Source organism: Ictidomys tridecemlineatus, chromosome 10, assembly GCF_052094955.1.
Source record: "Ictidomys tridecemlineatus isolate mIctTri1 chromosome 10, mIctTri1.hap1, whole genome shotgun sequence".
Classification (NCBI taxonomy): Eukaryota; Metazoa; Chordata; class Mammalia; order Rodentia; family Sciuridae; genus Ictidomys; species Ictidomys tridecemlineatus.
In genome coordinates, this window is record NC_135486.1 from 71,163,717 (window position 1) to 71,235,805 (window position 72,089).

General features: G+C 40.9%; 1 protein-coding gene and 1 pseudogene across 1 annotated transcript; both read right to left on the minus strand.

The window, feature by feature from the left end:
• Positions 1–264: 264 nt before the first annotated feature.
• Il2ra (interleukin 2 receptor subunit alpha) lies at positions 265–44,428 on the minus strand. The gene is made up of 8 exons (XM_005320398.5): positions 44,175–44,428; positions 11,581–11,763; positions 10,279–10,389; positions 7,907–8,122; positions 6,680–6,751; positions 6,301–6,372; positions 5,448–5,514; positions 265–3,032 (listed from the first exon to the last, which is right to left on the minus strand). Exons 1-8 carry the CDS (start codon positions 44,356–44,358, stop codon positions 3,008–3,010), a joined length of 930 nt encoding a protein of 309 aa, XP_005320455.4. The 5' UTR covers positions 44,359–44,428; the 3' UTR covers positions 265–3,007.
• An 8,881-nt stretch (positions 44,429–53,309) lies between these two features.
• Positions 53,310–56,403, minus strand: LOC106144713 (small ribosomal subunit protein uS8 pseudogene; annotated as a pseudogene).
• Positions 56,404–72,089: the final 15,686 nt, after the last annotated feature.

Here is a 72,089-nt window from a genome sequence, read left to right on the forward strand (position 1 = left end):
AGTTAGCCAATCCCCCAAAACCAAATACCAAATGTTTTCTCTGATATAAGGAGGCTGATTCATAATAGGATTGGGCGGGGAGCATGGGAGGAATAGACAAACTCTAGGTAGGGTTTTTCTAATGGGAGGGAGGGGAAGGGAAGCGGCGTGGGGGTAGGAAAGACGGTGGAATGAGATGGACATCACTACCCTAAGTACATGTATGCAGACACAAATGGTGTGACGACTTACTTTGTGTACAACCAGAGATATGAAAAGTTGTGCTCTACAAATGTAATATGAATTTTAATGCATTCTGCTGTCTTATATAACAAGTTAGAATAAAAAATAATTAAAAACATTAAAGCTATTACAAACTCGGGAGGATCCCAAAGAGCTTTTGTTTGTGTAGATTTATATCTGTCGATATTTACCATACTTAAAAACTAAAAACAAGAAAAATTTACAATACCATTTATTAATTATTTCATCAACAATGGAAATGAACTCATGATATGAACTCATCACATAGCATGTGATTTCTTGAAAATTCCACTACTTCTGAGTGTGAACTAAAGAGTCCTCAAAGAGGCCATGTCTGTATTTAATAGCTCCCAGATGGTTTAAATCTCACTGATTGGAGTGTTGTGACCTTGTGGAGAGATGAAATGTCATAAGAAGCTTAAATTGTATTGGATGATTTAATTAGGCTCCTTTTACAGCCATGTATCATGGGCCTCTGTGCCCAATCTAGCATTTTTGTGACAAACTGGGTAAATGTCTGCTAAGCTTCATGGACCACTATTTAATTTTCAGACTGATAATGAGATAGTGCTTGACTCCTGGAGGAGATTCCCCTGCTTTACTGAAAACTGTGGAAGATTTTGCCTGGGGACCCCACCTAATTTATTGGCACTATAAAATACTTGTGTAATCTCTTTCCGGGAGGATCATGTCCTTAGGGAACCCTGTGCTTTGGGAACTCATGTCATTAATTTGAGTTGGTGTTCCCAGGGCTTGTGTTGGCTCAGAATAAACTGTTTTCTTATTTCAAATTTTTTATTTCTATTGTCATAAGTGAGGGAAAATAAAATAGGTAAGTAAATCTGAAATTAATAAGAAAAAATGTTGATGTAATAGCCCCCTCTTTTCCAAAATGAGTAATGATTATACAATTCAGTTTTACTCAAGGAAGAATTTTTTTAAAAAATATTATATTTTAAAATTCTTGTCTGAGATGCCTCTCAAATTTAGTTTACCTAGAAAGCCTATATTTGGGAAAGGGAGCATGAAAAAGAAAGTCTGCTTTGTACTTGGCTGGTCACAGAAAGAAATAGAAAACTGTTCTTTAAATCTGAATGTAGGTCCTGGTGAATGTAGGTTCTTATTTATTATTGATTTATTTTTTGGTACCATGGATTGAACCCAAGGGTGCTTTACTACCAAGCTACTTCCCAGTTCTTTTAATTTTTTTTTTTTTTAATTTTGAGAGAAGGTCTCACTAAGTTTCTGAGACTGGCCTCGAACTTGCAATCCTCCTGCCTCAGCCTTCCTACTTACAGGGATTACCGGCATGCTCCACCATGTCCTGCCCAAACACACATTCTTCTGCCTTTCCAGAAATGAAAACTGGTTGATAGTTCAAACTTCTCTCTAATCTCATGAAATCACATGATGTTAAATATGAACATCTGAGCCAACCGGTTTGAAGAAATGTCATATTCATGTGAGACTGAAGAAGAATGCTCAGAGGTTCTCAGCACCTGAAGCTGATGTTTTCAGTAGCAGTTGAGGGTGGGTGGGCACATGTAATGCATACTGGTTCTCAGCGGGTTCCTTGGACCAGCACCATTAGAATCATTTGGAAACTTGTTAGAAATATAAATCCCAGATCTACTGACTCAGCAGCTCCAGAGGTGGGCCCAGCGATCTGTTTTAAGAAGGCCTCCAAGCCTTCTGACTTGCTGAGCTTTGGGGTAACAACTGAGGACCACGGGGGCACCTTTTCCACAGCAAAATTTTATCAGTATCATTTCCCCCATTCACTTCCTTCTTTCTTTCCCTCTTCCCATGAACGTTGAATGAACTGATCCTTTTCAGTGTTTTTATGACATGTATTGGGAAATGAACACATTTGTACATTGTGTGTCTACTAGTAAACATCAAATTAGTGTAGGCCCAGCTCTGAGTATAATTTATAGCAATCCCAAAGAAGCCAGCTCTTAAAGAGCCTAATAGTAAGATACAAGTAAAGCATTTTGATAAGTATAATTCATTCTCTGGAACATAGTTTACCCACCTGTTCCTGACACTAGCATTCAATATTTGAAATCCTCTCAAATCATCTCCAATATTGAAGCTTCACAATTCCAAGGGATAGCTGCCTTATTCTGATATTATCCACAAATGATTCTGCCACAGCTTTTTTTCTTTAGAGATTCAAATCCGAAGCCTCAAAAGAAGAGGTTTGCATTATAGTGTTGAGCTAGGCTCAGTGTGCTAGTCGCCAGCCCAGAGTTCTTAAAGGCTGTTTAATAAACAAAGTGATCAGAATGGGCTAGCCAACCAGAACTGGGAAGGGTCTCCACGGATGAGATCCAGGCACACGTGGTGGCACAGGAAGGAGACTACTTACGTTAGTGCTAAGGCTTTACCTGGGATTTCCAAACTGGGAAATTGGGATGAAGACAACCCAAAGTTACTTTATATTGTATAGGATATGGAGAACATTCCATGCAGTTCTATCTTTAATCAACCCATGTCCACAAAGATAAGCTAGAGAGTTCCATTTTTCTTTAAAGACCTTGGAAATTCTGGATAGAAGTGGGCAGGTCTCCCTCTTTGATGGTGCAGATTGTCTTAGTGATATGGCAGTAGCTGCCTGATGTCCTGTGATGTGAATCCAGAGGTCCCCAAAAGCCAAGGGATGTGAGAGGCAAGATTCGAGATGAGTATTTGACCTCTCTGACTTTGCTTCTGCTTCATGACTTCTGTTGGCTGTTCTTGGCTTCTCACCACTCTGGGTTTTCTAGATGGTTCTTCTACTCTTCTTCCTGTGGTGAAGTCATAGCCATATGGGTAATAATTGTGTCAAGGAAAATGTGGTCCCCACCTTATACCAATATGGGCAGAATATTCTGCTTGAGTCCCAACCAGAAGTGAGACCTGCTAATTTTGATTCTACCCCAGGATACCATTACCTTCCTACTTGGTGAAACCTGACCTTGAGATCTTGCCACCCCTCTGGAGGCCCAAACTGGCTGCCCAGTCTTAGCCTCTGTTTTATAGTTCACTCTTCAATTTAGTGTTCAATAAGCGGGGTATGAGGAAGAGTCCTGGAAGCCCTCCTGTGTCCCCATTACTCCAGAGGCAGAGACTGAGTGGGTCTGAGGGAGCAAAGAACAGATGGGCTGTTTTGTGGCTAAATCCCAAGGGGCATATTACCTGAGATCTTCACTTTACATTTTGTTCTAGGACACGGTGGCTACAGGAGGAGTCCGTGCATCTTTCCATCCTCCCTCCCTCCCTCCCTTCCTTTCTTCTTTTCTTCCTTCCTTATTGTAGTACAAGGGATAGAACCCAGGGCCTTACTCTCCAAGGCAAGTGAGCTATCACTGAGCTATATCCCTAAACAGGTGAGTGCCACCATGCCTGGCCCACGGAATCGAATTTTGAATGGTATTTAAATTATCCAAGATTGAACTTAAATATCCTTAAGTGGCTAGAGGCTGCCATGTTGGACAGTATGGTTTTTAGTTTTCTCAGTCCTTAATGAGCTCATAAGAATATCAGGTTATTCCCTACCTTGCTTAAAGCTTCTCAGGGCAAACACAGAGCAGATGTGTGCTAGGAATGTCTAACAATCAACCCTCCAAGAAACTTTGCCTGTTTCCATTGTGTAGGTACTCCCACCATGCTAAGCATCCAGCTGTCCACGTGACATCCCTGGACACAGAACTGGGAGGAGAGTCACAGTAGCACACCGTCCTGTGGTATTTCCATGATACAGGTACATTAGATGTGAATTACCCTGAGAGCAAAGATCTCAGTGAAATGCCGTAAAATAATTTGGAAGTGATCAGTTTTGAGTATGTATTGCCTTTGTTTTTAATATAGTTTATTTGTTATCTTATACTCTAATTTTTAAAAACAGCTGTGCTTAAAAACCAGTTGATAGGGCTGGGGGCGTAGCTCAGTTTAGTAAGCTTGCTAGCATGTTCAAGGCCCTGGGGTTTGGTCTTTACCATTGCTAAACAACAACAAAATCAAACTATGCCCCAAAATCCCTGAAAATTTAACCAATGTGAGCTTGCTGTAACACTTCTCTGGTTCCTGGTGACTACTCCAAAAAAAAAACATTTAAAAATGACCTTCAGCAGTTTAGTAAAAGTCTATCTCAAAAAGAAAAATAATAAAAGACTGGATGGGGATATGGCTTATAGCAAAGAGCCCCTGGTCTCAATCACCAGTACCACAAAAACAGACAAACAAATAAATAAAACAAATCTCTGGATGGGGGTCCCATGATGGTCCAGTAAATTAAATGTAGAATATCTGTTAAGCCACAAGAGGGCGCCATCAAATGAAATTAGATTCTAGAAAGTAGGACTTTTTTTTTTTTTTTTTTTTTTTTTTTTTTAAGATTTATGTTTGAATCTTTCCAGAGACCATAATCCTGGGAGGTCTTGTGGGAACTCAGATAGTTTGACTCTCTCCAGAGACTGTAATCCTGGGAGGTATTTTGGGAATTCAGACAGTTTCAGGCAGTCCTTTACTTCACTACATAAACTGAACCATGACTGCTCCCCAGTGGTCTGTCCTCTGTGTCTGAGGAGTCTTGGTCTTCAAGCTACCAAATGAAAAGTTCCTTGCCAAGTACTCAGCTTGGGGAGGGAGAAGACCTGACAATATGTCAGACACTTTACACGCTTCATCTCCTGTAATCCTGAAATACACCCTTAGAAAGAAACAGGGGGATTGCCAGATCTGTGAATAATTCCTAATGCAATAACCCTGAAGGGCTTCTCATTTGCATTGAAATAATTTGTACTTCTCAGTTCACATGAGGAAAGTTAAGAGTGTATTCCTTCCTTAGGGAAGGAAGGAATGGAAAGAATCTGCTTTTTTTTTTTTTTTTTCCCTCTCTGGCTGGGCTAAATGAAGACTCTAAGAGCTTTGGGTTTTGAGGGGAGGATCTGTATCTTACCAGATCTTACTTGGGAGTTTATGTCAGGGTTGGCCAGAGTGGATTCTGGCAGGCAGGGACGTCCTGGATACTCAGAGAGTGACATAGTGGGTCTTATGGTCTACCCTCTAAAGCTTTTCTCAAGATGGTTTCTTAATTCTTAATACTCTTGGCCTAGCGCATAGCCCTGGTCAGTGCTTATGCTGCTGTTGTTACAGGGACCAAACTTTGGGACGCTTTCCCAACTCTAAATGACAGCCTTCCTTGACAATGTGGGACTCACCATCTCCGCTGCCAGGTGAGTCCACTCAGAAGCAAGATGCTGATCAACAGGAAGACACAGCCGGCCACTGTCAACAGAGAGGGTGTTCAGCAGGGGTGCCTGGGGCTGGGCATGAGGCCAGCAGAAGCTGGGTTCCCAGAGCTGGGGAGAAGGTGCTCCAGATGAGCAAGAGCCTCCTGAAGGGTGGACACTGCATTTTCCGCTCTCCCTTCTCAGAATGCAGGTCCCACCCCCACGGATTTCTTAGGAGACTCAAGGAGGATAAGGGCCAGGTGGGCCTGGAATGAGCATCTCTAGGGAAAGGAGCTGGTACCTCTCGGGTAAACTGACAGACAAGCAATTCGGATGCACTCTGAGGCCAGGCCTCACCTAAGGAGGCTGCGAGGGAGGCCTGTGTCTGGTGAAAGAATCATTGAAACAGAAGATACATGATAAGTACGTGAGTCACTCTTGAACCTGCTCACATTTTCCAACTGCTGGTTTGCGGAGGTCCTGGAGCTAGACGTTCATTCAGTTGTCCAGGCCGATGGAACTCCAAGGCTCACTTCCCCCTTGTATGTGGAAACAACTACAGTGTTTATGGAGCGTGTTTTCTTTCTCTCCCTGGCCTCTTGCCTGGCTCATGGTTGTGGGGACTCCTTTTAGACCCACTCAAGAGGAAGACGTTGGGTCTGGTTTGAAAATTAACTTATAACCTATTATAACCGAATCTTGGGTAATGGTAGGATCTGGATTCACCTTCTACCCTTATTAACATGTCGTGTGAGGAGAGGACCTTTTAAACCAGCCAACCAACCTGTCCATGTCAGGATCTGGTGTACATTTTGTCCACAGAGAAAAGCACGTCACCCACCTACTATCTGGTACTCCATCGTGAACAGGAACGTCTCCATGGTTGTTGCTACTTCTGAGTGTTGTTGGAAATCTATGAAAAGAGGGTGTGGGAGACATTCGGTTTATGGCAAGTAGAGTGCACAAGGCTGGAGAGAGTGACTTCTCCATGATCAACAGGGGGCAGATGCCTCATCCCTGTGCCTGGAGACCTCGGTCCTGTGGTTCCTCTTTCTGACACCTGCTTTGTGGGTATGCAGGTTGCTGAGGCGTGTCCCTGCTCTGGAGGAGGCAGCCGGGGTTGGTTCTCCTGACCCTGCCCATCTGCCAGAGAGGCTTGCATCAGGCTGACTGTCTGCCTTTTCCTGATCTGGCTTCGATGGCCAAGCGTCTCCCCATACCTGTTGTGGTGATGGTGTGGTAAGTCTCACTCTCAGGAAGATCATCCGTGCTTGTTTGAATGTCAACTTCACCTGGGAGAGAAAGTGTTGCTTATGAGGCCCAAGGTGAGGAGGCAGGAGTCCCGCCTCTTGCACCTGCCCACTGCAGCTGGCCCTGGATACTCCTGTTGAGGCATGTCTCCTGGTATGGTCACATCTCTAGGGATGGCACACCACAAGGTTCCACATCAGGGTCACTGGGAAACAGGTAAAGGGCTGCAGCAGAGCCGGCGATGGGGAATTCTGGCTCTGATCCTGGCTGTGCATGGAACTGTGAGCCGTGATTTCTCCCCAGTATCTGTTCAGCCTTAGCTTCCACCTTTGACTTGGAAATGGGTGCTAATAACCCAAGCACTGTGAACCTCACATGGAGTGGAAATGCACAAAGGGATAGCTTTCCTCTTTGTCAGGTCCTCTGTTCCTCCCCAATGTCATTGTCCCGGGCTGGGATCAGTTACTCAGGCCCTCCCTCCCACTTGATGGGAGGAAATGATGGGCATGCCCCGGCCATCAGGGTGGCTTGCTGGAGTCAGGCTGTGGGAAAGAAATAGTATCCCTAGGGAACCCCAGAGGAAGTCATGGGGCATGAGAAACCGTGGTGAGCAAAGAAACCGGAATTCTCACGGTGAATGTGAAATGAGTGAGATTTCAGAGCACATAGCAGAAGACCTCAACGTAGGCAGGTGGCATGTGTGCGAGAGCGTGCACACACTCATGCTTGAGTGAGCCCTTTCTCTGCACTTTCGTCAAAGCTCAGGTGGGGACTTACCCAGGAAGGAGCATGGTAACAGTAGAGCACTTAACAAATGACAGGTTTACATCATAAATCTGGGAAAGGAAGACACGTGAGGGTGGCAGATTGCAGCTTGGGTAACTTGGGGAAGTAGTGGAAAATTTCAGGATCAGCTAGACCAAGGGCAGTATTTTTGCCCTGAGCAGCATCCCTCTGCTTCAGAACGCTTGAGAGAACTTCTTCTTCCATCTCTACTTATCCCCATTCTGGGCACAGGGCCACCTAAGGTGAAAGGGCCTTAAAGATCTCATTCTTGTTTTAGAATGAGAAGAAACTGAGGCCCAGAGCATCAAGGGGTTTACCCAGGGTCACATGGCAGGTAAAGTCAGGAATCCCACCCTGGTCAGACAGAGGGAGAGAGCAAGGGCGTTGGACACAAGAGAGGAGCCACCTACCTGAAAACAGATGGAGCTCATTTTCATCCAGGCATGTGAGCCGGGGTCGGGTCCACCTTGTTCCTCCACGGATCGTTTTGCAGACACTCAAGAAAGGGCCACTGTGTAGGGTCTTGTACCCCTGGATGCACTGGTAGTGAAGTGTCTGCCCCACCATGAAATGATAAGTTCTCTCTGTGTCTTCATGTTCCCACGCAGGGGGCTCTTGGCAGTGACCTGGAAGAGAGAAAGCTGGTTCTGAAGGCAAGCTGGGGAAAACATTGTGAATATGTCCAGGTGGCCTCTTGCTAGAGACTGGACCTTGGTGCTTTCTCTTTTGTTTGTTCTTTCATCCAACCAACACAGACTGAGAACATCCCTATGTCGGGAACCTTGTTAGGCACAGCGGCCCGCCAGGGTTGGACAGTCCATGGGGTAAGAACTATGAAGGCAGAAGATGGTGAGGATCATAGAAGAGCAGAGAGTCTTGCTGGGGACCCGGGGAAATGAGTCATTCATTCTGACTGATGCTAACCCAGATGAGGAAGTGTCTGAGCCGGTTCCTGGAAGACACTGAGGGCTTTGAGAAGTGACAGGGATGGAAAGGACAAACTTAGCTCAAGGGCAAGGGCAGGTTCAACCCAAGGCAAAGAATCCTTGGATTTCTGCTGAAGAAGAAAGGAAATACATCCCTGAATGGAAGCAGGTGACCAGGGACAAAGCCAAAGCCCAGAGGGAAGAACTGAGAAAATATCAGAGAAATTAAACATGAGCTCTGGTTAAGCTATGCCTGCAGCTTGATCCACATGAGTCCTGTTGAGAACACTAAGCTCCCTTATGCCTGTAACTTTACATACACTGCCTACAACCCAGACTTGGCTGACCTTCGGCCTCAGAGATTGTGTTCTGTTCTGATTTAATCTCAGGATGCCACGCCCACTGTCCCCAGTCTGATCATAAGGAACTGTGTGTACCTTCTAACCCAAGACCATGAAACTGCACACATTTCATGAACTTCCAGATGCTCCATAAACCTCAGTACCCAAAGTAACCTCTGCAAATACTCTAGATAAGCCCTCTGATGCTGCACGAGGCCAAATGACCCTGTCCTGAGCTGGCTTCCGTCACAGAGAGCCTTGAAAATCTTGACCGAACTTGAGTTTTAATATCAGAATAAAATGTTCTTTAAAGGACAATAAAATCCATCACTTCCTGAATCTGTTTGAATTGGGTTTGCTTCTTTCAAATGGAAGCATCCAAACTATGACAATTCATAAAGCATCCAACTGCCGGATCCAGCTGGTTATCTCTTGAGTAAGGACAACACACATTGACTTCTGAAATCATTCAATCATTGTGAGGGTAACATGGGGAAAACAGAACAAAACACACATTACACGTGTTTGGAAATTCTAGTGTAGCTCAAAGTCAGAGAGCAAAGGGAAAAAACCACCACAGTGCATAGTGTCCCTGGGATTGGCCTCCTTTCCCTCATAATGGAAGCTATAAATAAATTCAAAGTCATTTAAAATAAGTACTCAGTAGAAAGATTCCTCATCTAATCCTGGAGACCTGGGATCTTACTCCAGTTCTATTATGGGAGTACTTTTCATTTCTTGGTGCCTCAGTTTCTTTAGTAAGTTGAAGAAATGCTTCTGCTCCCTGACTCACCAGGTTGTGAGGCTCAAATGGGATTATACATGATATGGTAAGATTCTTTGTAAGGCTATAAAATTAGCAGAGGACTAATGGGTCTTCATATGGCCAACAGCTCCCGGCAAAGCTCAGGTGTTCCCAGTGGGCTCCGTTTCCTGACGTCATGCCTTAATGGAAGCATATTCACTTGAGGAAGCTGAGCTCACTCATCTCCAGCTCATTAGCCAGGAGATGTTTGTCTGGAGCCTTTAAGTATCACCAGGATAGCCCAGCACATTTTATAATTCCATCCTGTAAGAAACACCTGGACAAAAACCATCTTGTTTGTAAATCATCATCTTGTACTTAAGAGAAAACCAGAGGGTTTCCATGAGGGCAGGAACTGTTGTCCCACCCTTGTTCGCACCTTCTGTTGGCAGAGCCTGGCACAGTGAGTCCCAATACATGCTTCTGAATTGGATTGAATTGAACCACGTTGAATTCTATTTGGCCAGTTCCCAAATCACAGCCCAGGTTGGGTGCTGTTAAGGGTAGTTGGAGATGCTGAGCAAACAGCCTGCCAACGTTCAGTGATGGTTCTTGTCCTCAGGATATCCTGAGAAGAGGAGAATGACATGCACACACGTATGGAGAGTGTGTGGGACTCAAGTCTTTCCATGGGGAAACACGTCATTCCCATGCAGGAGAAGGACAGCTCCCAGGAGTCAGCCAGTCAGTGGCTCAGATGCATCACTTACCTGCAAGGTTCACTTGGTCCATAGGCTGCAAGTGGCTTTGCATTTTTGTGGTTTTCCCTTCTTTCTGTTCTTCAGGTTGAGGTGTAACTTGTTTCCCTGTGTTCCTAGGGTCTGGAAGATATGAGAGGGGTACAGCAAACAGCTTCCCAAATATTTAAAATGGGACACATGGTTCATCTATTAATTGCATGGGCATTAATTCTCTATCTTGGTGTTGGTGTTGATGAGCCAGGGGCAAGCCCTCCCTTGGGTGAGCAGGGTTGTCAGCTGTCCCTGCAGGGGCTTCTACATATTCATGTTCATAACGACAATGGCTACAAAATGTTTCTGGAAGAATTCAAAGATTTTCTGGTGGATAACCCTTTTTGTTCATATGTGTCTCACTAAAAGGGATCCTTGCTTGCTATCAGGCCTGTCAGTGGTGTGCATGGGTATGTGTGATGGCACACAGGAGGGGTCTGACTCCACCACCCCATGAACCCTTCACTCCCCTAATGCTATTCAGACTAGAGAGGTGCTATCCTAAGGCTATGGCAGGAAAACTCCTCCTGTAATACCCCTCCCTGTAGTGAAGAGGTTGGCAAAGGAGTTGCACGGGAGCACTCCAGTGGGGTGGGGGTCAGAATAAGGCAGAGAGCTGCTGGGAAACGACTCAAGCAGGTGCTTCCACAGAGCAGCAATCTCCAGGCTTTATAGTAGTCTGACTTACTGACCCACACAATCTCCAAACAAGCCCACCACTTTCAGCACATTCTAATACCACAGGGTAGGTGTGAGGCCAATGCAGAAATGGGGCTTTGTGAGAGAGATTTGGGGATTCAAGGAGAAAGGTCAACAGCAAAATTGCAGTGTCAGATCAATTTAGTCTTAGAAACCCAGAAGAGTTCTTAGAGGTAGTAGACACCCTACTAAGCATTTGTTTAATGAGTGATTATTTCATAAACCTCTAATGTGAGTTATCCCATAGACTGGGCTGGCCGCATTTTGTCTGCAAGGCTGAATGAACGAAAGCTGAATTCTGTCTCATTCTGTCCTCCAGTTCTTTGTTTTTTGTTTTTGTTTTGTTTGTTTGTTTTGAGAGAGATGTACCAGGGATTGAACTCAGGGGCACTCAACCACGGAGCCACATCCCAGCCCTATTTTGTATTTTATTTAGAGACAGGGTCTCACTGAGTTGCTGAGGCTGCCTTTGAACTCATGATCCTCCTGCTTCAGCCTCCAGAGCTGCTGGGATTATAGGCATGCACCATCGTGCCAAGCACATTTTTTCTTTCCATTGGTTTACAAAAAGGAATCACTTACGAGAGCTTACACACTGGCACTTGTTTTCCCAGGAAGAGTTTCCCGTACAAAGCATATAGGGAGACCCATTTTGTATTCTGCGGAACCCTTCCTTGCACTCGCAGGTTAACATGGTGCCGTTAACGTAGGACAAGGCTTTGAAGGTGGCATAACTGATCTCCAGTGGTTCACTATCACAAAACTCTGCAAAGAGAGAGAGAAGCAGGCTGTGAGTTCAGGAAGCCCTGGCCAGACCCTCACATATTTGATCAGGCAATGACTTAATCACATCTTTCTTCACTCCATTTCAAGGATTTATAGACATCCCACTTTTTCCTAGAAAGGAACCAAGAATCTTTGTAGGAGACATGGTTTAGGAGTTTGCACCTGTGTTACTCTCCAAAGTAAAATGAGTAAATTCTAAATGAGTGAAAAATTAACGAGGTTTTATTTTGAATATGCCTCATGTTTAGCAAATACGCACACAAAGAGAACTGTCAGGAAAGGAGAGGAAGAAAGACATACTGTTCAGGAAATAAGAATCATCAGGCTTTGTATAGTTAATGATTATGCATTTTTTTTTAAGAAATAGACATAAGTGTTCCACTTAATGTGTGGCATGTGGGAGATATAGTTCTTATTTACCTGCCCACCACTGACTTACCAACTACCTTCTCATACCATGAAGACCTTATCCCTCAGTTCAAAAAATGGACATGGGTGACCCAGTAAGAACATGAGGAGCAGTGGCCATGTCCATACTGATGGGGAATATGGTTCTGGCCCACTCAGAAAAAAATGACTCCATTGCATACTTTGCAATAAGTTCTTCTGATGCAAGAGACCGGATGATTATAAACATGCCACAGGCTGGATAAAGGAAGCTGAAAGAGAGTTGTTGGGGACACAGAAGCAGAAGTGTCTAGCACAGCAGAGTCCATCCACGCAGGGAACGTACACACAGGTGATCAGACTTGGCAGCTATACTCCTGGCTGTTGGTTGGCCCATTGCTTAGCGTGAGGGTTATTTTTGGATATCAACTGGAATGGATTGATGGAAGCCCAGAGAACAGGTAAAGCACACATCTGGGTGTGTCTGTGAGGCTGTTTCCAGAGAAGATTGGCAGGCGGGTGTTATGGTTAGATATGTGGGTGGGGTCCCCCAAAAGCTGATGAGTGAGACAATACAAGAAGGTTTAGAGATGAAATGATTAGATTGTGAGAGCCTTAACCCAGTCCCTAAATTAATGCCCTGAAAGGGGTTAACTTGATGGTTACTATAGGCAGGTACAGTGTGGCTGGAGGAAGTGGGTCATTGGAGGCATGCTTTTGGGGTATATGGTGAATGAAGTCTCTGTCTGCTTCCTGGTGTTATGTCTTGAGCCTTTTCCCTCCACCACATACTTCTGCCTTGATGTTCAGCCTCACCTCCTGCTCAGAAGAATGGAGTTGGCTGTCTATGGACTGAGACCCTTGGCACCCTGAGCTACAGATAAACTTATTCCTTCTTCAGTTGTTCTTGTCAGGTCTTTTGGTTGCAGCAATGAAAAAGCTGACTAGAACAGAGAGGGTCAGCAGATTGAGAGGGAAAGACACTATGCAATCAGCTGGACTCCAGATGGAACAGGAAACAAAAGAAGGGGGAAAGAGCGTTCTCTCTCTCTCTCTCTCTCTCTCTCTCTCTCTCTCTCTCTCTCTCTCTCTCTCTCTCTCTCTCTTCCCCCTCCCCCTTCTTCTTCATCCTGGCAAAATAGATACATTTTCATTTTCTGTTGTTGCTGCTCTTGGACATCAGACTCCAAGTTCTTTGGCTTTTGAACTTCAGGATTGGCACCAGAGGTCCTCCAAAGGTTTGAGGACCTTCAGCCTGAGACTGGAGGCTGTGCTGTTGGTCTCCCTGATTTGGAAGCTCCTGCTTCTCAGACGGAGTCATCACCACTGTCTCTGCAGCATGCAGATAACCACAGTGGAACTTTTCAACCTCTGTGATGATATGAGCTAATTTTAATTCTCTCTCTCTCTCTCTCTCTCTCTCTCTCTCTCACACACACACACACACACACACACACACACACACACACGTTGTTCTGTTTTTCTGTTTCTTTGGCGAGCCCTCTGCCCCCCCCCCTTTTTTTTTGGTACTGGGAATTGAACTCAGGGGCACTTGACTCCTGAGCCACATTCCCAGTCCTATTTTGTATTTTATTTAGAGACAGGGTCTCACTGAGTTGCTTAGCACCTTGCCATTGTTGAGGCTGGCTTTGAACTTGCGATCCTCCTGCTTCAGCTTCCCAAGCAGCTGGGATTATAGGTGTGCCACAGCACCGGTTCCACTAATACCCCTTTTAATCACTCAGGATGAAGTGAAATTTTTCTGTCCTTACTATGTCCAGCATGTTTTCACTCTGAAGACCACACCATACAGTGGCTCAGGCCTTCTCTGATTCCCCCAAGAACTAAAGCTGGGGAGAACTTGGACAGGTTGGCCTATCTCTACCCAAGAATGTACTAAACAAAAGCAATTTAAATGGGCTTGCAGGGCCAGCAGTTATAGTGGAATCAATAGCATAGACACTCAATAAATTCTGATAATTTCATAGGAAAGCAAGAAAAGCAGCATAGTTAGAAAGGGGGAGGAAAGTTGGGTTTGTAAATGCAAGCATACCTAGAACATTTACAAAAACTGACCTCTTACTAGGAAATGAAGGAAGTCTCAACAAATGTCAAAAAATAAGTATCACAGAGATTCATTTTCTAACCACAATGCAATGAAGTCAGAAGTCAAGAACAAAACCCACACGTTTTTAAAAGAAAATTGAAAGTTTCTAAATGCTAGTTCTGCCAGCTTACTAGCTTCATAGATTCATTGCTTTTACTTCTGTATGGCTCAGCTTCCTGTTCTTCAATGGGTGTAATGATAATTATTTTATTGACTTGAAAATTACATGGAATAAGGTACTATTTACCCTAAACAGCCAATAAAAATAGACGCTAAAAGTTAAACTGTGAAGTTTAACACCTGCCAAAGGATATCTCTCTCTACTGTCCGTATGGTTGCTATTACTTGCTGGCGTTTATCAAAACGCCAATCCAATGTTTAAGTGCCAGAAGGCAATCTGTTGTCAAAACAAGGCATGGATAATATCAGAAAAACTAATGAGGACTTCTGCTCCCAGCCCTGGCAGCGTAACTGGGACCAACTTACTTTTCTGTTGAAAACAACTTTACACCTTATGTGTGCAGCAGGAGTTTCAGGTATCAAGTGACAGGCAGTTCAGGGCTACATTATTTGAGAGAAGGCTAACACATGAAATGAGCTCCCAACTGTACGAATTTCTTCCTGGGGCATTTTCCTCTCAGGCAGCAACAAAGTGGAGCCCAGGCACTGTGGTGGTTTCCCTGACTTGGTATGACTGGGATCTGTTGGGCAGAGCCTTGGAGAGGAGGACACTGAACAAAGGGGGACCCAGAAGTATAGGGGGGCACCTCAGGCTCTTAGCCAAGATCTGGGTTCCACATGAAAGATGCAGTGAGACCAAGCACTGACTACCTATTGGGGAATCTGAGAGAAAAATAGTTACACCAAATTTTATTAATAAAAAACAGACATCTGACCCATCTTCTCTAGAAGAAGAGACTTTCCTAGAATGAATTTCAAAACCACAATAGACCCACCTTTACAAAAACAAAATCAAGCCTGCTAGACAGGAGCATTCATTATCCCTTCAACTGCCTGTCAGAAGTATTACCACCTGTTAGAGGACAACAACATTATCATCCAGACTGTCTGTGGTGTCTAATTCATAATACCTAGCAAGTGAAAAGAATTATAGATATGCAAAGAAACAGGAAAATGTGACCCACTAAAGAGAAAGACAATAGAAACAGATCCTAAAATGATCTAGATTTTGGAATTAGCAGATGAAGAATTTAGAACAACTATTTAAAATATTTTATATCATTGAGAACATTTATTACAACTGAAGCAGAAGTCAGCAAACTTCATAGCTTCATAGCTATGACCTGCGAATTGGCTACCATTTATGTTCATGGATAGAGTTTCAAAGGAATAAAGTTAGGCCCACCTATTTATATCTTATCTATGGCTGCTTTGCTGCTGCAATGGAAGAATGTATAACCAGGTGGCCTAAAATATTTATTTTCTTACCCTTTAAGAAAAAAAAATCACTAACTGCTAATATAAAGGGGAAAATAGTTGTGATGAGTGAAATAACATAATAATCTCAGTAGATAAATGAAAACTGTATATATAAAAAGGCAAATGAAAAGTGTAGAACTGAAAGGCACAATATCAGAAATGAACTTTACCATAACTTGGGGTCAAAGTAATAGAAAATTTTTGAACTGACAAAAATACAGAAAGGAATCGAATAGACCTTCAGTGGCCTGTAGAACAGTATCAAATTATCTTACATCCATTTAATTGAAGTTCCAAAGGAAGATAAGAGAAAAAATGGAGCACAAAAAATATTTGAGAGAATAATGGCCAGATATTTCTGAAATTTGGTGACAAACATTGATTTAAAAACCCAAGATGTTCATTACACGAAGCAGGACATACATACAGAAAATCACACCTATGTACATCATAGCCAACCTGCTGAAACCAAAGGTAATGAGAAAATCTTAAAAGTGGCCCAAGAAAAAGGACACATGCCTAGATGGGAAAATGATGAACAATGGCTGACTTCTCAACAGAAACAATGGAAACCAGAAAAGAACAGAACAACATATTCACAGTTTTAAAAGGAAAAAAAAAAAAAGGGGGCTGTCAACCTACAGTTCTACTTAGAGAAAAATCCTTCAAAAATGAGAGCGAAACTACTATATTTTCAGATAAAAGAAAGATTCAAGAATTTGTTACTAGCACCTCACATTATTAAAAAAAAAAATTGCTAAGGCAATCTTTCAAGCTATTGGGAAATTATCTAGAAATGTAAATTCACTGTAAATAATAATGAGATCTGGTAAATATTTAGGTACACGAAAAGACTATCTTTTTATTGAAAGACAACTTTTAAAATAAAAATAATAGAATGGGCACAGAGGCTCACACCTGTAATTCTAGCAACTCAAAAGGTGGAAGCCAGCCTCAGCAACTTAATGAGACTCTCAACAACTTAGCAAATCCCTGTATAAAGAAAAAAAAAATTAAAGATGTATTTCAATGGTAAAGTGTTCCTATATTCAATCTTAGTACAAAAGTAAATAAACAAATATTAAAATAATATTATAAGGTGAGTTGCATTGAATATATAAATGCAAAAAATATAATAATATAGTATAAAGGTTGGGTTGAATGGGAATTGATTCTTGTTCTTATATTATGTATGAAACGGTGTAAGTAGATTATGATAAATTAAGAATAAGAAGAAATTCTGAATAGCCTGGAGAAACCACCAAATAATAAAATAATACAAATAGTGTATCTCAAATAGTGTATTGCATTTCTTCTATTAAAAGTAATAGAAGAAATGCAATAGAGTAATTCGTACACAACACAGTTTATACATATATATGTATATTCACACACTTCTTTTTTAGTTAGGTAAAATGAGGAGAGAAAGGGAAGACTAGAGTAATAAGACTACAAAAGGAGAGCTAAGAAACAGACAGTGATAAGACAGACTTAAAATCAACCACATCATTAATTACGTTAAACGTGAATGAATAAAATGTTAAAAGATAGAAACTAGATTAAACAGCAGGGCCCAACTATATGCTGTTCCCAGGAGAACACACTTTGAATACAAAGACAATGATAGATTAAAAGAATAAAAAAAAGGCGTCATGTAAATATAAGAAAACTGGTATGGCTATATTAATATCAGCAAATAGATTCCAAGATAAGGAAATTATTCACAGATGAAACACTGTTTACATAAAATGACTAAGAAATCTACAAGTGGAATTTAGAATTTAGCAAGTTCAACAACCTCAACATACAAAAATCACTTACAGTATGTTCTTTTTACTGAAAGCAATCAATTAAGAATTACAAAATTTACAAGCAAGTGCATTTACAATGACTTAAAAACATGAATACTTATGAATAAATTTGTCAAAAACGTGTAAGACCTCTAAACTGAAAACAGAAATATTGCTGAGATGCATTTAAAAAGAACTAAATAAATTGAGAAATATACAATGTTTATAGATCGGAAGATTTTTTTTTTAATAAGAAAAAGATGTCAGTTCACCTTAAATTCATCCACTAATTCAATACAATTACAGTTTAAAAATCCAACATATTTTAGAATTGGCAAGTTAATTTTAAAACCTTCTTAGTTTTAAAAAATTAAAATTGGCAAGTTGATTTAAAAACCTTCTTAGTTTTAAAAAATTAAAATTGGCAAGTTGTTTTAAAACCTTAGAAACACAAAGAATCTAAAACATCTAAAGGTAATTTTAAAAGACATGCAAATTTGGAAAGTCATGCCATCTGATACACAGGTATCCTATAAAACTATAGTAGTTAAGACAACATAGTGTTATTGGCTTAAGGACAAATAAAGTAATGGCACACAATACAAAGTCTGGAATTAGACTCACTCACATGTATATTTCATTAATTATTTTATAAAATTGTCAAATCAATTCCACGAGGAAAGGAAAATCTTTTTCAACAAATGCTTCTAGAACAAATGAATAAATGTATGGAGGAAAAAAAACCTTATTCTCTGTACAAAATTTAATTTAATTTAAAAAAAATTTTAAATAGTCCTCAATTTTTATTTTATTATTTGTTTGTTTGTTTGTTTAAACATTTATTTTTTAGATGTAGATGGACCAACACAATGCCTTTATTTGTATGTGGTGCTGAGAATCAAACCTGGGTCCTCCCCATGCTAGGCGAGCGCTCTACCACTGAGCCACGATCCCAGCCCTAATTTTATTTTAATGTAAACACAAAAAATTCATATACTTGACCTATAGGTGATAGATAAAAACATTAAAGTTTAAACTATAAAGCTTCTAAAAGAAAATAAAGGTGAATAGCTTTCCAAGTTGGGGGTAGGCAAAAATTTCTTAGGACTCAGTGTGCATTAATCATAAGAGAAAAATAATTAAAAGTTTCTACTAATCTAAAGACAGTAAGAAATTAAGCTGGTAGAAAATATTTGTAACATATATATTGGAGAAAAACACTTGTGTCCAGAATATATGAAGAATCACAAATCAAAAAACAAACAAGCCAATAAATAGGCAAAGACGTGAACAGTCACTTCTCCAAAGAAGATATATGATTATCAGCAACCAATCAAAAGGCTGCTTGAGTACACAACAGATATCAAGAAAATGAAAATTGGAAACCATCATGAAATGCACCCATTAGAATGGTTAAAATGGATAAAAAGAATTGGCAGCACCAAATGTTGAAGTGGAAGCAGAGCTACTGGAATATAAAATACAAAATTACTTTGGAAAACTGAAATTTTAAAAAAATAAAGTTAAGCACATGATCCAGCAATTCCACTCTTCACTATCTAAGAAGAGTGAAAGAATATGTCTATATATAAAAAAAAACTTTTACAAAATATTTATGGTAGCATGATTAATAACCAACCCAGCAACTTAAATATCCATCATTGGGAGAACAGACAAGTGAGGTATGATATATTCATACAATCACTCAAACATCAAAAGAATGAACTACCTATACACACAACATAGATAAATCTCAAAAACATTACGTTAAACGAGACAAGCTAAAGACAAAAAAAGTACATTTGGTTTGATTCCATTTGTATGAAGTTCAAGGAAAGACAGAACTTAACTAGAAAGAGAGAAATCAGAGCAGTCATTTCTTGGTAGGTGGATCAACCAGAAGGAGGTAGCAGCAGAGCGACAGCAGTGTTGATTTTTCAAGTGCACACACATCAAACTGTGTGCTGCAGATCTGTGCATTTCTCTACAAATAATTTCACCTCCACAAAAATCAATGAAAAGTACACTTAGCGACTCTTATAAATTATTCATTAGCACAAATAGTCAAGGATTGACCTCAGATATATTTAGAATCTGGTATCTCAACCACAAGCCAAGAAAGTTTCTAAACACGTAAATTTGAAAAGGGTCAGACCAATTGTCTTTGAGGCCCTTAGAAACTCTTTCATATGTAGAGGTCTCTTCTTCTAGATAAGGCCATGGAAACTTCCAGAGTCATCATAAATTAGCCTAAGTATCCGAGGAGATCTTGTGGGGACAAGGGGAAGTTCCAGAACTTCCTACTCTCTCCACTCTTCTTTTCATAAAAGATGTAATCAGGAATCAAACACAAACTTCTAGATCTGTAGCAACCAATAAAGAGTTTGTCTGCAATACTTAACCCTGAAAGGCTGAGTTAGTCAGCTTTTGGAGACTGTGTCCAAAATACCCCACCAGGACAACTTACAGGAGGAAGTTTGCTTGGTTCATACTTCAGGGGTTCAGTCCATGGTGGGTCAGCTCCATTGATTGCTCTAGGGGAGGCAGAAATGGTGTGCTGGAGGGAAGCTGCTTACCTCATGGGGCCAAGAAACAGGTGCATAAGGGACTACAGGGAAGGAACACCCTTCCAGGGAATGCACCAGGTGCCCCTTCTCCTCCTGCCACACCCCACCTGCCCAGTTACCACCAGTCCATTTAAACTAGAGACAAACTAGAGTGAGAAGCTTACGGTTTTCATGATCCAAACGGTTTCACCTCTGAATATCCCTGCACTAACACAGGAGCTTTGGGGGGACACCTCAGATCCACACCATAACAAAGGCCTTTCCCAGGGTCTTCCAAACATCCTATGAAGTAAGTGAGAGCTAGATGAATGTTGGGGGAGGTAGCCATGGAGGTTTGGTTTTTAAAAATTTAATAGGAATAAAATATGTTAATTTTTTAACCTCTTCTCAGTCTGGTGTCATTAAAGAAATAGCACTATAACATCCAAAAACAAATGAAAAATAATAGGTATAGACATCTTTCAGAAAGATAATAAAGGAGAATTCCACTAACTATGACTCAACAGAGGGTCTTTGAAGACTCTTTTTAATAATCATTTTTTTCATAACACAGCATGGCAGCTGCCCTCATTCTCCCGTTTAACTTGCTAAAAACTCTGATAATTCTTTCTCAAAAATTGACCAATAGAGCTTTTGTCCACCCTTGCTCTTATCTTTCCAGTCCTGCCCCTTGCTTCTATCAGAGGCTCTGAATTGTTAACATAAATCGTTCCACCCTCCCATCGCCTCCTGTTCTCAGCTCTCCCCGCCCCCAGCTCCCACTACCATGGTCCTGGAAGCTCAGGAGAAAAACAGAATTTTCTTTAGAAGGTGGGAAGGAGAATATTTTCCTCTCGTAATTTTTTTTGGAATTGGCACCATTTTGGATTTAGATGCTATTTTCTCTTCAGAGAGTAAAGTATTCAGTGCCTGAGGAGTGGAGGAAAACTTGAGATTACTAACGTGGGGGTAGAAGGTGGTGGTGCTGTGAGGTCTCAGAGCTTAGATTATGGGGCTCCTGGGAAGAGAATCTTTCCTCAGGCTACCAGGCACATCAATGTGGCCTTGCCTCTAAGCTTTCGGGCATTTGAAGTGAGCAGAGGGAAAAAAGACACAGCCAGCAGTTATTAATGCTGATAATCCCAAGGTTTGTGCCTGGGATGTCCACTAAGAGAGAACTAAACTGAACTCTTCTGATGTTGAACACAACACATCCTGTGTCAGAGTCTTGCTGCGGAAGATGGTTTGAAAGCCACAGTCAGAATTTCTTGTTCCTACCCTCGCCACACCGCACCTCCATCACATCCCTGAAATACCATCATGGATGTAACTTTCCTTGGGATATTTGTGGATTTGTTGCCTCCGTGACTTCCCTGCACAACTGAAATGTAACACCCTATAGGAGCTTTTAGGTTCTTCAACTAATACTTTGGCAAAAACTAGTGAGAGTGACAGAGCCACCTTCCACTGGACTGTAGCACAGAGCAGGTGCAGGAGAATGGTGGGTAAGGGAGGGTCAGGGACTCTCGGGGACTCTTCTCTTTCTGTTACTGAGACTCAGCTTCACCTCTCCATACCTGTGCTAGTTAGGAAAAGAACAGTCATTGTCCTCTAGTCACAGATGACCAGAATAGCACAACCAAGAATAAACAGCAGCAGAGTTAGGAAATCAAACCAGCTTTTCTATCTCAGTCATCTTCTCTCTCCTTTCAAGTATTAGACCAACACTATCAACCACTTGCCATTGTTCCCAGAAGGACAAATATGCAGTTTTTACTTTTGGGATTTCAAATAAGAGACAAAAAAAATTTTAAAAACCTAATCATACAGATAGTTCATATCAGAGCAAAAACACCAACTCCAATTTTCTACCTTTGACGCCCTCTTACTCTAAACCTGTGCTGCCTGAATTTTAGTCCAGCTGATTCCATTAATTTCTGCCTTTACACCTATCCTGAGAAATAGTCCTAGTTCTAAGTTTTGGCTAGTAGAGTTACTGATTGGTAAGGATCACTCATTTGCTTGTCTTTCTTCAGTACTTGGTCTTAATAAATAAATAAATATTAGCAGAAAATATAAATGCAAAAAAACAAAACTAAACTAATAACCTGATAAGTGATCACCTTTGCCTTTTGTATTATTTGCTTCTCTTCCTGCACAGGGGTCCCTGTCAGAAGATTAAGGACAGCAGAAGCAAATCTATGGTTCTTCCTGTGATTTCGAGTTGTCATGCCCTTTATTTGGTTTTGTCTTATGCCCTCAACTCCACTCCCCCAAACTGAAAGCTGTCCCTTAATTTTTAGAAAAGAACCAGATCTAAAATTAATGTTGCCCTGAGATATTTTGATGCCCTTACCAGAAATAACAACTCTTGAAGGCCATGTGGGAGACAGTCAGTCAATTTGATCATCAGGATGATGCCACCGTTGCAGAGTGACTTGGGAGCTGGCTGCTCTACACCCAGCAGGACTGACACCAGGGTTGTTCACAACAGTGCGTACACAAGTCACCTGCCAGTACTGTGTGTCAGGATCCAGGGGGCAGGTGAGGGGCTAAGAACATTTCTAAAAAAGCTGTCAAGTGTTTCTGGGGCTGCCCATCCATTTAGAGTAGCAGGGGTCTAGAGAGAGCCCCTGGCTGGTGCTTCTCATCATCTACCTGTCCCTTCCAAGGACCCACAGCCCTCCAGTGCATAGTGAGCAAGTACTACAGCCCTGCTAAGTTCCTTCCAGAGCAGTCAGTACACAAGCCCTTGACTTAGAACCCAACATGGTGATTGGAGAAAAGGTGTGTGGGTGAGAAGCATTTGTGGGCTAGGTGATGTTTTTTGTTGTTTTTCTCTGATGTTCAAAACCAGGAGAACTCATCTGGCCCTTGTGGCCATGGGTGAGTGACATGAAAGAGAAAGAAAAGGAAGGGGCTTCCAAAGGATGTGGACTGAGTCTAAGATACAATTTTTTTTGCTTTGCAGGTGAATCAAGGTCAAGTTGTTTTGCCCATAGCCAAGTCGGCACTGAGAAAATGAGTTCATCTTTGTGCCTCTCTTCTTTTCCATCTCTCTAACACAGATTGAGGATGAAGATGAGAATACTTCACTGAGCCCAGACATGGCTAAGCCTTACAAGGGACACAGGAGGACGTCAAGAGCTTGGGCCACCTGATAAAGAAATGGTCTGGTTGTTACCCCAAAGTCCTTCTCTTCTGCATCAGAGCCAATGAGAACTCCAAAGATAAGGTCAAAATTGTTTCTCATATTCTTGAACAAAATCAGTGGTTGGGCCTTATAGAAAATAAGTGTTTTGGGTGCAAAGTAAAATACCCCAGAACATGTTGACTATATCTTTTAAATAGGACCAAAAGAATTTGAGAACTGGGAGACACTTAGATAAGGAAACTGAAGCTGTGGTCATTCCATGAGTTTGTGGTAAGCCTGAGATTATAGCCACATCCCTTGACTCCAAGTTCAGAGATTTCCCATTTCGGAGAGCCTTAATCTCTGGTGTGCTTTATACACGCACACACACACACTCCAGTAGAAGGTTCTCTCTATATCAACTATCCCAGTACTAAGAGGTGTTTGTGTAATCTTGTGGTTTAGTTCAGATCATTATCTTTGCAGAAGTCAGAGAGCTCAGACCCTCTGTTTGGGGTTATTTGTATAATATGAACCGTGATGCTGGATCCCTGCCTGGTCTTGCTGCAGCTCTGGACGTTAGACAGTGCCATCGACGTTTTCCCTGCCAGGAGATTGAGGTCCAGAGACCCTGAGTTGCTTAAACCACACAGCTCCAGGTGGTGGGGCAGGAGTCATGTGAAAGTCTACTACTGCTGCCCTCGTTTTTGCCTTTTAAAATCTCTCACTTTTACTTTTAGGAAACTCTTTTCAATACCCAACATAAGTGTATCGAGAAGCAGCAAGTACAAAGAGGACGGAAGTATAAATCTATAATTATTTCGTAACACGAGGTCAAACACTCCACTCTCTTACTACCTCTCTTTCTCTTAGTGACCCTTATCCTCTGAGTCAATGGAGCTTGACTCTGCTGCATCTGCTTTAATTCCATTCTCTGCCCCCCAACATCCAGTCAACTCCCCAGAGTCATCATTTCTATCTCAACACCACTCACCCTCATCCCCCATGGACTTTCAAGACCCGCCTCAGCCCTCCTGACAGCCCAGCAGCCATCTGCCATCTGCCCTGGCAACAGCATCCTACCACTTCTCTCTGCCTCTCTTCTCTCCACCCTTCCAGTTCCTCTTTAAAAATACTATCAAATCAAGCTGGTAGCAGTGGCACATGCCTGTTATCCCAGCTATTCAGGAGGCTGAAGCAGGAGGATCTCAAACTCAAGACCAACCTCGGCTATGTAGCCAGGCCTGTCGCAGAATTAGCAAGCAATAAATAAATAAGTAAATAAGGGCTTGGCATCTAGCTTGGTAATAGAGCACCCCTGGGCTTAATGCCCAGTACCACCAAAAACCAAAACCAAAACAAACAAAAAACGCTTGCAAGCCAATTTGGAAAGCAGTATGGAGATTTCTTGGAAAGCTGGGAATGGAACCACCATTTGACCCAGCTATCCCCCTTCTCGGTCTATTCCCTAAAGACCTAAAAAGAGCATGCTACAGGGACACTGCTACATCGATGTTCATAGCAGCACAATTCACAATAGCAAGACTGTGGAACCAACCTAGATGCCCTTCAATAGATGAATGGATAAAAAAAATGTGGCATTTATACACAATGGAGTATTACTCTGCATTAAGAAATGACAAAATCATAGAATTTGGAGGGAAATGGATGGCATTAGAGCAGATTATGCTAAGCGAAGCTAGCCAAGCCCTAAAAAACAAATGCCAAATGTCTTCTTTGATATAAGGAGAGTAATTAAGAACAGACTAGGGAAGAAGAGCACGAGAAGAAGACCATCATTAAACAGGGTTGAGAGGTGGGAGGGAAAGGGAGAGAGAAGGGAAATTGCAAGGAAATGGAACGAGACCCTCAGGGTTATACAAAATTACATACAAGAGGAAGTGAGGGGAAAGGGAAAAATAATACAAGGGGGAGGAATGAATTACAGTAGTGGGGGTAGAGAGAGAAGAGGGGAGGGGAGGGGAGGGGAGGGGGGATAGTAGAGGATAGGAAAGGCAGCAGAATACAACAGACACTAGGATGGCAATATGTAAATCAATGGAAGTGTAACTGATGTGATTCTGCAAGCTGTATACGGGGTAAAATGGGAGTTCATAACCCACTTGAATCAAAATGTGAAATATGATATATCAAGAACTGTGTAATGGAGGGGTAAGACAAGATAATACAAATGGAAGAAATGATTTACAGTAGAAGGGATAGAGAGAGAAAAGGGGAGGGGAGGGGAGGGGAGGGGGGATAGTAGAGAATAGGACTGACAGCAGAATACATCAGACACTAGAATGGCAATATGTCAACCAATGGAAGGGTAACTGATGTGATACAGCAATCTGTATACGGGGTAAAGTTGGGAGTTCATAACCCGCTTGAATCAAACTGTGAAATATGATGTATTAAGAACTGTGTAAGGTTTTGAACGACCAACAATAAAAAAAAAAAAAAAAACCCTGCAAAAGCAAGGACCCTATGCACAGAACTGACTGTACCAGGGGCCTAATAAGTGACCAAGTGATGAAGTCTAATGTGCCCTCCACCTTTGTGATTTATTTATACCATGAATAGCAAAACTCCCTTCACTCTCTTTTGATCTAGGAAATGTTTCGTCTAATACATGCTAAGTTTTTGCAAGAGGTAATGACTGTATTTTGGGTTTCGAGTTGTCAATCAAATAGTAGATGGCATATTCCTCTGAACCGTCAACCAGCCATGTGACTGGAACTCCTCAGACACCCCAAGTCATTGCCTTTTGCCCTGTTAATTTGTTCTTCTGCACCTCTGGACATGAGGCTTCTGTTGGAAATTCTGCCCCTGCCCAGGATCCAGGTAAAAGAATGAAGGCTGTCCCTGACATGGCAGAGGGGGCAGGACAGGCTGTCCTGGCAGAGGGGATGTATGAAATAGAATGCTGTGTTCAGGAGACTACAATTAGGATCTTTAGCTGGAGTGTGAATTGTAAAGGTATGAATATCAAACAAAAAATGTGAGCATCAGTTGAAATAATGTAAGCAAAAATGAAATCTATAACATGCCCCACAAATCTTAACTGTCTCTACAATAACTTTTTGAGTAATGTTGTTTTGTACAACCAAGTGATAAAATGTGTAGTTATTTTGTGAGCTGGAAAGAAATATTGAAAAAATGTTATTACTTTAAAGCCTGACTGTCTCAGAACCAGGAAATAGAGTTTCTCTTGAATTCATATTCTAAGAACTATTTATGAGACTTCTGAATTAGTTTTTTTCCTCTGGCCTATATTCACATGAGTAGATTATAATGGATTTCAAATCTACTAAATTATGGTAAATTCGTGGTTTAGTTTCCATACTTTGAGTTATTTGGGTTGTTGGCTGCCTTGATCACCAATTATTTATTTAGACTATTTTGCATACATTATGTTACGTATATGCAACTTTTTCGTTATTTTCTTAGCCACTGTTGCATCACTTCTTACTTTCTGATACATTGCATAGTAACTGTCCACTTTGCCCTTGCCTCTCTTTTCTTGAACCCATCTTTTTTTTTTTTTAAATACTAAACGGCTAAGTAGTATCTTTGATTTTCCTCATTCCAATTAACTTTAAAAGGACCTAAATTATTGGAGATCTGATAAAACTAGTAACAGATAAGATGTATAGCTTTTGGAAAAAGAAAGACAAAATAATCATTGTGTGTGAGCAGTTTAAACAGATACTTAGAAAACCTCAGACAGGTAAGGTATTAGAACTATCAAGAGTTTGGCAGGGTGGCCAAATACAAAATCAGTTTATAAAATTCAACATTTTCTTTATATCGAGAATAGCCAATCAGAAAATGTAATGGAAAATGACCACATTTTTTTTTTTAAAGAGAGAGTGAGAGAGGAGAGAGAGAGAGAGAGAGAGAGAGAGAGAGAGAGAGAGAGAGAGAGAGAGAGAATTTTTAATATTTATTTTTTAGTTCTCGGCGGACACAACATCTTTGTTGGTATGTGGTGCTGAGGATCGAACCCGGGCCGCACGCATGCCAGGCGAGCGCGCTACCGCTTGAGCCACATCCCCAGCCCTCCACATTTTAAAATGATTTTTGATCCTTGGTTGCCAGCAATGTGATAAACTCTAATCAGTAGATCCGAGAACTGGGAGAGACATTAATTACTTGTGAACTTGGAAAGTTAAGGCCATTTTGGAGATCTTTGAAGAAGGCTTAATTCTAGGGCTGGAGTCATAGCTCAGTGGTAAAGCCCTTGCCTAGCATGTGTGAGGCCCTGGGTTCCATTCTCAGCACCACATATAAATAAATAAAGGTGATTGACAACTAAAAAAAAATTTTTTTTAAAAAAGAAAGCTTAATTCTAAAAATAGAATTAAAATGTATAACTTGCAAACCAGTAGAAGGAAAAGAGAAATCAAAAGAAATGCAATTGATTCAATACAAAAGAAGATAAAGACAACAAAAAAAAAGGTTAATGAAATTCCAAAAAAGATAACAGACTAGTTCAAATATGATGCAATAAATGTAAGTGGATAAAACTTATAAAATTCAGAGCTTTTCAAATTGAGGGAAAAAGCCCCTCTATATCCCCTCCACCCTGCAATAAAACCCCACCAAAGTCCAGTTTTTATTATTGTAAGAGCTCTTTAAAATATGATAACATGTGAAGGTTGAACTAAAGGGTTGAAAGATACATTCCATGTAACTATTTACCCAAAGAAATTTCTGAAACTACATTAACATAAGAGAAACTAGACTGGGATCGGGGTATAGCTCAGTGGTAGCACATATGTTTAGCATATGCTACATCCTAGGTTTGATCCCCAGCCAAGAGAGGGGCAGGGGGAGAAAGAGAGAGAGAGGCAGAGGGTGGGGGAGAGAGGGAGCACAAAACTAGACAAAAACCGTTTTCACAGATAAAAATCATGAGAAGTTATAATAATATTAAACCTATATGTTATGTCTTGGTCCATTTTCTGTTACTATAATAAAATAATAATGATTAAGAATAAAGAGAGCAGACACAAAGAAACAATATTATAAAGAAAAGGAAAGAATGGAAATTTAAAAGAAAATAAAAGACCACTGTGAAAATATATATTGCCAATACATTTGAAAACAGATGAAATGGGCAACTACAAAACCATAGATAGATAGGTAAATAGATTAGGAAGAAAAAATTGATTCAAAAAGAAGTAGAATAGAACTGTAACCAATAAAGTAAATTAAATCAATAATTAAAAATTATTAAAACATACAAAGTAAATTTTACCTAAAATATCATCTGTTTTATAAAAACTATTTCAGAAAAGTAAAATTAAAGTCTCCCCAGTTCTTTTTGCAGGGTTAGTTTAATCTTTCTATGAATTGGATTGGACTGTAGAAAAAAGGATACTATAGGACAGTCTCACTTATGAAAATAGATGCCAGGCTATTGAATAAAATATTTGCCCTGATTCTATCAATATATTAAGAAAAAATAATATTCTGATCAATTTGAATTTATTCCAGCAGTTATGAATGGCTTAAGGTGGAAAATCTCTTCATGTAACTCATTACTTTTACTATCTGAAGGAGGAAAATCATGTAATTTTGATAAAAGGGGCATCTAATGATGACAAAAAGAATAGCCATTAATGATTCAATGAAAAAAATCTTTTAAGGTATTAGAAATAAAAGGAAAGTTTCTTAAACAACTTTAGAGAAAGACTGGGGATATAGCTCAGTGATAGAGTACTTACCTAGCAAGCCTGAGGCCCTGAGTTCAATCCTCAGTATTGCAAAAAAGAAAAGTTCTAAAAGGAAGACACTCCAATTTATAGAAAACTATACTTACATGATACCTTAAAATCTATTTAATGTCAGAAATGTGGCAGAAATACACATAATCTCTACTTTTATTCATGTGTGTTGCATGGATTAGATAATTCAATAAGACAAGTGAAAAGATATAATGAGTTGATAAAACTGTTGTTTGTAAATAATAATAATGGCATCAACTTAGAAGATCCAAAAATCTACAATTACCCAAAGAATTAGTATCTAGAATATACAAAGAACTCTTACAAATCAATAAGTAAAAAAGCAATAAAAGTTATAAAAAAAGCAATCATGTAAATAATAACTTTGTGACAGCATGCTCTTTATCACCAGGAATCATGGAAACTTGAGATAACAATGAGACTTCATATTATTCTACCAGATTGGCAAAAAATGTTAAGATTTTGTAATGCTAATGATAGTGAGGATTATGTGAGGAAATCAGAAAATCTCATAAATTGCTGGTGGGACTGTAGAATAGCATAAGTGTTTCAAAAAGAAATTTAAAAATATGGTAGCAAGATTGAAGCTGTCCATGTTCTACAATGAGCAATATCTTTTCTAGGCAAAATTCCTAGGGAAATTTTTGCACATGTGCATATATTCAAGGCTATTCATTAGTGCATTGCTTATAATAGAAAAAAATCAAGACGGCATTAGATTAATGAACTCTGGCATAATCAGACAATAGAATCATAATTAAATACATAAACAAACATCGTTAAGAGCAGATTTCAAAAACAAGTTTAAGTAAAAATTTGTTAAGTGAAAAAACAAGTTTCAAAAGGAAGTTTACTATTTATGTATATTGAAAATAAAAAAAAAACAAAATAAAATAAAATAAAAAACAGTAGTGCACATTGCGTTAAGGGGTATCACTCAAGCTTGAGAACAAAACGGACATGAAGCAACCAAGGTCAACTATAAACATTCATTGAATCCTGAGGATGGATATTTGATAGCTATATTAATCTTAGGGCTTTTCTGTATTGTTTGAAGTTTTAATAATTTTAAATTATATTTAGAATAAATAAGTTTTTTACGTCAACCTAATTCTTTGCTGAAGCCTCTTCCTAAGGAAAACACAAACTCAGGGCCTTTGAGGAGGAGGGAAATGGCTTTCTCCCAGTCCAGGGCCCTCTACGCAGCAGGAGTGTCTGACTCCTAATTTTATTTCTCAAATCAATTGTCTCCATCATTGCTCTCAACTCTCAGTAGTTGAATTCAGCAAGAGGATTAAGGCTAAAACATCTTCCTGGAGGAGGTGGTAAAAGGACTTTGAGAATAGCATAATTACAGCAATGTGAAAATTTATATATGCATATGGACCAGAACAACAACAACAAAATAGGATACCACAAAATACAAGTGGTGGTCCTACCCGCTGCCTTTCATTGTTTTTGGCTAGATGGGCACCCAAGAGCAGCCCGTAAGCTTTGTTTAGCTGCTTAGCTCCCTTGCCATGAATTGTGGTAGGCACTGAGCGAATATTTGGGTGTCTCAGCACTGGTACAGGGGATATTATCTATAAAGAATACCTGTGGAGGAAACACCTGTGAAGAGATGAGCAAAGGGACAGACACAGGCTGGGTAGGGGCAGGCCGACAAGGTGGAGCCAAGTGGGGAGAAGAAGCATCGAGGAGGAAGTGAAGAGGGAGAAGAAGTGTAGACGTGAAATGTCCACTCCTCCCTCCTGCCGAGTTTATTAACTCAAAAAAAGTTACAAACCATGTTACCATGACCACATCCTCATTAGTATTTCTTTAAGCCCAAGTGCTAGCTAACTGAGATAAGGTCCCGGTTAGTACAAACACAGAGCCCCTTCTCTCCAAGGACATTGCTAAGGAAACCAGATAGTGCACCTGCATAGTTATCTTAGTAGCTTCAAGGAGGGGCAAGTGCTGCGCATTCCAAGCCTGGGAAACAGGGTAAACTTGTGAAGAACGTTGCTATGGCAGCTGGGCATCCCGTGATTTTGTACAGGAGTTTCCCAGTAGCCAGATATATCCTAGCAGCCAGGCATTCTGTGTCTTTGCATAGAAACTTCCTAATTACCAAGCATGTCCTAATCATGAAGTTTGTCATAGACCCCAATCCCAAACACAGAACTCCCACAATTACCCATCAATTTATTTATTCAAACAATTATCCACCTTTGACTTTTTTGCTTTATTTTATTTTTTTGTGGTACTGGGGATAGAACCCAGGGCCCTAAGCAAGTGCCCTCCCGCTGAGCTACATCCCCTGCCGGAGGATCCCTCTTTGCCCTTTCACTCCAGCAGTATAAACGCTGTGGAAACTGAGGCAGAAGTGAGGTGCCATGTTATAAGGATAATTATTTTCTTTTAAGGGAATTTAAGGAAAGTTACTGTCATCAAAGGGCGGGAGAGGGGAATGTCATGTGTTCGGGGCAGGTGACCTCAAGGCCACCGGGCCTGGGTTTCTCTCGTAATTACCCTTGCTCATCTGTGAGTTATTTGAGTTATTTGACCCACAGTTTCTGCAGCGTGGCTTCCCCTGACCATGTCAAATGGTCAGAGTTCCCACAAGCCAAGAATGAGTGACTCATGGCTCAGACCCTTTTGGAAAAAAAAAAAAATCAGCACTTGTTATAAAAACAAACAACAAAAACTCCCAAACTATGGGTTAGGGGATCTAGTCATTTTCTCTTTACTTTGAAAAGGAAAAAAGAGGGTTGGGGATATAGCTCAGTTGGCAGAGTACTTGCCTCGCAGTGTACAAGGTCCTGGGTTCAATCCCTAGCACCACCAAACAACAACAACAACAATAACAACAACCCCCAAAACAAACAACAGCGGAAAAAGGAAACAGGGAACCAGAAGTATCCCTCCACTCAGCTGTCTCTGAGCTGTCTCTGAGCTGTTTCATCTTGGGGGTCTCAAATGCTCCAGGAAGGAATGGTGGGGATCTGGTTATTTCCTCACCCTCGAGTCGGTGACAGGCTTCCATGCCTGAGTTAACCACAGGCTTACCACTGAATGTCAACCTGATTAAAATTAAAGTGTCATCAGATAAGAATAACAAGGTTGTGGGGGAGGGGGGAGGAATAACACTCTGTTCTTTCTCCGAAATCTGAAAGCAGTTTTCCCTCAAATCGTTGAAACCAATTTCTTGGGACAGAGTCATATTTTTAGTAGAAATATGCTAAATTGGTGAATCCCACCCACAGTCTTCTGCAAAGAGACACTCTTCTGAGAAACTAGACCATATATTGCTAAGGAGATTTTTGAACTGGATATCAATGGGATTTCCCCTGAAATTTTAAAGAAAGACCATGTAAGTCAGTATAATGTGGGGTAGAGACTGCAGACCAGAGAAAGGAAACAGAAAGAAGGAAAAAAAAATTAAAGACATGGGAAATGACGGGGACCCAGGGCAATGATGCCAACACTGCTCCTCAAAATTGTGGCCCAGGGGGATTGATGTCAGACAGGGTGTGTCATGTTGACGTGCCAGTAGGCCACAACCATATGACCACACCCAAGATGCCCGTTCTCAGCCACACTCGCGCTCTGCCTGCTTCTGAGATGGTGCCTCCTGTGTTCCCTTTCTTCCCCGCCATCCAGAATTCACACTCCATTTTAAGCAAGATCCAGATTGTTCACATTACCCATTTTGATAGGTTCAAACCCTTTTATGGAGAATGACAATCCAAAACATGGAGACATAGCCACAAATTGTGGTACAGGGGAAGCATTGATTTGGGCTCCAAGTCCTGGGTGTTTCATACGCTGCCCTGATCTGCTGGTCTACTGTGGTTTTGCTTGCGATGGGTTCAATACAGACCAAGGGCACTTGTTCATACTCCACAAACCCCACACTTCACACATTTCAAGTGTGTGTGGATGGATGCGGTTGGCAGCATAGAGCTGGGAGAAGATTCTGCTAAGACCATAGGTTAAATGGAATCAAAAGCCCTTTCTTGTACTCCAAGGACTGGCCTCAGAAAACCAAAATCATCCTAAAGGCATTTACTGAGGGGGTCTATGTATTTAGTGTGGGCTGGTGGAAATTCTACCCGCTGCCTTGTCCTGCTCCCCATGTCTTGCTGAAAGGAAGCTCAGCCTCCCCTTTCCCCAGAGTTTCCTTTAAAATGTTGGCTCTAAAATATTCCTACCTTGCGTAAATTCTTACTTAACACACAAAATCCAGGTTTCTGATGGTTTTAGTCAGTAGGTGCTATTTTTCTAACAGACACAGTTAGTGTGTGACTGCAGACTGCTCCTGTATTATACTTTGGATCTGGAATGTTTCCCAAAGTCTTACCTGTTGAAGGTTTGGTCCTGAGATGGTGGTGCTATTGGGAGGTGGTGGAAACTTTAAGACATGGGGCTTAGTTTCAGGAAATAGGTCACTGGAGATATGCCCTTGAAGGGTGTGTTGTCCTCAGTCCCTTCCTCTCTCCGCATCCCACTTCTCTCTGTTTGCTTTCTTGTTGCCATGAGATAGGCAGTTCTGCCCTTCCACATGCTCTTGGCCATGATGCTCTGCTTTGCCAGAGTTTCAAAGTGAAAGGGCCAAATGATCATAGACAGCAAATACTAACATTGTGAGCCAAATTAAATCATTTCTCCTCTAAGCTGATTTTCTCAGAGATTTTGTCATAGCAATGGGAAGCTGATTATAACATACTGCAATCAGCATTAACATTGGGCTTCTTTTGGAAGTGAAATCCAAAGTGGCCACATCTTCCAAGTATGTGGGAATTTAAGACACAGGGCAAGAGCTCTTTTCCCATGTCTTCCTCAGTGTGGTGTTGAGATATTGCTTTTTACTCAGCAAGTATTTATTAAATCGTAGGAAGTTAGGACTGTCAGGGGACTTAAAGACACTCGATAGCCATCTTCTCACTTGCCTGGAGAAAGTGCACACTTTGTTTAAGGCCTCTCAAGTTCTTGGGTGCATTATGTGTTTCTCAGCACGGTGGTCACCCGATGAAGACACCTGGCATAGATCACTTGTTGATCTGTAGAAGGGACAGTCGGGCACTGCATGAGTTCACTACACACTGACAGCATTCTGTCCCATTCTCATACTCTGCATAGTACCCAGTGCAATCAGACCAGGAGCTGGATAAGCCAAAGGGAGACAAGAGGCTGGGAAGGGCAGGTGTGTCACCCAGGGGCGTCAGGTGTCTCAGCACCTGGGGAAAGCCCAGGCGCCAACTCTGCTCTGAAGCTTTTGAGAAACTGATAATAACAATTGTATGAGCCGAGACTCAGCACGTGCTGCATGCTAAGCACTGTGTGGGGCATCCCCTCTCCCGTCTTCACAGCCACGGAGGGAGGAGGTGTTGTTAATGTTAGTGACAATTAACATAACTATTATTTAAGGTTATATTATGTATCACAATGAAAATATATCATAAATATAATATATTATGATAAAATTAATGCAGTTTGCCATTACATTACACATCCCAGAAATGTGTAGATACATAATGATTAATTAAGATATGTAAATTACTATGGTATAATAATTAAAATAATTGTCATTTTGTTATATCTTATACTGTAATGAAACATAATGAAATACATAAATATAAAATATATGGTATAAAATAGTATAATAATCAACACTCTTATATATTATAAGAAAATATAAACATGCAATAAGTAATTAATATATATCATAAGCTACCATAGCATAACGTCTGTATAATTACATTCAATGATAATTAGGCAAGGCATTATTCTTTTGTTTTACAGACAAAGGAACCAAGGCACAGAGAGATTCAGTGACTTTCCCAGAGTCACACAGCCCAGCGATAGTGGAGCCAGGATTTGGCGGCTGTGTGCCCTCTAGTTCCCCCATTGTGGGCCGGCTGCACCCTGTTCCTGTGGCCACTGTGACCTCTGACCTTCTACTGCCATGCCTCTGTTCCACAGCATCGAATCCTGGGGCTTGGGTGGTGATGGGTGAGGAGGAAGAGAGGTTGTTAATGTTAAGAAATTTTAATCCTCGAATCTCCAGGATTTGGGCTTGGTTGGCTGCCACGAGGAGGGAAAGGGAAGAAATGGGATTTTGCCCAGGATTCCCGGTGGATAGCATTCACTGAAAAAGGAAATGGAGAAGACAGGGCAGCCTGGGGCCATGATTCTGCACAAGTTTGAGCAGCTGGTGAGCATCTACGTGGAAGGGCTGAGGGCCTTTGGCTATGTGAATTCTAAGTCCAGGGAGTCGTGTCTACTGGGCCACTTAGGCCCACATCCTGGTCACCTTAGGCAGGCTTTCTTGTGTAGCTTACGGCAACCCAGGAGAATCTGTGCTACTCCTACAAACAGAAACTGAGCTGCACAAAGGCTAGGTACTGGCCCACCATCAGTCCCCACCTTGGTCACTCACGACCCTTTGAGCTTGCCCCTCGGGCCTCCATCATCTCTGCCTTCCATCACTCTCCACATGGAGCCCAGTGCTGTTTCTCTGAAGCATAAATCCTGCTGTCCCTTGCCTTGGCTCCTCTCCTGCTGCCATCTCACCCCTCTCTCATGGCTGCAGACCAGAGAAGGCTCCATAGCGCTGCACACGCCCAGCCTCAACAGCCTCCACCTCCCACCACACGCCTCAAATCTTTGGCTTTGTACAAGTATGACAGCTCTTGGAACTCACTGTGTCTTTTGTCTTTCCTTGGCCCTCCTCACTGTTCCAGTAAAACAGAACCATAGATTTGTGAGAGGGAATCTGTAGTGGGAACTGGCTCATGTGCTTATGGAGGCTGAGCAGTCTAGCCAAGCTGAGAGATTAGATTCAATTACAAGTGGGCACCACTGCTCCTAGCTTCAACATGTTTTTAAAGAAACTTTACACAGTCATCCTGGCTCTGCTCTGACTTAAGATAAAGCTGGTGACAAACAACATATTATACCCAGGACTGAAAAGTTTTTGCTGGAAGCTCTCCCCAAATAAGGGAAGAGAGAGTGCTCTGCCTTGAGACTAGAGAGCTCAGTGGCTTCAAGGTCTGTGAAATCAAGTTCCAGGTAAAATCAGCAGGCACAAGCCAGGATGACCAAAGTTGCCTTTAGGTCCTTGATCTATTATTTTTTCACCCCTGAGAAAGTCATGAATTAACAGATGCAAAAGGGATTTAGAAGTCTGATATAATCTGTCAATCATCAAGAGCTGGGAAGTGGTGCACAGATGGGACCTTCTGGAAAGTGCCCCTTAACCCCAATAAAAACTGAGTTCACAAAAAACTGAGTTGTTGCTCTCCAATTTGATAAGACCTGCTCTCCCGTGGGGTTGCTTCCTCCACTCTTTCTCTTTCTCTTTCAATAAACTTTGCTATCCTGTTACTGCCCCTTAAAATGGTAGACAGAGGGCTTGCCTAAGAAGCCTGTGCAATGAATGATGGCTTCATGGCTTGCTTCCTTCATGTAGGGTGGGAGCACACTGCAGTCAGATGGACCAGCTCCTTGCTTTCTCAACAAGCGATTACTGGCTCATGATGGTCCCTGCCATCTAGAATTTTTGCAAGGATTCCATGAGATAATGGAGGCAGAGCATGAGGCTCAGACCTGGCTGGACCATGGAAGCCCTCAGTGGCTATGATCACATCCCATGGGGAGAGGGACAAAGCCAGAGCCTCTGCTAGTCCTCTGGCACTAGCTTTTGAAAATTGGGCCAGAGAAATGGAAGCTGATAAATTGGGAAAAGGAAAGTAAAAGTGATGATCTGGTGGGTGAGAGGCAGTGAAAACCAGAGTGAAGAAAACGACCCAGGGGTGAACATCAAGGCTGGTGAGCTGGCCCTGTGGGCTGCAGCTCCAGCTCAGGGCCAAGAGCATCAGCAGGCTGTCTGAGGAAACTGCCCTTTTGTTCAAAACATCCTTAAAATTTTTTTTTGTTGTTTTGGGTTTGTTTTGCTTTCCACTTAAAATAAGGAGCTTTCCCTCTACAAAGGTTCTTTTTGTTCTAAATCAGGCTATGAACAGAGGTGTCACTACCACAAGTACCGGAAGCAGATACCACACCGGTGCTCAGCTGGGTCGCAGCTCGGCCCGGTTTCCTCCTCCGGGGAAGCCACCGACAGCTTGCCCACAGCTGGCACAGTGTCACGCAGCCAGTGCCCTATCCCCAGCCCCAAAACTCCCAGGAAACTCTTAGGGTGCCTGGGCAGGAAGAGGATGACGTCAACCTATGCTTCGGGGACTTCAAACAAGACTTTGAGAAATGAGTGCTTTGCCTTTTGCTGGGTAACCTGAGAAACAGAGCTCTCCCTCTGGGGAGATGAATGGATTCACTTCAAGGGGCTCATTTGATCAATACTTATATATAGCTATAAAGTATATTTTTATATATAGCTAATAGTATATTTTTGTATTTATATGTGCCATATTATGTTTATATTTTATAAATATGTAAATGTATACTTTTATAAATATATGTATAAATATATTTTTAAAAAGACATTTTTTTTTTCTTTAAAAAGCATCATACTTAGGGATGGGGAGTGGGGTTGTGGATCAGTGGTAGAGTGCTTGCCTATTGCGTGTGAGGCCCTGGGTTTGATCCTCAGCACCATATAAAAATAGATAAATAAAACAAAAGGGTATTTTAAAAAAAAAGCATCATAGGGTTTGGAGATGTACCTCAATGGTTGAGTACTTGCCTAGCACTTATGAAGACCTGGGTTCATTCCCTAGCATCATAAACAAAAACCAAACCAAACAAACAAAAAGCAACTCCACCATAATAACGGAATCAACAAGGTCCCTCCCTCCCTGGGAAAGGTCCTCCTGCGTGGTTAGGATTTGGAAGGATTCATACAGACTCGGGCACATGGTGGTTGATTAGCACTGTCTATAAATAGTGCCTCAAAGATTCTTGGGGCTGAAGAAGCCATCAGTTTATTAAGGAAATTTAAATAGTGCCGCTTGAAATGTTTCTGAAAGGAATTCCCTCAGCAAAAGAAAAGAGTCTGTATTATGTCCTTTGTCTATATTATTTTAAATTCACAATTGCAGGCGTTGAAGTTTGGGTGGCTAATGAAGACCAAGCAGCTCCCGCCCTCTTCTGTGTCACACACAGGCTGATGTGAATGAGAGGCAGACACTGATTTCAGATGGCTTGCAGAAGTGAACAAGGGTCTGGTCTGCAAGTTCCACACACTTCGTGTGTGTCATCATGGTGGTGGTGGTGTTTCTTTCCTGGTAGATGATGAGCTCCCAGAGGCCAGGGACTGGGTCTTACTCATCCCCATATCTCTAACCCTATCTCTTATGTTTACAGAATGAATGAGTAAACTAAGGAGTGGACAAACAAATAAGCAGAAGTCCTGCCCCAAGTGATGGGCTGTCCCTAGTGGCCCTACTGCTTCCTCCTGCCACCTGTCTCATCACCCTGAATGTCATCCCCACTGGTACAGCCACGCTCTCACTAGGCGCCTGGGAGGCACATACCTATCCTTGCCTTTGTTTTTTATTGCAGAGAGTATAGAAAGCAGCAGGCTTCTGAAGGAGGCATCTATTTTGGTCCCAAACAGAAAAGAGTGGGTGATTCCGTGGGCAGTGATGGCAATTCCTGAGCATGGTGTAGTGACTCATGCGGAGGGGTGTTCAGAATTTCCTCTGTTTTGCGGCCTGCTGGGGCAGCCGTGACTGTGAGGGTTTCTTTGAAGCATACTCAGATGCAAGGAAGACACCCCAAGCTGTCCTTTGAGGGTCAAAGGAGGACTGAAGGGGAACAGAAGGATCCAGAAAGCCCAGACTCCGCAGACCAGATGAAACCTGAGGAGTTCCTACAAGAGGCTGGGCACACCAGTAGATTGAAGAGCTGCCAATTATGACAATAGTGGCCGGGTTCTGGGGGCACAGACAACCTTGATTTCCACAGAGCCACAAAGTAGCAGCAGGACAGAATTGATTGCAAACTTTTTGTTTTTTATGTCAACTTTTTAAAAGCAAAAACCAGAAGTCTTTCCTAATTATCCAGGTAGCACATTGCTCTTCCCATTCTCATTACTTATGACATTCATCAGTTTTGCTCTTTATACTGTGCATTATTTGATCAATATCTGATCTTTTCCAGATTGGTTTTCCCATTTTAATCTCAGGTTCTGGGTCAGTAGAAGTAACACATGCGCACCAGCAACATGGGCTTCATATTAGAGCCTGTATGAATCAGAATCTCGTGCACTACACTCATACCTCTCAAATCAGAATCTGCTTTATAAAAACATACCCAAGGTGACTTGTAAATGCATTAAAGTTTAAGAAGTGCTACTCTACTCTCAAGGAATAGAAATAAAACCATGGAATTAGACCAACTGCAGGAATTATCATTTTGTCTCTGTAAAGTGGGTAAGTTTCAATTTTAACTGCATCTTAAATCATTTAAGGAAGCTGAAACAAATGTTATTGTTACATCTTGTTCTCCCCAGAGAGATTGAGAGAGTCTGACTTTTCCACTCTTAATCAATCATGGACATCACTTTTTAGAACATCCCAGATGTGTAGCAGGTTCCTGGAACCATTGTCCCAAAGACATTTCCCAGTGGGACTTGTGTTCTCTAATTAATGGAGGCAAATTCCAGAGTAACCTTAAAAATCAGCCAAAATAGACAAAAAAATTATCTGAGTAATGTTAGAGTAGAACATGTATAAAATTCCCAGAGAATTTGGGGGAAAACAGTGAGTGACTTACTTGAAAACAAGTAAGTTCAGGGATTTGGTGGTAAGATGTGGACTCACTGGCAAATACTACTAGCCTTCCCTTGGTAGTCTTCCAGATGGGGATTGCTCAGTAGATGAGACATCTCCATGGTTAAATGATAAGCAGTTTGAAGACAAGGATTTTAACCTTTTCATCCCTGTAATTCTGATGTGCTAATGGATAGACAAAGGGATATCATTGGTAATTAATGTGCAGGGGATATTGGGCTAGAATTTAAGAGGCGGGATTCTAGAGCAAGCTTTAGTTGAACACTCTTAGGGATGAAGGGCTTGTAGGTTTTTGAAGCCGTTCATTGAATTAAAGTCTCTCTTCTTTTCTACAGTGAGTGTCTACATATAAAGAGAGGAGGTACAGGTTTTCACCCATACAAAACCTCTCCCAAGAGAAACAAGGGCATTGATTAAGGGCAAAAAATCCCTTAAAGAGCCAACAGCTGAAGACCTCATCAATAGTTAGTGGTTTTGCCTTAACACCTACACTGCAGGGATATGGAAGCAGTGGGTCATGCTGCCGGGCAGGGCAGTGCCTCTGAAGAGCTGGAAATAACCTACAAGGAGATACCAGGCTTTAGTCTGTTGACACTTGAAGATCTCTGAAGCCTGACCCTGCTGGGTATGTTTTTGCTTGGGAAAATTTTTTTTTCATTTCCAAAAGTACCCCAATTTGAAAATGCCTTTTAAACAGAGCTTCTTTTTCCTTTCCGAATTCTTGATAGAGTGATGGAACTGAAAGGGAGTTTCTCAAAAAGGTTTCATTGGTCAACCTTTTCCTTTTACGGGGAGAAATTTGTCAAAAGACATGTTTTTCACATGTCTTCTCTTGGGTCCTCCAACAATGTCTCTGGGAGGCGCCTTACTCCACTTTCTATTTCCTACAAAATTTGCTTTCCTCCTAATCCTATTCCCTGTTGATCTCAGGTGACCACTCCTATTTTGTAAAGGAATTCTCTGTTTATTTGTAAGGTTTCTACTCATGCTTGGGCATGAGGGAGCAGGAAATTAACTTGAATGGCCAGTGTACTGAGGGCTAGCCTGCTTCAATGGTGCCTGTTGCTATCATGGGAATGGCTTCCACAAGAGATTGCTTGGAAGTATCCAGAATAACCCAATCTCTAGCCAGAGGGAAAAGAAAAAATTGAAAAATTTTCATATTTGAGACCAGTGGAATGGATTGGTAGAACGTACTAGCTATTCTTCATAAGCAACTCTCTGGACACGCCAGGGGAGTCAATTGTTTTGCATAGAATTGTAAAGTGAATTCTTTTTAATTCTCAGAGCTAAAATAGAGCATATGCATAGGTGATATGTCAAACTGCCTGTTTAAGACACACTGTTTTAAAGAAAGTTACTGGCTATTTTTATGAGTTAGTTCCAAAATGCTTAGCAAAAGCCTACCTCTCTATCTTTTGAAGATGAACAAGGTAACAGTCACAATAATACTTTGGGATCCAGAGAAATGGAAGGATTAAATGTGAAGGCTTTAAACATCTTGTGTTTCAATGACCAAGTCAAAGGTAGGAAATTCTAGCGTGGGCAGCAGTCTTTACAAGAAAGAGAATCAGACTAATATATCACCTTGATGGATTCCTGCACTCTTTTTTTTTTTTTTTTTTTTTTTGTCTAGGGGATGAAGATTTGATCACAGAATTCCTAGAATGAAAAAAAGATGATCAAGGGACATATAAGCCCTCAGAATTTCCACAATTCTGAGAAAGGTAGCTTCAATAACGTGCTGTGTTGACAACATCAGGAGAATTCTCTTTTTAACCACATCCCAGGACCCAGTAATATAGAGATTAAAAACACCTAAGTTGACTAATACATCCCCTGTACCTCATCACAATTTTAAATGGTGGCTTTGGAAATTTTCAGAATGAAAATCTGCCTTATGAATCAGCTAGAAATTGCATCTGTTGACAGACTGATTTCGTTAGAGAACTCTGACTCCTGGGGAATAAAGAGACTTCCTTATCCTAAGACCGAGTTCCTCTTGGAGGAAATGTTTGAGATGAGATTCTTTCTTTCTCTGGAGTGGTTCCTGTGCTGTTTCTTGATTCCAAAAATCTCAATTCATTTAATTCTCTTATCACTGGGTTCTCATTGGCCTCTTGGTTGGACTATTTTGAAGAGACCTGTGACCCTTCTCCCTGTACCTGATCTTCCTCCAATCTATGCCAGAGTCACTTCTAACCCTATTTTCAGTGAACAAAAGAGCACAAGCCAGGAGGCTGGGTTTGAGCCCTGGCCCTCTCATGGCCTGTGTGATACTGAGTTTTGAGTTCTTCTTCATCTATGGGTTCATGACATCCACAATGCAAAGTAGTTATAAGGATTACAAATAAGATGCATATGTCTGGCATGAAGAAGTCACTCTCTAAGTGATAATTTCTTTTCTAAAAATTTTACTTACCAAGTGAAATTCAAAGGCTTTCACGTGCTCTCCAAGGCTTTGGATCACCCCTTTGGCCCTATCCTACTTTTTCAGTCTTCATTCCCAGCATCCCAGCATCCCCACCCAATTCAGGGAACATGGAGGACCCCTTGCTGTTCCCTAGTGCTCTGCTGTGTCTTTGCTCACTTGTCCTTTCTATATGGAATCTGTTACCGAAGTTCACCAGTTCCTCAGGGTCCTGTTGGCACTCCACTTTCATGAAGTCCTACTTCCGGCCCACACTCCCTTGAGGCTCACCACTGCCCTACGTGGACTGTTGCCACTCTTGGCCTTTCTCCTCCCGACAAGGTTTATCAGGGCCATGTCACGTTCACTACATGAGTAAAATTTCTGCCTGCCGTACTGGAAAGGGCAGAAGAGGCGTTAGGTAGACTAATGGAGAATTGAGTGAACAAAAAAGTCAGCATGATACTCTGCCACCAAGACCATTCTGATTCCCAGCTAAACCCCAGGGACTGGTAATGACACAAGTTTACTTGAAATGTGTTTCCCAGAGGCAGGGCGCAATTGACTGTGAAGATTTTGTTTTTCAGGATATGATTGACCTGGCAAGGACCCTTTTGAGGGACGAACCACAAAAGGGTTAAAATCATAACCCTTTATTTCCAAAGTGGGGAAATTCCTACACTGGTCAGTATGTTCCCAACACAACATAATCACTTCTCCAAAGCAAGCAAACACACTCCTTGTATGTAGCATCATTTTTCTTTTCGTAACACATCTTCTGGCAATCATTTAGGATTCTATTTCTAGAAGTTTAGGACACGAAATTATATACTTTCAAAATATATGTATACTTTCTTATTTATCTTTCTGAGTAGCAAGGGAAAATGTTATCAGAAATTTCACATTCAATTAGAAAGGGTGGTTTGAGTAATAAGTTGGTGGATTTTTACTTCTCTAAAAAACTGAAAAAAAACTAGGATGATGAAGTTGAAAATTTTCATATATATATATATATATATATGCAGACATATATATATATATATAGGAAATTTATGTATATATAGGAAAAAGTAATGTATGTTTATATTTTCTAAAATTTCTACAAAGTTTCACTTAAAAGAAGCTTCCTAGGTATTATTTCCTGAGGCAGTAAAAGCAAAGAAGCTAAAATATTTTGAGTTCTTAAATTATTCCGGTGTTTCATATATGAGTTACTGGTGTCTCAGGCAAATTAATCTGGATAAAGAGAGGTATAATAGCTTTTTTTTTCTTTGCTAGGGTCAGGGGTATTAGGGATTGAATTCAGGGGCACTTGACCCCTGAGCCACAACCCCAGCCCTATTTTGTATTTTATTTAGAGACAGGGTCTCACTGAGTTACTTAGCACCTTGCTTTTGCTGAGGCTGGCTTTGAATTCAACATCCACCTGCCTCAGTCTCATGAGCTGCTATTATTACAGGATATGCCACCAAGCCTGGCTCTAATAGTTTTTTGTTTTTTTTTTTTTTGGTTACTGGGGATTGAACTCAGGGCACTCAACCACTGAGCCACATCCCTAGTCCTTTTCTGTCTAACAGGTTTTTTTTGTTGTTGTTGTAGATGGACACATATCTTTATTTTATCTATCTATTTTTTTAATGTGGTACTGAGGGTTGAACCCAGTGCCTCAGACATGTGAGGCACGTAACCTACCACTGAGCCAAAACCCAGCCCATTGCTTTTTAATATTATATTATAGTTGGGGTGGGAGTTACAGTGGGAAACTAAATTCATTGGAGAATAAAGAAAAATGTCCTGAGGAATCTGCTCATCAGTATCCTGTTAACATCCAAATATCATATCACTATTCTTCCCAGAACTGTCAAGAACTGTGAATGATTAGAGTCTCTTAGCACCCAAGCTTGCTTTATAAACCAGGGACCACCGAGGCGTAAAATGAGGTCCCCGTGGGTTGTAGACAAGAGGTAGGAAGCAAGGTTCCCTCCCTTCTTATAACTTTCTACTTGGTGTCCCCTCTGGCTCAGTGGCTGGGTAGAGGTGACATCTACTAGCCTTTTCAAGATGCCAAGGGCAACCATGGCCTCTTACCTGTCATGCTGCCAGGTACCATGATGAGTGTGAATAATCCCCACATCAGCAAGCTTGGTTCCATCTTCCTGGCACTTGGGACCAACTCGGACAGTAAAGAGGAAGCGATTCTCTCCAGTGGGTCGCGTTGCCTGTCAGCAGCTTTCTCACATGGTGCTGGGAGGGTGCCTGAGCAAAGACTCATTCCTCTCGACCTGTCATCTTTGCTGGTCCAGCCAGTCTCTATGACAGCCAGGAGTTGCTCTCTTTAAGTATCAGACTGGTGTGTTCAGCCAGGAAATTGTGCTACCACTCTGTTCTCTGATCTCAAATATAGAAAGTGGCTTCTTTTTTTTTTTTTTTTTTGATGACAACAGAGTTTGTGGTAATTTTCAAACCAGGGTTTTTTTCAAGTTCAATTGCTGGGAGGTGTGGGCTGAGGTTGGTGAGAAGGATCAGGCTTCATTTATGAATCTTTCTTCAGCTTCACCTATAAAAGGAAAGGGAGATTCCCCTGCTGTTAAAGGAGGGGTGAGCAAGCACTTCTTGGCAGTGGTCTCATCTACTGTTTTGAAAACTAAGCCCTCCCCAGCCCCAGCTTTGCAAGCAGGGGAACCAGGAGATGGAGGGGGCAATCACAGGAGAGCAGGGAAAGGCAGCCTTCTCCATAGCGGGCATTTCCTAAAGTAGTCCAACCTTGAGTCTCTTTCCAAAGTCTAGCAGGCATTGGGGCTGGATCTCCAATATTCAGATCATGGAAAAGTAAGCAGTGGACTGACTAATACTCAGAATTCACAAATAACCTCCTATGACATATAATGGGTACCAGCCATAATCATTTCAACGTGGTGTCCAGGGTTCTTCAAAGTACGTTGTGGTTTTATAAGATACTTTGTCTTCAGATTTGTCTTTGTCTTAAAGGATCCTACTAGAAGTGATTTTAGGTTCTAAACTTTGAATTTTTTTTTTTTGTAAAATTTGATCTTGCTTATTTATCAGAGCTCTGTTGTAGTTTTCATGATATGGTTGACTGTTTTGTGACCTGGGAATCTGTTCCCCTTGCCTGTCATCTATTTACAGTAAAATATAATTTCTAGAGTATTAGAGAGCCAGGAAAGAAGGCATTGATAAAAGGAAGACCACCTGGGAAACAAAGGAATTCATGGTTACAAGAGGGATTATCTCTGCCCATAACACTCCCTCAGAGACGAGACTGGGCATGGGAAATATATTGGCCAAATTATATTATATTGTGTGCATGTACAAATATGTAACAGCAAATTCCATCATGATGTACAACTATAATGCACCAAAAAAATATAAAAAGATAAAAATAAAAAGAGACTTGGCAGTCAGAAAATGAACTGAGTGGTTTCCAAGGTAAGTATCATAGTTTACAAGTTTAAAAAAGTGAACTGTTTTCTTTCTGGGAATGGGGTGCCTATAAAAATGTGACAATATTCTCTTTTCAAAAGATTCCATTGGCTGGGATTGTGGCTCAGTGGCAGAGTACTTGCCTCGCATGTATGAAGTACCGGGTTCAATCCTCAGCACCACATAGAAATGAATAAATAGATAGATAGATAAAGGTATTGTGTCCATCTACAACTAAAAAATTAAAAAATAATAAGAAAAGATTCTATATCAAGCATAATTTCACTACTAGGAGTATTTGCCACTGTGCAGGTGAATGTTTGGGCTATAATTCCTACTATCTCCAGGGTCTGTCCCAGTTATTAAGATAAGAATTTTTGCTAGCAATAACGACTATCATGTAATTTTGAAAAAAATAACTAAAAATTGAAAAAATAACACAATTAACTTTCCACCTAGACTGTTTGAAAGTAGTTGCCAATATGTTGTTCCATCACTCCTAAATACTTCAACATGGGTTCCTACAAACAAGGATATTCTCCAGAATCGAGACAACACAACCATCAAAATCAGGAAATAGCACTGATGTGCTACGAAGTCACTCAGTTCTTATAGTTAGGTTTCTCTAGTGTTTCAGTCATGTCCTTTGTAGCAAAAAGATTCAGTTCTGAATCACCAATTGCATATAGCTGGCATGCGTCTTCAACAATTTCTTTGTGTTTTCTTGACTCTTATGACCCTAACATTTTTAAGAATCATAGGCAAATTATTTTGTAGGGTATCCCAAAATTTGTATTAGCTCCTTGTTTCTTCCTCACTGGATTCAGGTTTAGCGTCTTTGGCAGGGATAAACTAAATCCATGCTTGCTCTTCTCCTTGCATCCTTTTATCTCATCACCCATGATGTTCACTTTGGCCACTTGATTGTTTGGTGTGTTCTGGGTTTAAAATTACTCTTTTCTCCTGTGTAATAAACAAGCATTTTGTGAAATGATGTAAATATCCCATTATATTCAGACTTTCACTTTGTTCATATTTATTTATATCCATATGGATTCATGCTCTTCTATTTCATCCGGTTATACTCAATTACTCTCACTTAGTTTAATGCTCAATTTATCTCTTATTTGTCCTTTGGGAGTCAATTCAAGCTGATTTCTCTTTCCTTTTGATATGTCCCTGTTATTCTTTGAGTGCTTCCTTGCTTTGGGTGCATGGAAAGATTTTTCAGGTCCATTTTGTATGTTCTCTGTCCCAGCCCTGGGAGTCAGCCATTTTTTTTTTTTCCAAAATGTCCTGGTACCTTTCAAAGAACTCTTTTTGGAAACCAAGCTCTGGGCATTGGATGTGTTCATTACTATAGGGGCAGCAACCACTCCTGGACTCTCCCAGTGGACCGAGCTGGGAATTTGTGTATGTCTAAACATGCACACAGACATTCACCTTTATGTCTATATTTACTTCTGTATTTTTCTATAGATGCTGAAACCCATGAATTCACACTGATACTTCCCAACACTCCCATTCCCATCTGACACCACAGGGTTGGATTTTTCAGTTTCTCCTTTTCTCCATGTATAACTCTCTTCCTTGACAGTTGGCTTCCACTCTCCCTGGCATTTACTGCTATGCTCAATCCCTTTGTCTTCCCAATCTCATCTCTACACTACCAGCTCCTCTCCCACATGGGTTTCCTCTTATCCCTTCTCAGGTTTTGACTCCCTATGTTTGGTCAACTCCCAGACTCTGATGGAATGGCCTTCTCACCTGGTCAGGGCCTGATGCCCCTGGCCAGGCTAGCCACCTGCCCCCACGTGGATGTCCTTCTGATCCTGTTTGGGTGCTGAATCCTTGTGTTGGGATGCCCCTGTTGAAAATGACCTCCTCAGCTCGTTTGAGCTCTGACACCCTTACCTGCCGGGTCTTATGTATTTATCCTCCTCACCCCATTGGCTGTGCTAGCCCCTGTCTCTGTGGACTTCCTCTCACCCTTCTCAGGTTCTGATGAGCCCAGGAGGCTACTCCTTGTGGGGTACTCTCTTCACTCTGCATGGAGCCTGGCTGCACACTCTAGACCATCTCCTCATGCAGACCCCTCCCTCCTACCCCTCTTCAGACTGTTGACACCCTACTCTGAGTTACGTCCACCAGAATATCACAGATGTCCCCTGGCTGCATTCTGCTTGAAGTTTTAGGACTGAATTGTTCAGAAAAGGGGAGAGAAGGAAAGGCTAGTGACGACCATTCAGGAAGAATGCAGTGAAATGAAAAATGAGGCCAAAATTAAAAATCCAGACAGGCTCAGAGAATCAGCACACATGTTCATTGTAATGAAGAAGTCAACCAACCTGTATGTATGGCCCAACAGCTTCTCATGTGTTTTAAATACTTTTTTTTTTTGAACTCTAGTAGGTTTTAGGGATGAGTATTTCTTATTGGAAAGTAATGATCCACTAATATTTTCACTAATACCTTTACTTTTTTAAAAAAAAATCAGTTTCTTTTTCTTCTATTAAGTAAAATTAAATTCAATGCTTTTTATTTTAAAATGTTTTTGAGGATCAAAGAAATATAAATCAGCACTTGCAAGTTATACTTTAATTAAATCACAAAAATTAACTTCACATATTAATTCATTGCTATATAAAATAATCAAGATGAAACACAGTCTTTTTGCTTTTCGTCAGAATCTTCGTAAATCCTTCCTCATAATAAATATTCAAGTTACTTTCTTAATAACCAAGTAATAAAATGTTAGCTAACGAGATTAAATATCTTTAATTTTACATTTTTTATTTAAAAATGACATACAAACCATTAAAATGAAAATAGTGATTTTCAGGGTATTTTGAATCGTATAATTAATTTTTGTGGGTAATTTTTGCTGAGTTAGAACCTCAAATCAGAAGCCACAGTAGACAATCTTGACTTCCTATCCTACAAGGGTACATAGAGGAAAAGAGAAAAACACAAAATTTGCATACTGCTCAAGAAATTATCAGTGAATTTACTTTGAAATACCCATTTCTCAATTTTTAAAAAATTACACATTGAATTTTTAAATTTTCATTTTGAAGTAACAGGACTTGTGCTTGATAAAGAGAGTCCCAGTTGAAAAACCATGTGGAATTTATTTAGCCACAGAGCCAAGTCAACTATGATTGGATGATATAAAGGTCGGGTGTTCATTAAACAGTAATTTCACAAGCAGATGATGAAATTGAAAGTCAAGTTACACAATATGTATCAGAGTCCAAAAAATAGACAACCACAATACATTATTTAGTGTGATGTAGGCTGCCAGCAGTCCAGCAAAATTGTTCTTTCTCTCTTGTTGAACACATGAACAGGATTCACTTCCTGGTGTCCCACAGCTAAGTGGGTTCTTGCAATGGAATTCTTGCCAAGAAACATTAGTGGAAGTGGTGTTTAGCACATCTGTGTGACTGACTGCAACAACTATGATCAGAGTGATGTGGAAAGTGGAAGCATGTGCTCTGCTTGATTCCTGCATGCCTTGGAGCACAGCAAACTTTGTCTAGGAACATACTTCCTGTTATGTGAAAAAACTCTGAACTTGTTTTGCACATTAAGCCAATTATTGTTGGGTCTTCTGTAATAATATGTCAACCCACCCTGACTAATACAGTTGGTCTGAAAGGACATACCAAACTTCATGTGTTCTTGCATCAGTGATGTCCTGGTGGAATAATAGCAGGCATACTTTGGGATAGCTTGATGCATCTCATGTCACTTAAAAACAACTTAAGTAATATAAAAGCTTTGACCCACTCTTTATAAATTCATTTTGTGAGTTTCTAAACAAAAACTTTTACTTTTCAAAACATGGAGGTCCTATCGCTTGGCTTTAAACAACACATCTAGGGAAGTAGTTCAATTCTTTTTGGCTTATTGTAAACATATCTTGATATCTGAACCAAGATGTTTCTGAAGTTCAAGTAAGCAAGAAAGACCCAGCTCCACTAGTAAAATACCAGAAAAAATATCCTTAAGGATTATACTGCCTGTAATCATAGATGACTAAATTAATCTTAATGAAAATATTTGTTTAAATCACAAGGCTCCCACAATTTTTCAAAATAAAACAAGAGGACCAGCTCCTGGAGCTGAGATGGACCACTGCAAAACAAATAATCTAGTTGACTTTTACAGTTTGCACTATAGCTGAACTCAGTTCCAGTTTATTGACCTTAGGCTTTCTAGTTGATGTTTCACTGTACTACGCCAAGACCTAAGAAGGAGAGGAGGAAAAGAAAACAGATTCATTTTGCCATCATCTCATACAGAAGCTACATATCCAGTTGTCACTCAGTATCCATGATGGTTTGGTTCCTGGACTCCATGTGGGCACCAAAATCTGCAGGTGCTTAAGTCCCTTACGTAAAATGACATGACATCTGCATGTCACTTATGCATATGCTTCCCCATACGTTAAGTCATCTACAAATGACTTATATTACCTAATAATTGGCAAATGTTATGTAAATAGGTGTCGTGCTGCATTGTTTAGGGAATGGAGATAAGCACAAACAAAAAACTATCTATGTTCAGGCCAGACACATTTTTTTCCCCAAGTATCTTTGATCCACGATTGATTGAATTCATGGATACAGAGTCTACAAATATAGAGGATTGACTTTGTATCAGAACTGCTGCCCTCAGCAAGTTTGCGACTGAAATGGGAAGATACTTGGGTGGTATTGCTCCTTCCAACAGGCCTCTTGTCATCCTTTATACTCTATCATAGCACTTGCCACACTGTCCTGAAATTCACTATTCAAGTGCTTCTTTTTTTCCTTGCTTATAATCTTTTGAGGGGGTATTTAGAACCTCTTTGAGAATATGATGAAATCTTTGGTTTCTTCTCTTTGAAGAAACATGCCCATATCCAGTAAGTCTATAGAAAGTTTCAGAGGTGTCATGGGCACGCTGAACTTTGAGAGTCCCAGGATCTCAGGCTAAAGGTACCAAATTGTTGGCTTCTGGAGGACAAGCCTATACTGAATCTATCACCTAACACAGTGAATAACACATGGGGAAGTCTAACACCATGCGTTAAGAAGCATGCACATAAAAATATAACTAGAATGTATTTCATTTTTTTTTCTTTTTTTATTATTAGTTGTTCAAAACATTACAAAGCTCTTGACATATCATATTTCATACATTTGATTCAAGTGGGTTATGAACTCCCATTTTTACCCTGTATACATATTGCAGATTCACATCAGTTCCACATCCACTTTTTTACATACTGCCATACTAGTGTCTGTTGTATTCTGCTGCCTTTCCTATCCTCTACTATCCCCCCCTCCCCTCCCCTCCCCTCTCCTCCCATCTTCTCTCTCTACCCCATCTACTATAATTCATTTCTCTCTCTTGTTTTTTCCCCTTTCCCCTCACTTCCTCTTATATGTAATTTTGTATAACAATGAGGGTCTCCTTCCTTTACCATGCAATTTCCCTTCTCTCTCTCTTTCCCTCCCCCCTCTCGACCCTGTTTAATGGTGATCTTCTTCTCATGCTCTTCCTCCCTATTCTGTTCTTAGTTGCTCTCCTTATATCAAAGATGACATTTGGCATTTGTTTTTTAGGGATTGGCTAGCTTCACTTAACATAATCTGCTCTAGTGCCATCCATTTCCCTGCAAATTCCATGATTTTGTCATTTTTTAGTACAGAGTAATACTCCATTGTGTATAAATGCCACATTTTTTAATCCATTCATCTATTGAAGGGCATCTAGGTTGGTTCCACAGTCTAGCTATTGTGAATTGTGCTGCTATGAACATCGATGTAGCAGTTTCCCTATAGTACGATCTTTTAAGGTCTTCAGGGAATAGTCCGAGAAGGGCAATAGCTGGGTCAAATGGTGGTTCCATTCCCAGCTTTCCCAGGAATCTCCATACTGCTTTCCAAATTGGCCGCACCAATTTGCAGTCCCACCAGCAATGTACAAGTGTGCCCTTTTCCCCACATCCTCGCCAGCACTTGTTGTTGTTTGACTTCATAATGGCTGCCAATCTTACTGGAGTGAGATGGTATCTTAGGGTGGTTTTGATTTGCATTTCTCTGACTGCTAGAAATGGTGAGCATTTTTTCATGTACTTGTTGATTGATTGTATGTCCTCCTCTGAGAAGTGTCTGTTCAGGTCATTGGCCCATTTGTTGATTGGGTTATTTGTTATCTTATTGTTTAATTTTTTGAGTTCTTTGTATACTCTGGATATTAGGGCTCTATCTGAAGTGTGAGGAGTAAAAATTTGTTCCCATGATATAGGCTCCCTATTTACCTCTCTTATTGTTTCTCTTGCTGAGAAAAAACTTTTTAGTTTAAGTAAGTCCCATTCGTTGATCCTTGTTATTAACTCTTGTGCTATGGGTGTCCTATTAAGGAATTTGGAGCCCGACCCCACAATATGTAGATCAGAGCCAACTTTTTCTTCTATCAGGTACAGAGTCTCTGATTTGATATCAAGCTCCTTAATCCATTTTGAGTTAACTTTTGTGCATGGCGAGAGAAGGGGATTAAGTTTCATTTTGTTGCATATGGATTTCCAGTTTTCCCAGCACCATTTGTTGAAGATGCTATCCTTCCTCCATTGCATGCTTTTAGCCCCTTTATCAAATATAAGATAGTTGTAACTAGAATGTATTTCAGCAATTTCAGTTTTTTTTGTGAGAAGATATAAAAGTTTTGTTTCAAACCTACTTGAAGGAAGCAATTTCCAATAAATTCACTTCAAAGATTTTTTTCCTAATAGAGATTTTTTAGGAAGAAATGGTATCTAGATAACATTGATAGACTAGTTTAAAAAACAAACATTTGGTTAAAGCTAACTAAGTCCCTCACAGGACAGATGGTCAACAGCGCAAGGTGAGTCTCAGTTTATCAGGAAATTGCTCAATTCAGTTAACAGAAATGCTTGGTACTTCCCAGAAGAAACAGCTCATCACATCAGATACCAAATTTCTGACCTAGACTGACTTGTGTTGGGTTAGAGGTGAGTTTCTTTCTAACTGTACAAGGTGGCCCTAAGGATCATGATAAGAAGAGCAGTAGAATTTTAAGAAGGGAAAAATTGATATCATTAGGAAAGACCTAAGTGCTGTTCTTGAAGGATGGATGTAGCCTTGGTAAGTGGATCTTGAGATAGCAAACGTGGTCTACAGTCAACCGGACGTAGAATTAGGTAGACAGCAGAAGTTAAGGCTAGAAATGTCTGTTTGATTCAGAGGTGAGTGGATCTGGAAGGATAGAGTAAGTTTGGATTTTATCCACTGAAGATGTCTGAACAGGGTCAGACATAATCCAGGTGATGCCATAATTAGCCTGAGCTGGTGTGGTGTGCAGTGAGGCAGAGGAAATATGTAGGGAAGATAGAGACACAAAGATGATAAGATATTCTTCAGGCAAAAAATAAAAGTAGCCGAATGAGGTGATGCAAATCAGAATGAATTGGAGGCTTGCTATTGGAATATCTTGCAAAGACAAATGTAGTTTTTAATACCTGAATGTGGGGACAAGAGGTAGAGAATGGAAGTTGTGAGCTTTGGAGGAGGTAAGGTTCACTGATTTGAGTTAATCAAATGAATTGGTTAAATCCAGGTACAGGAGGCTGACATTAGGTAAGTAGCAGAAAGGTGATACCATCTATGGATAGGAGGAGGTTGTTCACATGGTTGTTCTCTCATCCCCACTTTATGGAACAGTTCTCCCCCTACCACCAAGGGATTTTATTTGTATGTATGTTTTACATTCCTAGAAAAAGAATCCCAGGAATTTCCTTCCTGTGTGTTTTCATCTTACTTCTTCATGGTCCACGATGCCAGCTGAGGTTGTCAATGCAATGAACCAAACTGACAGGATGGGAGCCGATTATGCTGCCACTTTCCCAAGTCTTGGAGCTTCACCTCAACTCTGGGCTGCTCACTCCACACTTGTTTAACCTGCCTGCGAGGCTCATGACAATTTTCCCAGCTCTGTGATCATCAGGGATTTCAAATTCGCCAGCCTAACCATGCTTCATCATCCCAATTAGAAACTGGACAATGACGTTGGAGCATGCCCTGGTATTTATCTGGTGTTTGTCTCTGTTTTTAGCATTATGGATGCTCTTGAGAGCATCAGCCAGAGTGTTCACGTGCACCCTTCTTGCAGCACGGAAAGAAGGTAGGAAAAGATGTGGAATGGCTCTTGCAGAAGGAAGCTCTGTTTCTGGAGTTTGTACAGACTATCCTTACCCTAAACTTTGATTTCTCAAACTTTCCTCTGCACCACACTACTAAAGAATTCATTTGCATCAGAAACACCTTCTGCCTATTAGAATCAAGATCGGGAGGGGAATGGAAAGAGTAAGAGGGTAAAGGCGAGGTGCTGAGAAATCAATTATATTCTTTCTTTTCCCTTCACTGATGCTCATGGCTTGTCTTTCAACAATGCCTGCTATCCCAAATTTCTGACCCTGTGAAAGGAAGATAAAAGAAATGGGTCCTGAAGGATTAAATGCAGAAATCAAAATAGGAGGAAAAGGATGGGGTAAGGAAGAAAGAAGCGAGCTCAGAGAACAACAGTGGGTTCTTCTCATGATGGGCACCAGAGTTTGCTTTCTCTGTGAGCTAGAGATAGGAGGGCAGCATGTTTAGTCTGGGACTCCAGGATCTCTCTGTTTGCCTTACTGCTGCTGCTCCCTTGATGGTTTCATTATTTACTAGCATCTTCATCAGGAACCCCAAGGCAAGAAAAAGCTGAAACTCAGATCAAAGAATTTCAATTCTGTCAAGTAGTCCATCAACAAATATTGACTGAACACCTGCAATAAAACAAAGCATTCTGCTAGGATCTGGGGAGAATTCCAAGAAACTTGAGTCCTGGTCCATGCTCCAAGAATGCTCAGAAGCTACTCAAAGAGAAAAGGCGATGGGCCTTGAAAAGGGAATGAACCACTCATTTCTGCAGGGAAGGTCCTCTACCTGGTCAGGCTGCCCTGGGTTACCCAACTGGCACCACACGCAAGCAGCCACTCTCTCTCAGCTCACTCTCCTTTCTCTAGAAGAGCCATGTGCTGAGCTGTGTGGTCTCAAAGCCAAAATTGAGAGAGGAGAGAACCCTTTGGATAATAATGAAGTTTTGCTTTCTTGAAGGGTGGCAGTGAGATGACATGGGTGGTTGTAAAGAGTGTATTGTTTACATATTTGATAATTCTTGTTAGGGTTTTTTAAGAGTTGGTTTTCCCAGCTAATGGCGTTCCAAGCCTTTCTGTCCTTTATCTCTTAGACATGGACCTGAAATGTACCCATGATTTACTTTTTTCATAGTTCATGGGCTCTCAATCACATCATTTAATATTATTCAATGCAATAAATACTAATCGAGGAGGGAACCAGGTTCTCTGCTAGGGTCTGAAAGATGCAAAAAACAAAGGGATTCATGCTCTCAAAAAGCCAACAATGTAATAGTGGTGTTGGGGGAATAGGGATAGAAAAACCTCCTATTAATTTCAAGTGCAACTGAAAAGTTGGTGATCCCAAGAGGAGCAAATAAAGAGGAGTAATGCAAGAGGATTTGTAGCATGCAGGCCTCTGATTCTTAGTAGCTGGGTGGCTGGACAATTGTCACCATGATTGCTACGTCCATTGTTGACAAGCTGTGAGAACATGTCATGTTCTCCCCAGTTAGCACTATACAAACAGTTTTCTTTCTCTCAAACTGTGTTGAGAGAACACGGCTGCTAATTCTGTGAAATGTACAGGTGCATCCTGTTATTGTGGCACTGGGTTGAATTTCTCACTTTGTAATTTCCACCAGATTTTACTAGACAGGGTGCAGGGGTCCTGTGGAAAACCAAAATCCACTATGAATCAAATAACCCTCCTCCACTCAAATGTCTGGTTCCCAAGGAGGACTTGCGAATTGCTCCACCAGTAAAATACTAGGCAAGAACAGTTGGTTTTTATGAATCATAAACTGAATCCTCTGTCCCTAACAATTGAAAGTTGACTTTGCTATCATTTGGTAGCTATGGTAACCTGTCAAATCCCTGACCCCACTTTCTACTTGAGTACACCCTGTGTTTGCTGCATGAATATCAGACACGTCTCCCTCACCTCTTCTGTTGGATTCTCCATCAGGGATGGATAATAATGAAGTTTATTTCTTAAGCCAGCGCTGATCAATTACTAATGGCTACTTGATGAAGATTCTGAGGCTCTGTATCAGCTTACTGGACTGTAGGTATTCAGAGGAAGGTGAAGTCGTATTTGTGTCACTTAGCTTTCAAATCAGCTTTGCTGCCTCAAATGAACTTCTTATTTTCCTTCATCCTGTATTTCTTCCATTCTTTTTCTAAAACTTAAGAGTCTTAGGAACATTCGTAATAACTTTGACATTAAGCCCAGTTTGCTAAGCCTGATATTCAAGATTCTTCATGATCTTCCCTAGTCTTCCTTTTTCTTCTTCTTGCTGTCTTTGCTACAAAATAAAAATTCAACTCTTCATTACTCCCCCTACGTGGCCTCCTCCTCTTTCCGTGTGTCTGTGGAATCTACAAACCCACAGTTCAATCTCTCTTAAGATCCAACTCAAAGTCTACCTCCTGAAAAAGGTCTCATCTTCCATCTGAAGGCACTCTTCTCTGAGCTGTTCCCTTATCCACATCTCATAAATGTTGAAAACAATCCCTAGCTTGAGTCAAACTTGTTATGTGGCAGGCACCATGTCCCACAGTTCAGGTGTGTGATCTCGCTGACTTCTCACAGCCATCCCATGAGGAAGGTGTGCTATCACAATTTCCACTTTACAAATGAAGATTCTGTTTCTCCTGGTGGTTGTCGGTGCCCATACTCATGAAGTTCATGACGAGTAGTGTCATGTCTAAGTGCCCAGGTCTATTGAACCCTTAAACATGCGACTATAGCCTTAGTCTCGTGGCATCTGCCAATTTATGACCTCATTGTAGATCTCTGGAGACACATCTGATCCCTCCAACTAGACCCCATGTGTCTTTTAAAAAAATGATATGTCTCTAAGTCACCTTTTTATTCCTAGTGCTGTTGCAGGGTCCAGACTATAATGGATACTCAGTAAGTAGCCTTTGAATAAATAATTGTATGAATAAATTTCAGGAGCTCTGGTGTGGGGAGACATGAGGAAGCAGGAATCGGCCTTAATGGTTTCTACTTTACAGTGAAGTGTCCTATGGGACTTTAGAGTCCACAATTGGGTTGTGTGTTGCAAAGGATTTGACTGAAATCCCTAGTGTCAGCGGATAGGACAGCCAGAGGCTCAACTGTGAATCTAAGGAATCAGATGCCATTGGCCTGCTGAGGTAAAGTCTTGATTTCGGTAGCACAATGGGTTCTCTTTGACTCTGGACCCTCCTTCCCTTAAGTGCAGATGGATCTCCAGAAACAGAGCTGAGCAGCCATGTCTCCTGAGCATGTGGGACAAGGGAGGTGGGTGATACGGCAGCTTGACATTAAACAGGAAAAGAGGAGGAAGCCATGTTGGGAGAGTAATGAAGCAGAATTTTGTTTTGTAGCAAAGACAGTAAAAAAGAAGAAAAAGGAAGATGACGTTAAATGGAGAGGCTATGGCAGATGATGAAGAATCTTAAATATCAGGCTTAGGAATTTGGGCTTAATGTCAACCACTTGGCTATTCGGAGCAACTTTGATCCCCCATAAAAACTCAGTTTCCTCCCTTGTTTTTTCCATGTCTAATGTCAGAGCTTGAGAAAACAAATAAAACGGACACTTTCTGGGTAGTGAGGACAGAGAATGGTCTCATAAAACAGGTAAGGGTTTTTTTTTTTCACATGACACCTGAAGGGTTAACAGAAAAAGGGACCAACCTCCTATCAGAAGGTTGAAGAATCCAGAAGTGACATTAGCAGGTAGTTCAATTCATGGAGTCCAAATATCTGTTTCATCAGCCCTGGTCAGGTGGGGTATTAACAATACCTAGGATTGATGAAATTCATTTTTTCTGAGAAGTCAAAAACTTTTTGGTTGAGTTACTTTGTTTTTTTTTTTTTTTCATGCCCCAACCCACTGTGAAATGTTCTGTTTCTTGCTTGATAGGTGAAGAAATTGAGTTTTGTTGAGCCTATGTTATTTTCATCCATGGTAGAGACAGGGCAAATTTCTAACTGTCTCATCTAAGTGTCTTTTTTTTAGGAAAACAAAACAAAACCTCTCTCTCTCCCATCACGACCCCTCCTTTCCCCACATTGGCTATAGGTCTGCTTGTACCTATAGGTCCTCATTTTTCTGCTGAGCTCTCTGGTGCCCAGTGATCTCTACTGTTTATTTAGTGCCTACTATGTGCCAGGCACACAAGAAGCACCATCATTATAGTGAGAACAAATCAGACAAAATCCCTGCTGTTATTAGGACACTTCAGTGGGGTAAGGCATACAGACAATAAGCAAATAAACAAAAATATAGTGTAATATTCCACCATAATAAGTGTTACAAAGAAAAGTAATGCAGGTAAATAAAGCTTGCCAGGGATGGAATGGAAAGAATGCCCTTTTAGGTGGAGAAGTCTGAAAAAGCCTCCGAGGGGATGACATTGGGTGGAGACCTGGAAGAAATGAAGGAGCAAACCAAGTCACTATTTGGGGGATGAGCTCCCCTGAGCCAGGAGTGCCACTGATGTCCCATAAACAGCAAGCAGACTGGTTCGACTAGATGAGCCTGGGGCACAGGAAGAGATGCAGGTTGGAAAAGGAGGCAGAGGCTGGATCATTGAAGCATTTTTGTTAGCTCAGAGGTTGGGGATTTTATTCTGTGTTGGTGGGAAGCTACTGAAGCAGAGGAGTAAAGTGCTCAGGTTACACCACTTGTCCAGTGAGTCAACAGTGGCACAGCCTGAGGCCACAGCAGGAAAGACAGGAAAGACGGTGAGCAGCAGCCACTTTGGGGCATTTTAAGTAGATCCCACAGAACTTGCTTCATGGGCACATGCGGGGAGTGACATGAGGAAAATAGAAGAATCACATCCCACTCAAATGTTTGACTTAACTCAGCCAAGGATGTTGCTGGTTACTGCGATGGAGATGAGCAGCATCTGGTTCCGGATTATGAGGAGGAGGAGGTGGAACAAAGAACCCTGTACTGGCCATGGTAGTTAGCATCTAAGTGGAGATATTGTGAAGGTACTCAATAACAATATTTAAAAGTTGTGTTCAAAAAAAAAAAAGAAAGAAAAGAAAGCAGAGAAAATAAGCAGGAACTGAAAGACGTTATGAGAGACTAGTGAGATTTTTTTAAAAATGAACTTATTTTTAGAGCAGTTTTAGGTGCACAGAATACTTGAGCAGAAGTTACAAAGATTTCCCATATATCTCTTGCTTCCACACGTGCTCAGCCTCCTCCATGAGTGGCACATTTATTATAATTGATGAACTAACACTGACACATAATTATGTTTCTTAAAGTTGCAAATGTTGGTAGGAAAGATTTGTGGTGAGAAGGAGCTTTGCCACATACTAGATACATCTGGGGAATGCTGGGTCATTGTCACATGGCTGATTCTTAGAATTCCCTGGGGAACCTTGACAGCACTTTTATGTCAAGGATCAGCACCTGGAGTTTCAGACTGTGGCTTGTGGCATCAGCAGGTTTTGAAAGACTCTCAGATAATTTTAAATAGTAGTCTTGATTGAGAAGCATGGCTTGAAAGGTAACTGAGGTTTGAGATTAAGAGGGTGAGAGGAGAAGCATATGGTTTAATTTTTCAGGATAATCATCTCAAAGATTAGATAAACCATCTCAAAGATTGTCTTAAAGAAATGTAGTTGGACTTGACAGAAATCCACTCCAAGGAGAGAGAAAGGGCACATTTATGGAAGTACACAGCAGAGTCCAAGGAGAGCTAAAGACCTGGGTCTCAAGTCATGGGCCAAGGGAGTTTGGGGGACTTTGCAGGAAAGTATAGGTTGTTGATTTAATGAACCAACATTAGGTGACTCTGCCCATGACTCTCAGCCTTCTTCTCAGTTCACATTTTCAATGAACAGGTATCTGGCCATCAACAATCAATGAATTGAATTTCCATTCCTGACAGTCACCTGTGCCAGGGGCCTTGCTCACACACACATTGTGGCTATAGGAATCCAGTATATGTTTTGAGGGTGCAGTTCTCAAAAACATTGAGTCTAGGTTGAGCAGGCATGCAAAAGAGAGTAAGACTAACCCAAAAAAGTAAAACGAAGAACATGGATTTAAAGAATGAAGTGATTAGAATATGTAGTGTAGCACTATCAATAACTCTTCATTCTGCACACAGTGAAAATTTTACAGCAATTTTATAATCTCAAGTGTCTTTAAGTACACTTCTTTAAAAATGCCTTCCTGGCAGTCACTTATTTTAAACAGAGAAAATTCAAACTCACTGGAAGAATTAAAACTACTACAAAATTAATAGATGAATACATACATAAAAACTCCATCAGCCATCACGGTTTAGTTGGTTTGTGTCTTGCATTACTTATTCCCCTGTTTGTTTACACACACTTCTTCATTCCAGGCCTACCATCATGAGATATATGATGCTTTTGAAGAAATGAGACATTCACACACATAACCTGCTAAATGAGACATTCACACACATAGCTGTGGCAATGATGTCAAGGACGTTTATAAGAAAATAAGGGAAACTGATCCAGTCCCACTTGGTGAAAAGCAAAAGCAAGTCACAGGACTGGATCTTACTATTCAGTTAAAGTTTATTGGGATAAATTAAAGTTGCTTAGCTCTTTGGATGATGACATGAGAAGCAGAGGGTCAAGAATGAAGCTGGCATCATCCATTTTCTTGTGAACTTTTCTATGTAATGTTGCAGGTCTTATAAAGACCATTTCCAGGGGCCAGGGTTTTGGCTCAGTAGTATGGCACTTGCTTAGCATGTGTGAGGCACTGAGTTCAATCCCGGGAACCACGTAAAAAGAATAAATAAATAAAAAGGAATTATGTTCATCTACAACTAAAAAATATTTAAAAATTTAAAAAGACTATTTCCAGTGAATGCCTTTGATATGAGTGCCTTCTGATTGATAATGATGGTGATGATGACCAGGCCAGTATCACCCTGGATGTCTTGTCCCATCTTTAGGCCAATGCTAAGCCTTCCTACATGGAGTTGTATGCCAATTACTTAATCTAGATAGTTTCAAATATTTTTTAAGCAAAAAATCTTCCCTCTTCTTTTTCTATCATGGCTGGTTCACTAGGTGAAGAATGCAGAAACAGCTGCATGAAGATCAACAGATAAGCACTTGAAATTAGAATATAGCACTGAGAGGGAAAGTCCAATTTGAAAAAGCAGGCTTGTTGGGACAGGAGAAGGTATACAACAGCATGTCAAGAAGACTTGCGTGTGCATGAAAACTTATCACTTTAAGAACAGTAGCAGTCACAAAATACTTGGCTGAAGATCAAAACCATGTTCTTAACATAATCCATTCTGGTTGAAGAAATATCTTTTGGAAATTTCATTACTAAAAATGTTTAATGAGCTAAATAGTGCAATCCTCCATCTACACTTATCCTTTGAAGTTTTATTCTCAGACTTTAGACTGCGTCAGAATCATCAAGAGAGCTCGTTAAAACACTAATGAATAGGCCCCATCCACATGGTCTCTGGTTCCCCAGGTGTGACATTTGTTAGACCAGAGAATTGGCACTTCTAATGAGTTCTTGGGTAATGTTAATGAGGCTGCTTAGTCTACAGAACCACACTTTGAGAACATTTGCTCTATGTAATTGTAACTGAGAAGCCAAAACTGGGTGAAGGGTAAAGTATCAGAAATTTAGGGAAGATGTGGCCATCTGTTGTCTAAGAACTTCCCGTAATGTACATTCTCAGAATTTTTTTATAACCACGAAAAGTCTAGAAGTTGTCAGATTTGTCAGATGCATACATTTACTTTTAGAAAAGAATACTGCAAACACTCATGCAAAGACAAGGAAATTAGGGGGCAGAAGACTTGGAGAGGAAAGATGTTATGGGGAAGCTGGGAAGCAAATACATTTAATTTCTGATGGTATATTTCTAAGCAATGATGCCAGTGAGAAGGGAAACAGGACTGAATGGGGAATTCTAGAGAACTGGGACTTCAGAAGTCCAAGATACAAGAAGAAAACCCAACAAGGGTGATTATAAGATGCAATATGGGTCTTTAGAATGGTGGAATAATGCTAATGTCCACATTGAGCTGATTTGAAAGAAACAGAAAAGCATAATCAAAATAACATTGCAATGAGTAGTTAATAGTAAGGAAAATACACGAGCCGAATACCTTCTTGCCTTGGTTTTTGTTTTTACCAAGCTGAACAATTCTTGTATTTTTTAGGGGAAGAGATGGTTAGATAGTATCTAATATCTCTTCATGAAATCAATTTCTCCTCGGCTACAGCAAGAACTAGAACTAGTAAATAAGATTTCAAATAGTGTTACAGATCTTTAATACATTCTAGTTGTTTCTCTACCAATATAATATCGTTCTGTTGTCTAGATGAGAATAATTATTCTTAATTTCAAGATTTATGCCACTTATTCCCTTTTCTTGTCTTATTCCTTAGCCAGAATTTGAAAAAAAATTAATAACAGTGACAATAGTGGGCATCCTTGTTTAAGTCATGAATTTTGGAGACAAAATTTTATTATTTCATGACTTAATGTAATGTTTCCTTACTTTTAGTAAGTTTTATTTATCATATTTAAGTTTTCTATTTATTTAGAAAACTTTTTGGCATTTAAAAAAATATCTTGTAAGCGAATGATATTTTTTTATTTTTCTTTCTTTTTTCAGTATCGAGGATTGAACATGGGGGTGTTTTACTACTGAGCTATATACCCAGACCTTTTTACTTTTTATGTTGAGTCAGGATCTTGCTAAGTTGCTGAGGCTGGCCTTAAATTTGTGATCCTCCTGCCTCCGTATCCCTAGTCACTGGGAGTACAGGCTTATACCACTGCGCCTGGTAAAGCTGATATTTTTAACATACCTATTATAACAATTTCCAGTATTCAGACCAAGATTGTGAATGAACCCAAAACTGCTCACTTGAACAATCTAGACATGGGCTATGATAGATGTTGAAAGTACATCTAAGAGTTTTTAAAACAGCTGTTATGTAGGAGAGAAATTAACCTCATTCTAAAAAGCTCCCAAAACAGAAAGGCACAAGACAGAAATTGCAGCAATATACATTTTAGTTCTACATAGGCATTTTCTAGAATTCACAACTTTCAAAGCGCAGATGGCTTCTAGATAATGAGTTTCTAGCTGCTGGAAGTACTGGGTCAAAATATTTACCTTCTCTTTCCTCTCACTGGGTTTTCCCTAAGAAAAAAAACATGTTTGGTGGGATGATGTTATAGTTTGGATCTAAAAATGTCCCCTAAAAACTCATGTTTTGAAAGCATGATCCCTGGTGCATCAAGGTTCAGAGGGGAGACTTTTAGGCAGTGATTAGAATTCAGACATCAGGAAATGGGTTAATCCACTGATGGCTGAATGGACTCCTGGGTGGTAACTGTAGGCAGATAGGGTGTAGCTGGAGGAAGCAGATCACTGGGGGCATGTCCTGGGGGATTTATCTTCCCTGGGTTCCTTTCTTTCTCCTTCCAGATTGCCCTGAGGTGAGCAGCTTTCCTCGGCCTTACCCTTCTGCCACAGTGTTCTGCTTCATCTCAGGCTCAAAGAAATGGAGTCAGCTCAACCATGGACTGAGACCTCTGAAACAATATACTCAAAATATACTTTTCCTCCTCTAATTTGTTCTTTTCAGGTTTTTTGCTTACAGCTACAAAAAAAAAAAAACTGACTAGCACAGATGAGAAGTCTAGTGGGCATTGGTCTACATTTCTGAACTCAACAGGATGAGTTTATGAAGGGTTGTCCACAGGATTTATGCTCTGAAAGGCTTCAAGGTAGGCCACTCCTTCCATAGAGCCCTTGGGCAAGGGTTTATTCTGTAAACCCAACTCTCTCTACTTAGGTCACAAGCCTAGACTTGGATTTAAGCTTCAAATCCACCATACATTCCAAACTAGATTTACCACCACCAAGAAAGTTAATACTTCAATCCCTTTGTTCTTCCTTCTTTTATTTCTTGATAGATTTAGAGCTAAGAAGGGAAAGAGATGAAATTACTTATCACACTGCCTTAGTTCATTTGCTATTACAAAATGCCTGAGAATGGATGATTTATAAGAGAGAAATTTACTTTGGCTCATGGTTATAGAAACTGGAAATTCTAAGAACATGGCACCAGCACGTACTTGGCTTCTTGTGAGGGCCTCATACTTCTTTGACTCATGGCAGAAGGTAGAAGGGCAAGCAGATACACATGGATGAGACAAAGCAGAAAAGGCAGGCTTGCTGTATAACAACCTGCTGTTGTGAGAACAGACTAACTCCCAGGAGAAAGGCATCAATCCCTTTTAACTCTCTAGTCACCTCCTAACATCACCACCATGGCAATCAAGTTTCCACATGAATCATGAATTTCAGAGGGCACAAACTATAAACCACGGCATAAAAGTTCCAACATTGAGGGTATAACAGAAAAGATTTAAGTATTGAAGGTGATGGGGCAACCCTGGGATTACATGATTCTGTAATTCTTTCTCAGTTCCTTCTTCTCTTACACTCTGGGAAGCAGGCAGGCACGAAGACGAGTCGCTTCATGGCTTCTGACGGGAATACAGCCCCAATCAGGGCATGAAGAGGGTGTTTCAGATTTGCTTCCTTTTCTGGAATAATGTTCTATTTCAAACAAACAAAATGTCTTCCTTTGGAGCAGGGAAAACCAACACTCACAGAAGAAGCAAACACACTAAATTCTGACTTTTGGTATTTTCGTAATGGAAAGAAATGGTATTTAGTTTTGCTCAAGGGAGAAGTCGTAGATAAAAAGGAAATGACTGAAATGAAGGAAGGAAAGAAAGAGAGAAAAAATACCAGTGGAGGAGGGGACATCAAGAAATTCAGTAGCACTTCTTGTTGTGTTTCTCTGAAGGTCACAGTTATAGATGTCTTGATAAGGACATCCTCTCTCTGCGTGTGGGTCTTTTGCAGAATGGGGTAGATAGAGTTGGTGCTATGAGTCTTAGAGCTGCTGTCTTACCTTGAAATGCCCTGGCAAGTGGAGGTGGGGGAAACAGAGCAAAGTCTTTTCATTTTCCCTGAGGTCAGCTTTATTATTTCCCAATCACACATTTATCTGGACTCCACACTCTTCGTCTTGGTTCTCGAACTCCCTGGCAGGGAACAACCTTCTGGTTTTAAGACTTTTGTGTCTTGAACTATGAGAGCAGTCTGCAGGGAATAATTATTTTGAATTATTAGACTGAAAAAAAAGAACTAAAACTGTATCCCACATTCCAGTGAGATCACTTAAAAAAAAAAAAAGATCTTAAATAGGGTAAGAATCCATAATTAAATTTATAACTAAAGAGATGAGAAATAGCTGACAATTTTATGAAAACTTTTTTTATAGAAAACAATTTTTGTAGGGCAGAGTGGCACACACCTGTAATCCCAGCTACTTGGTTGGCTGAATCAGGATAATCTCAAGTTTGAGGCCAGCCTGGGCAAATTAGCAAGACCCTGTCTCACAATAAAAATTTTCAAAAGGGATTAGGATGTAATTCAGGCAGAATACCCTTGGGTTCAACTCCTAGTGTCACAAAGCATCAAAACAAACAAATAAACAACATAAAAGCTTCATATTTTAGTACAAGATTATAAATAATATGCATGTAATCAGTTCACAAAATCTTGAAGCCTGAAACTAAATTAGCTTCTGTAATGAAAATTAAAAGTGGAATATAAGTCCCCAAAGAGGCAAAATTAGAACTGATTGCCATGAATGAATGTCAGAAAAATCTTAGAACACATGTTCAATGAACATAATGTGTGTGTTAGAGGGGAATGGAGATGGAATGTGAATGTAATTTTTTTCAACTTAAATCTGATGAATTTTGGGTAGCCTGTTGAAAGAAAGAAGAACATCTCTGCAGAGTTTCTGAAAGAGCCCAGAGGCAGAGTCTGCTCAGCCAACCAACAAGAATTCTTCCTTGTTTTGTCACTGGATAACACAGAGGAGAGGGAACGTGTCAGCTGTGGGTATCTTGGTTTCTGACTGGCCTCGCCTAATCCACCTAGGTTCAAAATGGCACTCTTCTGAACCCTGTTCTTGTTTCCCGTTCCTTACAAGGGTAGAGCCTCAAAGTAGAAAGGGTCTTGGGGCATCTAGCTCATGATTCCAAAGGGTGATCAACCTGACACTTTGGTAGGTGTTCACCCATGATGAGAAATGTAATTAGTTACAAAAGACACACAGTGTTGCCAGTTTTGCAAATTATAGTAGACTACAATTATTCTTTTCTCTTTATTCCAAATTATCTGGGTGTGGCTATTCTTTTGACAAAAGGGAGGTGAAATTTCAGGGAGTAGTCATTCCTAAAAATATACATGGGGTATTTTTTGGTCTATACCAGTGTGCTTTGGCAAACCTACTTCCATCCCTATTGATGCACTTGAGGTTCCTCCACCCACACTGACCCCTTTGTGTGTCTTGCCCCATTTACAAGCTTCCTCTCTATGTTGGCTCAGAGTTGAGTCATCTATGTAGCACAAATTTACAACGACTGAGGATGTTGGAATCCGGGGAAGGTGGAGTGGGCACACCATCATTAAGAAGGCAATAATAGGTAGTATAGACCATTTTTTCTTTTTTATAGCCCCAGAAACTAAGAAACTGATGTGACTCAATTTTTGAAAATAAATAAATAACAGAAGCTTCTACCTGAAGGCCTGTCCTAAGGAAGGGGGCGTGACCCTTGTCCTTGGAAAAACCCACAGAGCCTTTCTAGGCACATACCCACCTTGCTGAGTAGTTTGTCTGCAAAGTAACAGGAGAGATCGACGGGGCCAGGTGTCACTGACTCAGTTAGGCTAAGTGAGGACCCATAGCAACCCCCAGCAGCCATCAATCAGCATGAGACAGGGAAAATACCTGGGATGCCAGATGACCCCCAGTAATTTATGGTGGTTGATAACATGTTGGGAAACCATGTAGTTTAGCACGTACATCCCTCATGGCTTAAACCAATCAGTTTAAAGGAATCCCCCTCTTGTACCAACCAATCACCCCTACCCAACTTGTTCCCGCCAATGAATGTGCTAATCAATGTTAAGAGTTGTTGTTTGATTTTCCTGCGGTGTGGAATGATTTGCTGTGTGATGTTGTGACGCATAGAGTATCCCCCCAAAACCTATAAAATCTCCCTGAACAAACGACCAGGGCTCACTCCCTGGGACCCCTTCATCGGAAACGGTTGTGAGTCCAGGCTCGAGCTTGCAATAAAGACTCTTGTGTGATTGCATCAGATTCGGCTCCTGGAGGTCTATTAGGGGTCCCACAAATCTGGCATTACAAAACAATGTAAAGAGCCACTGCCAAAATGGTGCAAAAGTCAGAGCCCTCAGTTCTCTCCTATTAGTTTCTAAATATTTCCAACATCTCTACCTTTGGAATTTCTTTTTTTTTTTTCTATTTTTAAATCAATACTCTTGGTTTACAAATAAAATTTTTTTAAAAAAAATAGTCTTTGTTAATCTTTCATCAAAGTTGTTTCTTGCATGCATACCTTCATATGACTTTGTCTTGGATGTTTCCCACAACTACTCCATTATAAGGATTAAATAAACAGTTTTTCAGTGGATTAATTGGTGAATGATAATCAGAGTCTGGACACTGGAAGAAGAAACGGAGGGAGATCTGGGCTTGGGGCTGTCAGGGAAAAGCAAGAGCTAACATGGTAGAAGGTTCTGGAGGCTGTAGGCAGGTATTTGTTAGGAGTAGAAAGTAGGAACTGAAAGGGGAAATTCAAAGACCTCAAGGGTAAACTTTATGAGTTCCAAACGTTCCAAATCATCATGGAAAAATCTTTTCTGCTTTGATCTTCTTTTCCACTTTATTTACCTCCTTTTTTCTCTTCTCTGCTGTTTTTTCCTTCTTGAATTCATTTTTCTCCTTGTTGGTATATTCCACTTAAGCCATTGACCAAACAAGAGCACATCCTAATACTCTGTAGACCTTTTTCCTCTTGATTTTTAAAATTTTGTTTTTTAAATTAATAATACATGTCCAATGTACAAAAACTCAAAAAGACAGATTTGGGATTGCAGGATTTAAATTGGGGCAAACATCTGTAAACAGAGAGGGAAAGACTCAGGATTGCGCAGGTAGAGAAGACGAATAACCAAGCAGGTCTGACAAAGCCTTAGCAAGCCTCACAGAAATTTCTAGAGTGCATATGGCTCATCAAAGTTGTCCTGAAGTGGGCCAGCTCAGCTGGCCTTGTGTATCCCCATGCTGATCAGTGAGTCTGGACACCTTCAGCAGGATATCATCTTGGGTGAGCTAGTGCTTTACAACGGAGGCGAACCAGAATAAGCTGTCCACTGGAGTACCTGCTGAGGCTTCCAGCAGCTGGGATGTGTCCATCCTCGAAGGGCTGGCCAGGGCACCTCTGTATTCACTTCCATCCCTTGTAGCACTAGTTGGATATACTTCTCCCAACAAGTCCTTCAGCTTTCTGTTGCACCCCTCTTCTGGGAAAACCTGTGAAGGAGAAGGCTACAACAAGGAACTACAACTCCCGTGGCCATAACTTGTCTCAAGGCTACGACTAGCACTCATGATCTTCCACCTGCACTCTTCATTCTAGATTGCCTCGTGCTCTACCACCATCTTAGTGGCTTACCTGGTGGGGTTATCAACCATCGACCCTAGGGACTCTGTTTTCCTAGTCACCATGTCCTTCTTAGTGGCTACACTTATCCAAGAAGTACTCTGAATATGCCAAGGAGCACCAGGAGATGCTCAAGTGGATCACCCTGGTGGTACACAAATGTCTTCCTACACTGACTGTAACAGCACACACACATCTCGCCCTCCTGCTGACCAGGATCACACACACCCCTGCAAGATAGTAACTGCTCTCCCTTCTTCCTGTTCGCTGGACATGAGGATCTCAAAGTGTCTACGTGGTAGCCATAACTTTTTATCCAGTAAGACTTTTGGTGTGTACTCTGGAAAAAGTGTGATCTTTGGGGCATCAAGACCTGCAGTCCTGCCAAGCCCAAGGCTACAGGAATAGGGAACACAAAGTCCCTCAAAGAGTCTTTGGAGTGATGGTAAGTTCACTTCTTCTTCTCCTTGGTTCTCTTGGTTCTTCCTTTTGGGGGTCAGCCCTGTATAAAAGGTTTTGATTCAAAGTGTATAATGCAGTTTGGAGAAAGTTGTCCCATCACAGAATATCACCTCTGAGTTGACATTTTAATGACATCATTAAATGCTCTAAAATCAGCTGGTGGTACAGGATGAGATGCAACCAGAAACAAGGCTGCTGGGCTTCTGAATCACCTGTATCTCTTCTACGCTGGTCATTTTGTTCAGGTGCCTAGCATGACTCTGTGACCATGGTCAACCTATGTGAACTGGCAATGTCATTTTGTCTTCTTGATTGTTTTAGTGCCTCTTTCATGGTGGGTCAAACCTTTTCGGGCCAAACACAAATACAGAAATCGTTATGCTATATAACCTTGCCCACCTGCCAGTTCTTCTGCTTATGCTTAGAACTTCTTGTCCCTAGTATTCCAATATTTTTTCTTTTAAATATCTAACCAGCCAGCCAAAGTCTTCTCAACAAATAGGAGTATCTGCTAACCCTAGGTAACATTTCCTGCCCATACAAAGTGGATGACCAAGAGCATCTTTGGACACTCTGCTCGTGTGAAGGGTTCTCTTTCCTTCTAATCCTTCGAGGTGACTTCTAATCTCTTCTCCTAAGAGAAGCTGTAATGCATCTGCTATCTATTTTCAGCTTATTCCATATAATGAGCTTGCCTATCTACAGCAAGCTCAGGTATGTTCTCCTTCTCTGAGTTGTATGTAAGGGATCCTTCACATGCCTGGAGGGGAGAGTTGAGTGACCCTGGTACACCAGGCTCATTGGACATGTTACAGGTGGCCTGCTCACCCAGCTTGCTCTGTGCTCTGGTCCTGCTTGTGCCTGAGCCCTTAGAACCCCCACCTGTAACTAAGGTGGGTCGTGCCTCAGTTACGGCCTGCTTCCTGCAAAAGTGTGATTCCACATCTACCCACCTCTTCTGTTTCTCCTGAGTTTCAAATGCAGCTAAGAGACAAATCGCATTTCTATTGGTTCAGACAAGGGACCACAGGCTTTTCTCATGGGTGTGACTCTCTTACTCTGCAGAGCTGTGTTCTTCAGGTGTGTGAAGTGTCCTGCTACAGGGAGATTTACCCAGTCTTTTTTTTCTTTTCCTGCATATGTTATTACTTCCCCGTGCCCCAGAGCGCATAGTCCAGTTATATTCTGGATAGAGCTAGAATTTGCATTTCTGTTTCTTACCCTCTCTGTGTGTTCAGATATAAGCCAGTGCCAAGTCTACTTTTTTTTTTTTCATTTAAAACTGGAGAATTTCCTAAGCCCTTGTTGTGTTAGTCAACACCAAACCAAGTTCTTAGTCGCTGAATTATAGTACTGATCTAGGATGAGTTTTGTTTTTTTTTTTTTTTTTGAGACAGAGAGAGAGAATTTTTAATATTTATTTTTAGTTTTCAGTGGCCACAATATCTTTATTTTATTTTTATGTGGTGATGAGGATCGAACCCAGCACCCCGCACATGCCAGGCGAGTGTGCTACCGCTTGAGCCACATCCCCAGCCCAAGGATGAGTTTTTAAGAAATTGGATTCTGATGAAATTCAATGAAATCTAAACTAAAATGAATCATCTTAATTTTTATAGACATACTTGAATGTTGTCAGAAATAAAAATATTATCTTGCACATTTTACTGCACAGAGATGATACATCACAGTTGGTCTTTGCCCATATTTTACAGGTGGAGTAAGGAGGAACATTTAAGAGGATGGGCTTGGAAATCTAGGAGCTCTAAGCGCAGATAAAAACTTGGGCAAAAAACTCCTGTAAAAAAAAAAACTCCTCTAAGTTTCCATTTCTTCACTTGTAAATGGGAATGGAACAGCTAGCACATAGAGCCCACAGGAGGAATAAATTAAACAAAATACGTAATTCTCTTATTCTAGTGTCTGCTGCTTGATACATTTATTATTTTTCAGTGGGAATAATGGTGAGGTCAGTGGAACTGGAGAGACTAAACTGTCTAGTGCCAAATATATTTCTGGTGGGGTCATCAGTGTCCTGCTTCTTAATTAAATTGCCTTCTCAGGAGGCAGCTTACTATACTAAAAAGCAGACCAACCCCAGCCAGCCAGACCTAGATTCTCATCATAGTTCAGCCATTTAGTAACTATGCATCTTCAGGAAATTTCTTAACTTCTCTGAGCCTTGGTTTTCTGTTCTGAACCAAAAAAAAAAAAAAAACAGGCACAATAACACCTATCTAACCAAATCAACGGAGATGAGTGGTACAACTGCTGTTAAGACCCCTAGCACACCGTTGGCAGTAGTTTTCCCCTACCATCCAAGAGTGCTCTACTTCTGTGCTGATCTGTGTCTCTGCTCATTTGCAGAGGGAGAGATTGTAACTTGAAAGGGTTACTAATCCCTCGAAACCCTCAGATCACAGATAAACTCATTTCCCGATCGTGCCACGTAAGCCAATGATCTGGCTTTGATGACCTGATCACACATTGGGGACCACATGAAGGTTGCGACTCAAAGCTGTACTAGTGATGGAAGTACAAGGAACAAGACTTGCTTCTGTTCACGCACGCTGGGGATGCACTAACGGACACAATGGAGAAGACAGAAGTCCCCAGGGACACATTCCGTACTGGTGTCATTGCTTGAAGATCGAGAACCTCAGAGCTAAAAAGGCTAAAGGCATCCTTTTATTGACCAATTTAGATACATACTTACCTGAATTTGCCATTTGAAAGATATCCACACAAAAGCTGGAAATCGTGCACAGAAATTGTGTTTTATTGTTTTGTTTTGCAGTGCTGGGAAATGATCCCAAGGCCTGGTATATGCTAAACAAACACTACCACTGAACTACACCCCCAGCTCAGGAATTGTGTTTTCTAAAAAGTAATTTTCTTATTGAAAAGATTAGTTTTCAACCAATCAATACAATTTTGAAATTATGAAAATCCTGATCAAACCAGGAGCACAGACATCAATTGGAAGAGGAATTAAAACTTTTTTTAAAGCTTCAGAAGACTCTACGTATTTTAAAAAGTGACAATTTATTTTGTTATTTTTATTATAAAAGTAATGCAAACATACTACAGGGAAATTAGAAAAATACCCAGGCAGGCCTGTAATCCCAGAGGCTGAGGCAGGAGGATGAGGAATTCAAAGCCAGCCTCAGCAACAGTGAGGTGCTAAGCAACTCAGTGAGACCCTATCTCTAAATAAAACACAAAATAGGGCTGGGGATGTGGCTCAGTGGTTGAGTGGCCCTGAGTTCAACCCCCAGTACCCATCCCCCAAGCAAAAAAATTTTT

What these genes read in the sequence shown, in the direction of transcription:
- Il2ra (XM_005320398.5), bottom strand. Translation starts at nt 44,358, where the DNA reads ATGAGTCTTTGCTCAGGCACCCTCCCAGCACCATGTGAGAAAGCTGCT. An exon ending in GATGGAGTACCAGATAGTAG is followed by an intron (nt 5,515 to 6,300) that starts GTGGGTGACGTG and finishes CTCTGTTGACAG; the next exon opens with TGGCCGGCTGTGTCTTCCTG. An exon ending in CTCACCTGGCAGCGGAGATG is followed by an intron (nt 3,033 to 5,447) that starts GTGAGTCCCACA and finishes ACTTCACCACAG; the next exon opens with GAAGAAGAGTAGAAGAACCA.